This window comes from Acipenser ruthenus, chromosome 22 (assembly GCF_902713425.1).
Source record: "Acipenser ruthenus chromosome 22, fAciRut3.2 maternal haplotype, whole genome shotgun sequence".
Classification (NCBI taxonomy): Eukaryota; Metazoa; Chordata; class Actinopteri; order Acipenseriformes; family Acipenseridae; genus Acipenser; species Acipenser ruthenus.
The window spans coordinates 18,040,017-18,112,105 of NC_081210.1; the positions used below are offsets into that span (position 1 = coordinate 18,040,017).

The 72,089-nt window shown below is 43.7% G+C and overlaps 1 long non-coding RNA gene across 1 annotated transcript; it reads left to right on the plus strand.

Moving 5' to 3' along the window:
- The first annotated feature begins 717 nt into the window (after nucleotides 1-717).
- On the plus strand, nucleotides 718-5,361 carry LOC131699512 (uncharacterized). The gene is made up of 3 exons (XR_009308188.1): nucleotides 718-768; nucleotides 2,267-2,369; nucleotides 4,450-5,361. It is a non-coding gene; the product is annotated as an uncharacterized LOC131699512 (long non-coding RNA).
- Nucleotides 5,362-72,089: the final 66,728 nt, after the last annotated feature.

A 72,089-nucleotide genomic window follows, 5' to 3' on the forward strand; every position in this document is an offset into this window, starting at 1 on the left:
CACTTCCCTGTTCATTACTGACATCTGAACAACACACTGAACAACCTAAGTACATTCTTCTTTATTCCAGACTTCAATACGCAAATTCTATTTACAACTTCAACAGCGGACAGTTATTTATGCATCCGTTAATTTGTATTCCTTCCTGTACTAAAGTACCAGTTCGTCTTCATTAAAAGAACTGCAGCAACACACAATAACAAAAACTAAGAAATTCTTCTTGTGTCTCTGATAACTTGCTCTGTTCACACCGTGCCGATTATGTTTGCGGAAAAGCGAGAAGAATTTGGGGGTTTATTTTTCGTCCCTCCAAATGTTGTTTTGCATCTTAACAAGAGTTTGGTAAGACCTACTTTAGCGTGCAGCTGTTTTGTCTAGGACCCATTTCAAAAATACAATACTAAGAAGCTTGAGTCTGTGCAAAAATGTGCTTGTAGGATTGTATTGAATGACTGGAATTGGGATTCTACTCATGACAACCTTCTTAGTTGCTCTTCTCTTAAACCATTAAGTGGCAGAAGGTCCTGTTTTATTCTTCTTCACTTCTATAAGGTTCTGCATTCACTGTGTCAGTCTGTGCTCGTAAAAGACCTGGGCTGAGAGGTCTCCACAGAGCTGCTCAGACCATCAGTCCTTATCTCTTCAGTTGTGTCGTTATTCTTTCTTTGGCACAGCCTTGGGGTTCTGGAATGCTCTTCCGGATTCCATTGTGCCGTTGTCAAGCCTCTCCGGGTTTAAAACTGCTGTTCAGCGTCATCTGCGTTTGAGGTAAACTTGTTTTAGTTGTAATTAAATTTAAATATAAATATTTGTATCTTTTGAATATATTTGTGCATTATATGTATACTCATGTGTATGTGTGTTTTTATTGATATTACTTGGATGTATAATAGTGTTGTATTGTTTATTATTGAGTCTGGTCTCTCTTTGTATTAGTGCTGCACTATTGAGATGTACCTGTGGACACAAAGTGAATAAACTAAACTAATTTAAGGGAGAAGAGGGAGAAGGATGCAGCTCAATTAAATTGCTTTTGCTAAAGCAGCTGAGAGGAATAACTTGGGCTCAAGGCATGATAAATGATTGTTGTCCATTACAAGTACAATACTCGTAGTGGAAAAGCTCAAAATCAATACTCAGATTGACTGGCTCGGCATCATTTCAGCTGTTAGCCTTTGCTGATCACTGCATGTCAGCGTGAAGGGACCTTAATTACAGGAAATCATGTTGTCCACATTACGTAGAAAGAACTATAGCTGGCAAGCACATAGGGTTGCATGGGGATTCCCATATGAACGTTGCAAATCAGAGGGAAAGGGCTAGGTTTAGGGTAATAGAATGACAAAACACAGAATTACTGTAATATCTCATAATCGCATTTACTGAGAATTATTCCTTGGTGATAATACATTAACAGAACAAGGTTGTGATTACCATTTTATTCCCAGATAGAAATGCAATTGGCAATGAAGAAACGATATTGTCACACCCTATATTTACAACTGTAACAGTGTGTTAATCAAGGATCACTTCATATCTATTTTATTTTTTTTGCAGTAATAAAGAACTCACATGCAAAAATACCATTAATAAACACACTGCAACTTACTGTATGTAGTGTTAACAAGAGCAGCACAGAAACCAGAATCAGACACTGTGTTACTGTATAGTTAATAGGAAATATCACCCATTAGTGTTTGGTGGCTATGCCTAGCCCCTCCTCCAATCCATGTGAGGGGCGTGGTTATGAATGTGCTGAGGCACAGTACTGGGCCTTTTGCTATTGGACCTGGACCTCTACACATCTAACTAGATAACTTTCCAGTTTGTTTATTTCTGTATTGGTAACATTCATCATCTTATACAAAAGGTCTATTTATTGTTTTACAGCCTGTACTGGAACATGTACCTGTTTTGAATGCAACTGCTTTGTTTATAAATTGAAAATTTTAACTGTGCATTAACTATTTGGTTTGGACTTTATTCATGTTTTGGATTGAGCCACACTGGAAAAGTTGACATACAGCTCATACTGCGTCTTACAATAGACTTTGGAGAGAGGGAAAGAGACACTTCTTCAGACAGAGAGTGGTGATGGTATGGAATGGGTTATCTAGTCATGTTGATGATGCTGAATCACTTGGATCCTTTAAGACCTGACTTAACAAAGTTTTGAGATCAATCAGCTACTATGAACCTGATGAGCATAGATTGGCTGAATGGCCTCCTCACAATCATACATTTTCTTATGTTCTTATATTTGCAGTGTGCGATATTGGTATCCATATTTCAGCTTGTGTCCCTACAGCACCTTGATGCAACATAAACAAATGGGACTGTCAACAAGGGCTGCTTTCTGATGACGTGAGGTGTGTATAAGGTCTATTGAAGACAGCCGTAAACAGACACCAATGATTTATATTTTTAATATAAAACTGAACATGGCATTAAACACTGTATTAAAAGCTTTAAGAAAGCAATAAGCAAGCTTATTAAGATAGGCAAGGATTTTACTTTTATCAGTGACTTATTCCATTTCACACTTGTAACCTGTCAATCTGAAAGCTTGGATGCTTTCTGTCTTATTAAAACTGGCTTATTTTCCGATTAGCAGCACCATTCTTTGAACAAAAGAGTTTTCCATCTTGTGACTGTTGATTAATTACAGCCTAACCCAATCTGCTGGTTTACAGTGAATGGGGAGATATGCAGCCTAGAGAAATGCTCACCTCTGAGCTACAGAACGCTTTCGCTCAGCATTTAATAACAGAACAGAAAATAAAAGGTTTGAAACAACAAAACACAGCACACGGCACTTGAGGCCAAAATAAATAGACGAACAAAACGGACTAGACAGACAAACAAACACGGTGAGCAGATAACAATATTTACGTTCTTTTATATTTACTTTACTCCTTCTCTCTCTCCCGTTCTCCACTCACCGAACACCCAACCCTGAGTGAAAGAAACGTGCATCTATATATACTGTTGTGCTGGGATTCAATTACTAATTAATTATTCACTTGAATCCCAGCACGTGAATTAATTCTGTGCAACCCCGTGCTCACATATTACATTTAACCAGCATGTGAAGTGATTTGTGCTCTCCTCGTGCCTAAATACAAATCTACACTTTTTAAATACACGTGAAACACAGACCCGTTTATATCCCGTGTACCAATGACTATACACCAACATTAACACACACACGCAACATACAACACATAATAAGCACACAGGGGCGGGGCACATTGCCACATATACCCCCCCCTGTGCAAAGCACACATGGCCTCAACGGCCACCTCCCCCCTTAAAAATCCAGCAGTCCAGAACAAAGTCTCGGGCTGGGAAGGGAGGCTTCAGTGGGCCCATGGCTGGCCATGCTGTCAGCACCCCTGCCGGTAGTGGCACGGCTGACAGCCTGCTGGTCCACTCCTGCAGCGAAACTGCTGCAGTGGGAGCAGGTCTCCGGACCTCCCCCACGATCTCCGGCAGCGAAACACATTGCCACAATCTTACACAGCGCTTTCTTATGGAATGTTGGTATTTGGGGTATTTGCTGGGCCTCCCAGGCAGGGTGACTAGTTTTACCAGCACACACAGGGAGACACCGCTGCAGAGCCTGGCTCTTTTGCATAGTTATTAAGATGCTCACTTGCGGAGTGTGTGGTCGTCTGTTCTCTCCCAGCCTCCGCCCTGTTACATTCTGCATAGTGCATGTTTTAAAAGATGAATGGAGCGGAACGCTGAGCTAGGGTGTGAAGTCAGAGGGCAATAAGTTTTTGACTATTGACTGCTAGAGTGATAATAGTTTCTGATAATGTAATCCTGTATTAACTGGAAGGGTTTGTGTTTATAAAATATAATGTTTTGGCACTACTACAGTAGAGTATTATGCAAATGCACTGAGCCACCCAGCACCCCACAAATATCATACTGTTTGAAATTCTGGCAGGGTGTCCTGACTCATGTTTCAGAAGCCAGGCTATGGAACAGTAATTTGTAAAAGGGGCTGCTCATAACTGATATGGGGAATGCGTATTGACAGGACAAACGTAAAAACATTGCTATCAACCTAGCCAGCTCTGGAGGAGAAGCTTTGATCTTTTTTTGACGTGCAAGGGCTGTAAGTAGCTGAAGCAGATGGGCTGTATAGTTGGCTGTGATTACTGCCGAGATGCATGTTCTGCTATAGCTGTATACCATGTGATCTGTGATGCAGTTCCTCTATAAACAAAAAAACCTTGCAATGGAAAAATGAAGCTTGGTTGGAGTGTATATCAGCCAATCCCTCAAATGTTAAGCTTTTGCTGTATACTGTAAAAAAAAACCTTTCTTGGCACACATTGCTGCATAACACAGCAAATAATAAAGCCTATCTGATCACTGGTCAGCACTATATGGGAAAGAGATAATCGTTAAATATAATTGGCGTCTTTTTATACCCAGGACCTCGAGAGCGGATGTCTGCAGGCTACCGGCCTCTGGAGGACAAAGACCAGCCCTGCAAATCTCCGCCCCCAAACTCACTCAGCGCCTGGCCTGTAGGGGTCGCTGCAGAGCGGTGAAGAGAAGCTGGATCCCACCTCCCCAACCCCGGGAGTGCCAAAGCCAATGGGGCTCCCCCCCAGTGAAGACCGGCTGCCTCGCACAACCAGGACTCGAACTTCGATTGCAATCTCTGGTTGTATGACTCAACTTTAATATATTTATAAATTACATTGATAAAGATATATTTGAATAAAACATTTAGCTCATGGCATACTGTGGCAAAGTGGTAATGACGTGCAGGTGAGTGCAGTGCAGAAGAATCACACAGACAACGTTGGTACAGGTGCAAGGGTGTTTATTTAATTTAATAAATGTCCAGAGCCTTAAGGCAAAACCTGCAAATAATAATAGTGCTGGAAGTGATACAGCGGCGTGTATCACTTCTATTTGTAAATCCTACGGGTTTGCGTGGTGAAGTCCGGGTTTTTCGCTGGCCGGCGGCTGCAGCTCCGGATCGTGCTCAGTAATCTTTGTGAGAAACGACACACAAGACAAACAGTGTAAATACACAGACAAGCAATCACTCACGGTTTTTAGCACAAACAAGACGGGCTCCTTCTAGGTTATTTGGTTTAACCATCTGCAAAGGAACAGATCACTCAAGCCATGCCCCCTATTTATACCCTCGCCCATGACCCCGAGGTTAACGAGCGCATCCGCTCTTCCAGTCCTCGGATGCCACGCCGCTTACCGTCTGGGTCACTGAGCTCGGGTGCCATGGCTCCGCCCCCTTCCGAACTGACCGACTTCCATCTACCCTACGGAATAAATTGTCGTGCCATTTCATTAAGGGTACTCTGTTCCTTGTATACCGTGCTCTCACAGATCGAGAGGGAGATTTAACACTAAGACTCATTCGATCTCTGTCACATATCCCACCGCTCAGAGTGGAGCTGAAGGAACACTCGGCTAAACCTACCTTTCCCATTACTCCCCCCTCCCAGGAAAAATAATCCGCATTTTGGTGGTCTTTCCCTGCACGGTGTACCATATGGTACATGTAAGGCTGCAATGCCAGATACCACCGAGTTATCCGGGCATTGCTGTCCTTCATTGTGCTTAACCACTTGAGTGGGGCGTGGTCAGTGAAAAGATCAAATGAGTGTCCCAGCAGGTAGTATCTTAAAGAGTGAGTAGCCCATTTAATGGCCAAACACTCTTTTTCGACGACGGAGTAGTTGCGCTCCCGAGGGAGCATTTTTTTTACTTATATACAGAACAGGATGTTCTACTCCGCCTACCATTTGAGACAGGACTGCACCCAACCCGACATCCGAAGCATCGGTGTGGAGGATGAATTTCTTAGTGAAGTCTGGCGTGATGAGAGCAGGGGCCTGGCAAAGTCTCTGCTTAACAGTATTAAACGCCCCCTGACATTCTTCTGACCATTTAATTAAATTTGGTGCGCTCTTTTTGGTGAGGTCAACTAAGGGATTAACCACTGTGGCATACTCGGGGATAAAGCGGCGGTAATAACCGGCTAACCCCAGTAGCGACCGCACTTGAGCCTTGGTTTTGGGGATTGCCGCGTCTACCAAGGCCTGGACCTTGGAGACAACGGGTTTCACCCTGCCATTCCCCATTACAAATCCCAAATATTGTGTTTCTCTTTTGGCAAACGCACATTTTCGCAAGTTAGCTGTCAGCCGGGCTGCCCTTAGAGACTGAAGGACGGCTGTGATCCTAGCCAAATGCTCTCGCCAGGTGGAGCTGTAAATGACCACATCATCAATATACGCTGCCGCATATTCACGATGTGGGTGTAAAACCTGGTCCATCAGTCTCTGGAAGGCAGCAGGCGCACCATGTAACCCAAACGGCATGGTTGTAAAATGAAACAGCCCCTCTGGTGTTGAAAATGCGGTTTTCTCTCTAGAACTATGAGTTAACGGGATCTGCCAATATCCCTTCGTCAGATCCAGAGTGGAGATGAACCTCGCCGTCCCCAGTCTATCTAGGAGTTCGTCGACCCGAGGCATGGGATACGCATCAAACTTGGCAATAGCGTTTACCTTGCGGAAATCAACGCAGAAGCGGTTGGTGCCGTCCTTTTTGGCCACTATCACAATTGGGCTGCACCACTCGCTCCTGGAAGGCTCAATCACCCCAAGTTTGAGCATGTCCCATACCTCTTTGCGAACGCCACTCCGTCGACTTTCCGGGATCCGGTAAGGTCTCTCTCGCACTGTGACACCTGGGGGAGAGATAATGTCATATTCAGCGAGGTTAGTTCTACCGGGCGTGTTAGAAAAAACATCGCTAAATTCCTCAATTAATCTACGTAGTTCACGTTGCTGATCAGGAAGTAACTGTTCCCCCATCGAAACGTTCTTTGTGCTAGAGGGTTCTAGCTCGGGCCCTAAATCATCCTCTATATTGCCTGGGGCTATGAATAACACCTCTCTTGCCTGCCAGGGCTTTAATAAATTTATGTGATAAATTTCTTTTTTGTTACGGCGATCGGGCTGTTTAATTTCGTAATTCACCTTTCCTATAGCCCGAATCACCTCATATGGCCCTTGCCATTTAGCACATAGTTTGGATTCCGCTGAGGGAAGTAGCAGCATTACCTTGTCTCCAGGTCGAAAAGTTCGGATTAATGCATTTTGATTGTAATGCTGCTGTTGTCGATGCTGAGCCGATCTGAGATTGTCTTGGGCCAAACGACCGACCAAATCTAGGCGATCTCTCAGTAGGAGCACATGCTGCACTACATTTTTGGACGAGCCTTTGTGCTCCTCCCACCCCTCTCTCAACAGATCGAGAATGCCGCGAGGCTGTCGGCCGTACAAGAGCTCGAAGGGGGAGAACCCTGTCAAACTCTGCGGCACCTCTCTCACTGCAAAAAGGAGGTAGGGAAGAAGCGATGCCCAATGTTTTTGCTCTTGATTCACAAATCGTCTCAGCATCGCCTTTAGAGTCTGATTAAAACGTTCCACCAAACCGTCCGTCTGTGGATGATAAACCGACGTTCTGATGGGACGTATTTTTAGTAATTTATATACCTGCTTGTGACAGTCTGGCTCGCAGTGGTGATGTGGATGACGTCACGGACCAGGAAGTAACTCAAACCAAACAGTGGATGGGCGGTTGAAGCTGAGTGTTAGTGCACTCAGCGTATTTAATAAACAAAATATTAAACAAATTAACACAACACAAAACAAAAGGGCACAAGGGCCAAACGAATGAACAAACAAACAAGTAAGTGATGTGCTGGGAAATCCAGCACGTCTTAGCAATTGTTTTGTTAATGTTGCTTTTTCTCTCTCCGCTCTCCCGTACTCTCCTCTACACTCTCAACCCCGAGTGCAGAGTGCTGCTGGTTTATATACTCTGGCCGAGGGATTTAACTAGTTGGTAATTATCTTATTATCCCCCGGCCAGAGTCTGCACGCGTTTGGTAAGGATGCATGACTGTCAGCTAGTTAAATAATCAGTAGCTGATCAGCCATGCATCCTCACGGGGTTTTTAAATATAATAACAAAAGACGCGGCGCTTTTACCCGCGCCGCAAACAAAAATACAAATAATAATAAATAGGGGCGGGACACTCCGCCACACATGCCCCCCCTTGTGCGCAGCACACATGGCCTTTTCGGCCACCTCCCCCCTTAGTCCCCAAAGTCCCGGTCAGCAGTCCCGGCGCAGGAACAGGGGCAGCAACGGGCCAAAGGTGGCGGCCACGGTGGGATGTCCTCCTCCCACCCAAACAGCCGTAGTGTTCCAATGGCCCGCGCACCGGCCAGCTCCTCTGGCCAAAAAATTTTTGGGGGTGGTCTCCAGACCTGCCCCCCCTTCTTCATGGCCGACAGCTCCCCTCCGTGGGGCTCTGGCCACCCTTTCTCCTGCAGCAAAATTGCTGCGGGGGAAGCTGGTCTCCTGACCTCCCCCCCCTTCTTCATGGCTGACAGCTGCCCTTCACGGGGCTCCAGCCACAGTATTTCCTGCCGCGAAAGTGCGGCTGGGGGAGCTGGTCTCCTGACCTCCCCCCCTTTCTTCATGGCCGGCAGCTCCCCTCCGTGGGGCTCCGACCACAGTGTAGTGACCCCAGGCGAAGCAGGATCCCTGGCGACCCCAGGCAAAGCAGGATCCCTGGCGACCCCAGGCGAAGCAGGATCCCTGGCGACCCCAGGCGAAGCAGGATCCCTGGCGACCCCAGGCGATGTGGAACAGGCAGCCCCAGGCGATGCGAGGCAGGCATCCCTGGGTGGTGCGAGGCAGGGCAGGAGCAGTCCTTCCCATGACGGTGGATGTGGAACCAGCAGGTATTCACCCTCTGCTGGTGGAGGTGGGAGGGGAAAGCAGTCCTCCCACAGCGGCTGAGACGGAACCAGCAGGTATTCACCCTCTGCTGGTGGAGCTGGGAGTGGCAAGCAGTCCTCCCACGGCGGCTGAGGCGGAACCAGCAGGTATTCATCCTCTGCTGGTGGAGGTGGGAGGGGCAAGCAGTCCTCCCACGACGGTTGAGGCAGAACCAGCAGGCATTCATCCTCTGCTGGTGGAGGTGGGAGGGGCAAGCAGTCCTCCCACGACGGTGGAGGCGGAACCAGCAGGCATTCACCCTCTGCTGGTGGAGGTGGGAGGGGCAAGCAGTCCTCCCACGACGGTGGATGTGGAACCAGCAGGCATTCACCCTCTGCTGGTGGAGGTGGCGGAGGCAGAGGCAGCTCTTGCTGCTCTGCTCCTGGTGATGGTGGAGACAGAAGCAGCTCCTGCTGCCCTGCTCCTGGTGGTGGTGGAGACAGAGGCAGCTCCTGCTGCTCTGCTCCTGGTGGTGGTGGAGGCAGAGGCGATGGGGCGGATGCTGGCCACTCAGAGGGAGGCTGTGGCGGTTCTGGCTCCCTCTGCTGTGGCGGCTGGGCTGGTGTGTGCCGTGCTCCCTTCAGCAGCATAAATAGAGGCTGCTGGGGAACATCAGCATCCTGCCCTTCTCCCCCCCAGAAAAATTCAGGGGGTTGAGCCTGTAACTCCTCCCCTTCTGGCTCTTGGGACTGCAGCTTGGGTCCTAAGGCTGTGGAAGCGCAGACTTCCACCTCTTGGGCTATGGACGCACCGACTCCCCCCTCTTTGGGCTGTGGACGCACCGACTCCTCCCTCTTGGGCTGTGGACGCACCGACTCCTCCCTCTTGGGCTGTGGACGCACCGACTCCCCCCTCTTGGGCGTAGGACGTTCGGGCTCCTCCCACTCGGCCGTAGGACGTTCGGGCTCCTCCCACTCGGGCGTAGGACGTTCGGGCTCCTCCCACTCGGGCGTAGGACGTTCGGGCTCCTCCCACTCGGGCGTAGGACGTTCGGGTTCCTCCCCAGGCTGTGGAGGCGAAACCAGCAGGCATTCTCCCTCTGCTGGTGGAGACGGTAGCGATGGCTCCTCTCCCTCTGATGCTGGAGACGGTAGCGATGGCTCCTCTCCCTCTGATGCTGGAGATGGCAGCGATGGCTCCTCTCCCTCTGATGCTGGAGACGGTAGCGATGGCTCCTCTCCCTCTGATGCTGGAGACGGTAGCGATGGCTCCTCTCCCTCTGATGCTGGAGACGGCAGCGATGGCTCCTCTCCCTCTGGCGCTGGAGACGGCAGCGATGGCTCCTCTCCCTCTGGCGCTGGAGACGGCAGCGATGGCTCCTCTCCCTCTGGCGCTGGAGACGGCAGCGATGGCTCCTCTCCCTCTGGCGCTGGAGACGGCAGCGATGGCTCCTCTCCCTTTTGTGCTGGAGATGGCAGCAGCAGGGTCTCTCCCATATCCGCAGCCAGGTAGTTGAACACCATGGCTGCGATGTCTGGGAGGGAAGCTGGGTGGTGTTGCTGTTCCCAGGCCTCCCAGCGCTCCCCATCTCTTGCCCACAGGAGGTTGATCACTGCAGGGAGGGCTTCCTCATAATCCCTCCCCGGCTCCACCAGCCAGTCCCAGACTCCCTCAGAGGAGAGTGCATTCGTCCTCTTTGGAGGATGCAGGTCCTCCCTCACTGGACGCTCTGGCTCCTCTTTCTCCTGCCATGGAGGGGGTTGGTCTGGTGCCACGTGCCCAACCTCACCAACCGCGAAGCACCACTCCTCACCCTTCAGGCAGGTGAGGCAGATATCCAGTGTGGCAAGGTAAGGCTGATGTTGCTGCGCCTCCTGCTGCTGTTGTTGCTGCTGCTGCTGCTTTCTCCTCCGGCTACTTTTCCCCATTTTTAATTTGAGAAAAAAAAAACGAACAAACAAAAAAAAACGCACTTTTCAATCCTGGTCCGGCTGTTGGAGGCGTTGTTTGTCCCACGCAGGACACCATATGTGACAGTCTGGCTCGCAGTGGTGATGTGGATGACGTCACGGACCAGGAAGTAACTCAAACCAAACAGTGGATGGGCGGTTGAAGCTGAGTGTTAGTGCACTCAGCGTATTTAATAAACAAAATATTAAACAAATTAACACAACACAAAACAAAAGGGCACAAGGGCCAAACGAATGAACAAACAAACAAGTAAGTGATGTGCTGGGAAATCCAGCACGTCTTAGCAATTGTTTTGTTAATGTTGCTTTTTCTCTCTCCGCTCTCCCGTACTCTCCTCTACACTCTCAACCCCGAGTGCAGAGTGCTGCTGGTTTATATACTCTGGCCGAGGGATTTAACTAGTTGGTAATTATCTTATTATCCCCCGGCCAGAGTCTGCACGCGTTTGGTAAGGATGCATGACTGTCAGCTAGTTAAATAATCAGTAGCTGATCAGCCATGCATCCTCACGGGGTTTTTAAATATAATAACAAAAGACGCGGCGCTTTTACCCGCGCCGCAAACAAAAATACAAATAATAATAAATAGGGGCGGGACACTCCGCCACACTGCTGTAGCGTATTTGACAAGAAATTAGTTCCATGATCAGTCAATATCTCGTTGGGGATCCCTACTCTTGCCATAATCTGCACTAGTTCTTTGGCTATCGCAGCAGCACTAGTGGACCTCAATGGAACTGCCTCTGGGTATCTCGTTGCGTAATCTACCACCACTAATATATGCGTATACCCGGAGTCAGAAGGTAGCAAAGGGCCGACTATGTCCACTGCGATGCGTTCAAAGGGGGTGGAAATAATCGGCAGTGGGACCAAAGGGGCGGGGCGCACTCGACCCGGCGCTACTCTCTGGCAGTCTGGGCATGTGGCTACATATTTCGACACTTCCTTATAAAGACCTGGCCAAAAGAATCGAGCCAATATCCGTTCCCTTGTCTTGTCAACTCCGAGGTGCCCCGCAAAAGGGATATCATGCGCCAGCCTCATGACCTCCAGCCGACAAGACGGGGGAACCAATAATTGTGTTACAGGATGTCCTGTGCCCGCGGCCAGGTTTACCCTATATAGTAATTGCCCCTTGATAATGAAGTGTGGAAATACTAGTGCCCCAGCGCCTTCAACATCCTTACCTTCAATGGACCGGACCTGTCCCCGAATGTGCACCAGTGATGGGTCATTGTCCTGCTCCCACACTAGGTTCACATTCGAGTGCCACATGTCCGGTATATTGAGCGGGGCGGGAGTAACATCTGCCCTTGATGGCCCAGTAACCTCGCCCTCTCGGTCACACTGCGTTCCGATCCCCTTCGACTGACGTTTTTCACCGTTATAACAGGCTCCCACCAGCCCCCAGCCTTGTCTCATTAACGCTCCCTCCCATTTCCGCAGCCTTCTCTCTTTGTTTGTTTTTTTCAGCCGGAACAGAGGAGAGAACATTTCCGCTTGAAAGGGAAAAACATTACCAATCATTTCCCCTTCTACTTTTTCTGCCACATTTGCGTGTATGGCCGGGACTGCCCTTAATTTCAATAAATCTTTATAGTTGGGCCAGTCCCGACCCAGAATAATGGGATGTGGTAACCTTTCCGCTACCCCAACTACCAGGGAACGTTTCATCGGACCGACCGATAAATATGCTTTTACTGTGGGGTATGTTGCCGTGTCTCCATGGATACAGGAGATCGCCACCTGACCTTGTGGCTGCCACACCATACCGCCCAAGAGAGATGCTCTAATTAAGGTCTGACCACACCCTGTGTCCACTAATGCATGGGTCTTCACATTTCCAAAAATCACCTTAACAATACAAGGCCCCTCCCGACCATTTTTCCCTCGCTTACCCGCTTCAGATGCCAGATTACAGACGGCCACGTCACACTCCATCGCAGATGGGCATGACCTAGCCTGATGTCCCGGCTGGCGGCACCTAAAACAGGTAGGGGGAAAGGAGGGCACAGTATTAAATGGTCTGTCCCGCTGCTGGTATGGCAACGGGGCAGGGGCAGCACCTCTACCCCAGCTGGGGGCCAACCTTGGTCTCCATGAAGAGGAGGCAAGGTCGCCCATTGGGGTTGGTGCTCTCGGAGGTCGTTGACCCGGTCCTGGTGGTGGGGCTGATGGAGCAGAGAGAGGAGGTGGGGCTCGGCTGCTCCGTTGAGGTAGCGGGGTGAGTAGCCCGGTCTGGGCGGATACCAGGGAGTCCTCGAAGTCCTCAGCGAGCTTGACTGCCTGTTCCAGGGTGTCGGGGTTGTGGCGCCGTATCCATCCTTGGGTCTCGGCGCCGACCACATGACAAAACTGCTCAATAACGATGGCCTCCCCCATCTGGGCAGTTGTTTTTAGCGCCGGGGTGAGCCAGTGTATCATGTGGTCACAGAGCTTCTGCGCGACCACCCTGGGGCGTACGTTCGGGGACCTCCTGTACTCCCTGAACCTCACTCGGTGCGTTTCCTCCGTAATGTTAAGACGGCGGAGAATAGCCAGTTTTACCAGGTCATATTGAGCGGCGTCATCATCCCCCATCGCCTGGTAGGCTGCCTGCGCTTCCCCAATCAGGCAGGGTCCCAGCTGGCTTGCCCAGAACTGTCGGGGCCATGACGCGGTGGTAGCCAGCCGCTCAAATGCCACCAGGTATGCTTCTGGATCATCATCCGCCGTCATTTTATGCGTCCTTGCTTTGGGCGCTATGAAGCCGCGTTCTGCTGATGCTGTGGGAGGTATTGCCAGCCCGACCCTCTCGATCAGCGCGGTGTACCTCTCCTCTCTCCGTCTTTCCTCCACCTCCCGTCTGCTGTCCAGCTGCTCCAGCAGCGCCGACAGTGTTGCGTAGTCCATCCTCACTTCTGACAACCACGTGTGGCAAAGTGGTAATGACGTGCAGGTGAGTGCAGTGCAGAAGAATCACACAGACAACGTTGGTACAGGTGCAAGGGTGTTTATTTAATTTAATAAATGTCCAGAGCCTTAAGGCAAAACCTGCAAATAATAATAGTGCTGGAAGTGATACAGCGGCGTGTATCACTTCTATTTGTAAATCCTACGGGTTTGACCCGCAACCCCAAAGTCCCGTTCAGACACCCACACTAAACACAAACACAAAGACAGTGCGTGATTAAAGTGCTAAAGGTGCAAACAAAAGACAGTTCCTGTAGTGAAAAGGTGCGTGGTGAAGTCCGGGTTTTTCGCTGGCCGGCGGCTGCAGCTCCGGATCGTGCTCAGTAATCTTTGTGAGAAACGACACACAAGACAAACAGTGTAAATACACAGACAAGCAATCACTCACGGTTTTTAGCACAAACAAGACGGGCTCCTTCTAGGTTATTTGGTTTAACCATCTGCAAAGGAACAGATCACTCAAGCCATGCCCCCTATTTATACCCTCGCCCATGACCCCGAGGTTAACGAGCGCATCCGCTCCTCCAGTCCTCGGATGCCACGCCGCTTACCGTCTGGGTCACTGAGCTCGGGTGCCATGGCTCCGCCCCCTTCCGAACTGACCGACTTCCATCTACCCTACGGAATAAATTGTCGTGCCATTTCATTAAGGGTACTCTGTTCCTCGTATACCGTGCTCTCACAGATCGAGAGGGAGATCTAACACTAAGACTCATTCGATCTCTGTCACACATACATGTCTATCACTGTCAGAAAAGAAGCTGTGCTCAGTGAGGTAGCTTGAATGAATAGAACTAGTTACCACACTAAATTAAGAAAAATAAGTCAAACAGGAGGGGGTGGGGGGGGGCGTGTCTGAAAGCCGGGGGGGTTAGGTCAGGATTGAGGTGCGCTTCTGAAGGACTGTGAGCGTCTCACTGCTCCAGTGGCATTGTCATTCCTCTGTCATCCCCACACACCCGATGCTGGCTTCAAGTACATCTGCAACTATAACAGCTACCAGAATACTGTGTTCAAGGTGTTTAAATGCATATGGAGTATCTAAAGGATACCACAGCACAATAACAGTTGGAATGCTAAAGAGTAATTGCTATACAGAAGTGAAATGAATTCCAATCATGCATTATTGTGGAATTATAGGAAAGCCTGATATGCTTGTTCAGAACTTCTCAGTTGACTGCACAGTGCACCAGGGGTTCCTAATACATTGTGCTAATGGAGTACCATATTTACTCCCGCAGTGCCGCATTATCTCAATTTAGCAATACAACACACAGTATGGAAATGACTCTTGATCAGGTCACTTACTCATTTAAGTTTCTAACGTGGCATGATGAACCTGCAATTACTGTTGTGGTTCAACTATGATGTGTTTCTTTTGATGGTCACAGGCACCCATAGGTACAGCAAAACACACTTTAACACTGAGCACACATGTGATTGACAGAACATACTGTAGTGTGGATTGTGAAATAATGTTTGAGTGACCACTTCTGCAAGTGACAAACATACTCTTATCCTTTAAATGTGTACCAGGACTAGATTATGTCACAAATTACATTTAGCAGAGCATTAGTCATAACTAAGGCTACGATTTTGGCATGGTAATTTTTAGTACTTTTTTATTTTTTTTTTTATTTAGTCGTTGCCAATTATTTTTATTATTTTCTCCCAATTTAGAATGGCCAATTATATTTTAAGCTCAGCTCACCGCTACAACCCCTGCGCTGACTCGGGAGGGTGAAGACGAACACACACTGTCCTCCGAAGCGTGTGCCGTCAGCCGACCGCTTTTTTTCACACTGCAGACTCACCATGCAGCCACCCAAGAGCTACAGCGTCGGAGGAGAACGCAGCTCTCGGGTATCTTACAGGCAATCCCGCAGGTGCCTGGCCAGACTACAGGGGTCGCTGGTGTGCGGTGAGCCGAGGACACCCTGGCCGACCTAACCCTCCCTCCCCCCAGGCGACGCTCGGCCAATTGTGCACCGCCCCCTTGGGGCTCCCGTCCACGGTCGGCTGTGGAATAGCCTGGACTCGAACCGGCGACGTCCAGACTATAGAGCGCATCCTGCACTCCACGCGGAGAGCCTTTGCTGGATGCGCCACTTGGTGCGGCAAGTGGCGCATGAGTGTGGACGAGGTGCGGCAAAAAAACAAGAATTCACGGAAAGGTCACCAAATAATGTAGTTTTAGCTACATCAACATACACGATAGCGTTTAAATAGTACAATACTATAATGACTATTGCTTTTGACTGATGGCAAGTTTAACCCTCATAAGGTAACTTGGGATCCAATCGAACCCCATGGTGCTTTAGTATCAGTTATTATGTGGATCTAGTTACTTGATTTTTGTTTCCTTTTAGGTAGTTGTCAGGCACCCATCCTGTTACACTATGCAAAGGATAATTCTAGTCCTGGTAGCCTAGTTGAAATTCCCAAATTGTTTTAGGTTTGGGATCCGTATGGACCACAGGCATAGTGTATTGATGGCCCGACCTTCTCTCGTGAATATCTCAGGCACTGTAATAGCTAGATTCCTGGTTTGAAAGTACAGAATTAGAGCTTTCCAACGATGTATCATATATCCTTAGAGCTTTCCAATGATGTATCATATATCCTGAACAGATGCTCCTAAGTAAAACTACAGCAAAGGCTTGAGTCATGTGACATGAGTCAGCTCCTAAGTTTGTTGCCTATTACTCGGTCGCTTCAACAGATAGCGTTCCGGTTTGAACATCATTTAAAAGTGCAGGCTTTGCGCTTTCCATTGATGTCAGGCATGCCCGTATGCGTACTTTCTACCACCCTCCCCATTCAGTGCTCCAGTGCTGTGATGACAGTCAATATGTCAAATGAAAGAGGAGGCTTGGGGCTTTCCAATGATATCTCACGTGCCTGTGACATACTCCTAGAATAGACCATAGCATCCAGAATACAGTGGTGCCTTCACTTGCTAGGAAACAGCTGTGCGCATTGGGCGCCTTATCCATTTTGCATAGCAGAAACAACACATTATACCAAACGATGGCTAGAAGTTAAGGAAAGGCAAAATAAAGTGTTCATGTCCATTCATTCATTTACTCCAGTTGTTAGTTCTATGTTGTCTTATTGCTGGGGTCCAGTTGGATACCAGGAATGTCAGTTTTCCGATGTGTCCTTATGAGGGTTAAATGTTACTTCAGAGTACAAAACGTACAGTACATACTTCAGACTTCCGGGTTTAATTGCTGGTTATTTAGTGAAAGCTCATGGCTCTTAGCCTTCTATAAACAACAAATAATAATAGAGAAACAAAACACACAAAAACTCACAGTTTCTTTATAACACAATACTTCTTCACTGGTCCTTTCATAACCATAACAAAGGAACGGATTGCTTTGCCACATACCCTGATATACCCCCAGTCATGCCCCCTTCAGTAGCGAGTGCAATCACGAATCCTCCAATCCATGACTTACACATCGCCTACCGCATTAAGGAATGTCCAATTATTAGTCAGCCTGGCTCACCGCTGCAACCCTCGAACTAACGGAGAGATGAAGACAAGCACTCGCGTCCTCCGAAACGAGTGCCGTCAGCCGTCTGCTTTTTTTTGCTCTGCAAGCCCGCAGTGCAGCCATATTCAGAACTTACACCGTCGGAGGACCACGCAGTTCTCAATTGCATACAGGCAGGCCTGCAGGTGCCCAGCCAACCACAGGGGTCGTTGGTGAGCCAAGGACTCCCCAGCCGACCTAACCTCTACCCTGCCGGGGCAGTGCTTGGCCAATTGTGCTCTGCCTCCTGGGAACTCCTGAATCAATTAATTGTTAATTGTTCAAATTGTTCAAAATGATGCAGAAGTGTTTATAATAGGCTGAAGAAAGTCTGGTTATGGGTGGTAGGCTGTAGGGACAGGTTGAATAAAGAGCTGTGCCAGCATTGATAAAGCTGTGACTTCCCAGTCTTAAAGCCTGACAGCTGTCAGTGTTTCATTGTTTTTTTTTTCTCTGAAATCTAAAACTTGCTCGTGTGACTCCTGCTTTTGCCTGCCTGCTTGCCCATCAGCTGGCCTGTTCCAGGTACAATCCCCTGCTTTAACATCCCCAGGATCTTCACCGTGTCATTCACACTGCAGAGCTTTGCGTAGGAAAGCTTTCCCAAACATGTTACATTACTTGTACTTCACTTGCTTTTGACATGTCAAATTGCCATCTCTGCACATTTCTTGTCATTATCATTATATTGTGATCCAGCAAGCTGATACATTGCTACAAACACAATTTTATCTGTAAAAAAATGTTTTCAATGCTCTGCTCAATTTGTGAATGACGCTGATTAGATTGCTCCTTGGCATTATTCATTGGGAATAGCGCTGATACTGAATGTCTTGTTGCTGACAATTTAATATAAAGATGGCATACTGTAGCAGTGCAATGGAGAAAACTAGCTCTTGGTGTTGTCAAAGATAGTTCCAGTTTCATCTGCAGTCTACCCCTAATAACAGTTCACCACAGGATTTTTGCAGTTTTCCCATGCTTTTCTCAAGGTTATACAATGCATTTAGCATGGTTTGCCATGTTTTTTTTTTAATATGCTAGCCCAAAGAAAGTGAAAGCATGGTAAAACATAGTTAAGTATTGTAAGTTAAACAGATGAAATGTTGAAAAAGGTGTATGGCATTGGTGCAGCCAAATGTTCAATCTGTTGAGTTGCATTGGCTCTGGCACACCTGCAGGTTAGGCCCCAATGCAAAAAATAATGAGAATGAGAAAGGCACCATTATTTTTACATCTCCCTGCCATAAATCCTGACTTTGGCGTGTCCGTGCATGCGCTGGGAGTGAACCCGAGTGAACCGTGGATTAAAGGAGCGCGTGCGCGAGACACACAATCAGCCAAGAGTGGGAAGAAGTAGACAGCCCTGCAGTGTTTTTCTAATAAAAAAAGGTGTCGGTATGGTAAAAAAATAAGTGTATAAATAACATGTATACGATATATAAATGCTAAATCCTAGTTTTTGAGGATGATGGAATGGAGGGAAGGGAGTAGAGGCTGGGAGAGGATGGTAACATTCAAATGAAATGCGCTTCGGTAGTTCAAACAATACTGCCACCAATAAGTGTTTTATACAACTTAAAAATGTCTGAAATAATTGTTGTTTTGATTTGGACCGATTTCCTTGCGAAGGAGTTTAGTCAAGAAATGTCAGCGCCTGGGTCTGACTCATCCAGCATTCTAGCTTGAGTTAAGGGCAGTAGTGTGGAGTAGTGGTTAGGGCTTTGGACTCTTGACCGGAGGGTTGTGGGTTCAATCCCCAGTGGGGGACGCTGCTGTTGTACCCTTGAGCAAGGTACTTTACCTAGATTGCTCCAGTAAAAACCCAACTGTATAAATGGGTAATTGTATGTAAAATAATGTGATATCTGTATAATGTGATATCTTGTAACAATTGTAAGTCGCCCTGGATAAGGGCGTCTGCTAAGAAATAAATAATAATAATAATAACTCATCCAAGCAGCCTGTAGCCCCTTCATTAACACTGGTGATGGCAGGAAACAACAGAGAGGCTGTAAACTGATAGGCTGAGCTCAAGGTTCTGTTTAAAGACAGTGTGGACAGAGTTTGAAATGAACCCGCATTGAAGCATGGTCTGTTGACAGTGAAAATAAAGATCTGTCAGGTAAAATATTCCCTGAATTATTATTTTTAGCTTAGACAAAATAGATCATGGTGCCGCATTGACAAGTTATGATACAATCAATTCTCGTTAATACGAATTTCAAGGGAACAGCAACACATTTTGCATTATACCACTAATCTGCATTATTATGAGTAGCCTATAAGCCAAATTTATACTGTCAGTTTTTATTTTAGTCAGTGGTGCAGTGCTAAATTGTGCACAATTACAAACCATCTGCACATTAATAGAGTAGGTGGGTTTTCTATTCCTATACAAATGCTCAGAATGAGCTGGAGAGGTTACCGGCACATGTGTGCAGTCTAGTGCTCCCAACACGTTGGGGAAACCGGAAATGTCATAGAAATTTGTTTTTAAGACTTGTAAGTACATGCTACTTTGTGTTCGCCTCAAAAATGCATTGAGCACAACTGGTAACGCACGAGAAAAAGTAGCCAAATTTTTTTTCTGTGATGAAATATTGATTTAGAATGTATCAAATTTCATAAATACAGCCTGTATTCTGATTTTTTCGAAGAAAAATGTATTTGGTACTTACTGGGTTAAGGAAACTTTATCAACTCCGTTTAAGATTAAAGACATTATGAAGTCCCCCCTAATTCACGTTCCTTCAACCTATCTCCATAGCTCATTCCTTTAAGCCGCTTGTTTAGATAGTTGGGTTAAATGGGTGGTTAAAAGTGTCAAGGACCGTATTCCAGTACCACCACCCTTGGGCTGATCGTCTCTGTGACAGATCATTGACTCTTGGAAGGCCTCATCATCTTGGGTGAAAACTAGAGGAAAAATCACACCATGTTATTCATGTGTGCAAATTCTAGCTTGAGTTAAGTTAACCATCAGTGAAAAACATTTGGTTTTCAAGGTTTCATTTTTTTTATCAAAAATGTATGTATGTCTCCGAAGAGCAAGCAAAGCAAAAACAAATAACTTTGGTATGTCTGTAGATAAAATTGCAAGAAGGTGCAACTAAATGTTAAGTCTGTGTTGCAATAAAGTTTTTATACTTTTAATCCAACGTTGTTTAGATTCACTGTGTGTCATTTTCTGTTTCAGTCATCACATCCTGATTCTTTTTAAACTGAATATGTTTAAAGAACCACTGAGGCCTCAATTGAACTCTGAATCATGTCTAACCGCAGGTACATCTGGTAAACCAGTGTAACCATTAACCTGTCCACCAGCAACACTTAGCCCCTAAGAAATCTGCAAAGAACTGTTTAATACCCTCGACGGAAAGCTTGTGATGTTTTATTATTAATTATCTACCTTATTGAGTAAAGTTTCTTTACTAAAACAAATTCTTTATTTTAGTATTTAATTTGCATTTAATCAAAGCGTATCTTAAGGAAACAGTTTTCAAAATGCACCAAAACATTAAAAACTGATTTTAGAAGACAAAATAAAAACATGTATATACATCTTTTATAATGCAAAATTTAAATGCATTATTTTATAGGCGTTTTTTGCGATGGACTCCCCAAAAATGTAATTTTCGCATTGTTCCTAATTATAACATAATAAGACACCATTTTCTATGTTATTATTATTATTTATTTAGCAGACGCCCTTATCCAGGGTGACTTACAATTGTTACAAGATATCACATTATTGTTTACATACAATTACATTATTTTTTTACACATTATTTTTACATACAATTACCCATTTATACAGTTGGGTTTTTACTGGAGCAATTTAGGTAAAGTACCTTGCTCAAGGGTACAGCAGCAGTGTCCCCACCTGGGATTGAACCCACAACCCTCTGGTCAAGAGTCCAGAGCCCTAACCACTACTCCACACATTAGGGTGTAGTGCCTATAACCTGCAACCCTGGGTGATGACACTATTGAGCAATGCAGAAACCGAAGCTCAAGTTCACTACAACCATGCCCATGTAGCAACGCAACATTTATTATTATTATTATTATTATTATTATTATTATTATTATTATTTATTTCTTAGCAGACGCCCTTATCCAGGGCGACTTACAATCGTAAGCAAATACATTTCAAGTGTTACAATACAAGTAATACAATAAGAGCAAGAAATACAATAACTTTTGTTCAAGTGTGACAAACCACAATTCAATAATACAGCAGATAATAGTGATAGTTGCATCAGGATATGATTAAATAGTGATAGTTATATCAGGATATGATTAAATACAAAATACTACAGGTTAAACACTTGGCAGATTACAGTATTCTGAAGTAGAGGATTAAATGCAGTAAAATAGGAGGCAGATAAGAGCAAAATAAAGCACATTTAAATGAAGGGTGATAGTGTCCCAGGATACAAACAGAGGAGCTCTACAGGTGCTGTTTGAAGAGGTGAGTCTTAAGGAGGTGCCGGAATGTGGTCAGGGACTGGGCAGTCCTGACATCTGTAGGAAGGTCATTCCACCACTGCGGAGCAAGGGTGGAGAAGGAGCGGGCTCTGGAGGCAGGGGAGCGTAGCGGAGGTAGAGCCAGTCTTCTAGTGCAGGCGGAGCGGAGAGGTCGAGTGGGGGTGTAGGGAGAGATGAGGGTCTGGAGGTAGCTGGGTGCAGTCTGGTCAAGGCATCTGTAGGCTAGTACAAGAGTCTTGAACTGGATGCGAGCGGTGATCGGGAGCCAGTGGAGCGAGCGGAGTAGTGGAGTAACGTAGGCGAAGCGAGGCAGAGAGAACACCAGGCGGGCAGCAGAGTTCTGGATGAGCTGGAGCGGACGGGTGGCGGACGCAGGGAGGCCAGCCAGGAGGGAGTTGCAGTAGTCTAGGCGGGAGAGCACCAGGGCCTGGACCAGGAGCTGGGTAGCATACTTGGTGAGGAAGGGTTGGATTCTTCGGATGTTGCTCAGGAAGAATTGGCAAGTGCGTGCCAGAGTGGAGATGTGCTGGGAATAAGAGAGGCAGGGGTCCAGGGTGACTCCAAGGTTCTTAGCGGAGGAAGAGGGAGAGAGTGTGGTAGATTCCAGAGGAACAGAGATAGAGAGATCAGAGGAGGGGGAGGAGGACGGAAAGAAAAGGAGGTCAGATTTAGAGAGGTTGAGTTTGAGGTGATGCGAGTGCATCCAGGAGGAAATAGCAGACAGACAGGTAGAGATACGGGAGGAGATGGTGGAGTCAGAGGTGGGGAAGGTGCTGAGCATCATCAGCATAGAAATGGTATGAGAAAACATAGGATGCAATGAGGGGGCCCAGGGAGCGGGTGTAGAGAGAGAACAGGAGAGGACCCAAGACTGACCCTTGGGAGACTCCAGTTAAGAGAGGGTGAGGTGTGGAGATTGCTCCACGCCAGGTTACCTAGTAAGTGCGGTTGGAGAGGTAGGAGGAGAACCAGGCCAGAGCAGTGCCAGAGATCCCCAGGTCAGCAAGAGATGATAGTAGAATAGAGTGATCAACAGTGTCAAAGGCAGCAGAGAGGTCAAAGAGAATTAGGATAGAGGAGAGAGAGGCAGCTCGGGCACACTTAACCCTTTGCGGTCCATTGTCGGACATTGCAATTATTCCTCACAGGTCCTTTGTCGGACTGGGTCCGACATCATTATAGCAACGCAATAAACGGGTGTTTAGTCGTTTTTTCTCCGGAAAAAGCTGAGAAAACCATTCAATTGCCGAGTGGGAGCGACAGGAGCCGAGACAAGTCGAAAAAAAAAAGGCGTATCTCATGATTAGTCATACATGGTATCAGGTATCAGATAACGGGGCGTTCATAGTAAACAAGCTGGCTGAGTGCGTCATCGCACAGAGACTATCATGGACATTTGCAGAGCTTTTTTCAGATGTTATAGTAATAAAATAATGACTTGGATCGCATTATTGAGGAGTTTGGTGATATAACGAGTGATCCGGAGATGATCGATCGGTATGTACGACTATTATTATTATTATTATTATTTATTTCTTACATAGGTGAACGCTATGGCAAACGAAAGGGTGGGGCGGGGCTGGAGATGCCTAATGAGTGCTTTGTTGATATGCAGGGCCATTTAAACCCGTTTGACTGTGAAAAAAAATACTTTTAAACAGCGCGTATAAAATTAACTGCACGTGTGAAAATTAATTAGACCTGGCGTGCCTGACGCGCAGTTAATAAATAGACTGCAAAGGGTTAAGTGAGTTGGTGACAGACAGGAGGGCGGTTTCAGTGGAGTGAGCAGAGCGGAAGCCAGATTGGAGAGGGTCAAGCAGAGAGTGGTTGGACAGGAAAGCAGAGAGCTGGCGGTGAATAGTCCGCTCGAGGGTTTTGGAGAGGAAGGGTAGGAGGGAGACAGGATGGTAGCTCTGGAGGGAGGTGGGGTCGAGGGTAGGTTTTTTGAGGAGGGGAGTGATCGAGGCTTTTTTGAAGGCAGAGGGAAAGATACCAGAAAGTAGAGAGGTGTTGAGGAGGGAGGAGATGAAGGGGAGTAGAGCAGGAGCAGCAGCTTGAAAGAGGTGAGTGGGGAGGGGGTCCAAGGCACATGTGGTGGGTTTGTGACCCTGGAGCAGGGAGGAGAGGTCAGAGTCTGAGAGGGGCAAGAAGGTGGAGAAGGAGGGCGAGTTAGTAGGGGATGTAGTGGGTGTAGGGGTTGGAGCAGGAGGGGGTGTGGGGGAGGTGTTAAAGAGTTTGCGGATATCTGAGATTTTAGAAGAGAAGAAGGAGGCAAAGTCATCAGGGGAGATAGAGGAGGGAGGAGAAGGGGGGAGGGTTTAGGAGGGAGGAGAAGGTAGAGAATAGTTTACGTGGGTTGTTAGTGGAGGCTTGGATTACAGATTGGAAATAAGCACATTTAGCAGAGGAGAGAGTAGAGGAGAAGGAGGAGAGGAGAGTGCGGTAAAGGTCTAGGGCAGCAGGGAGTTTGGTTCTCTTCCATTTCTTTTCAGCAGATCGCAGTGTGATTCTTGCCGAGCGGAGCCAGGGATGGGGAGGGGAGGGGCGAGCAGGTCGGGAGGTGAGGGGACAGAGGGAGTTGAGGGAGGAGGTGAGTGAGGAGAAGAGGGTGGAGGTAGCAGAGTCTACGGAGCGTTGTGAAAAGGAGTCGATAGGAGGGAGGTGAGAGAGAGCAGTGGAGGCAAGGACAGAGGGGGAGAGAGATCGGAGGTTACGGCGAGAGGTGACAGTGGGGGTAGGAGGAGCAGGGAGAGACAGAGAAAAAGAGATGAAATAGTGATCAGAGAGGTCCAGGGGGGGTGACAGAGAGGGTTGAGGGGCAGCAGGCCCTGGAGAAGGTGAGGTCCAGTTGACGGCCAGCTTTGTGGGTAGGAGGGGACGGAGAGAGACAGAAGTCGAAGGAGTGAAGGAGAGGGAGGAATCCAGCAGAGTGGCTGGGGCTGGAGAGATGGATGTTGAAGTCACCCAACAGGACAGTCGGAGTAGACAGAGAGGGGAGGGAGGAGAGTAGATAGTCGAGTTCATCCAGAAAGTGAGTGAGAGGCCCAGGGTGGCGGTACAGAACAATGAGCAGGAGTTGACAGGGAGAGGTTAGTTGGACTGCATGAAATTCAAAGGTATTGACAGAGAGTGAGGTGAGATCGGAGGGGACAGAAAAGACTAAGGAGGGAGAGAGGAGAAGACCCGTCCCACCTCCCCGTCCAGTGAGACGCAGGGTATGGGACAGGACGTAGAGAGAGGACAGGGCAGCAGGTGTAACAGTGTTATCAGGGGACAGCCAGGTTTCAGTGAGAGCAAGGAAATCGAGCGAGAGGTGGGAGGCAAAGGCAGTTATGAAATCAGTTTTGTTAGCAGGAGAGTGACAGTTCCAGAGTGCATCAGAGAGTGTGCGGGAGGGGGGGAGAGGCAGAGAAATTAGGTTAGAGGGGTTTGAGGAGCAGCAGTGGAGGGAGGGCAGAGGATGAGGACGGGAGGACAGAACAGGGATGTGAGAAACAGTCATAGCAGGACAAGCAAGACAAAAGGCACAGTAACATGTCATCGAGAGAACTTTTGGCACCCTGAAGAGTTGGATTCGCTGCCTGGACCATGTTGGGGGCGCCCTCATCTGTGCACCTGAAATGGTCTGTAAAATGATTGTGGTGTGTAGCAGGCTACACAATCTGGCTATGCATTGGGGCATGCCAGCTGATTTGGATGATGAGGCACACCAAGTACCAGCACCTGCTGAGCCACAGGAACCAATTGAAGAACCGCAAGCAAGCCAGGAAGGGTGCAGGCTCCAGAGCCGTCTGATAGAGAATGTGTTTACTTGGAAGTATGACGAAAAGTAAAGACATGTTGAACAACATGGCTGTTATCCATTATACTGTACATGATCTGTACCTATGTTTTGTATTTCTGAATGTTGACTGTGGATACATTGAACACAGAGCTCTAAGTGGCTAATGATGACACCTGTGACTTAATTTGCCGTCACTAATTTCTGATGACCACTAACATGAACCTTTCAATATTATCGATTGCTCTATAATGACGATCTACAAACGGAAGAGACACACGCAGTCATTACTGGCGTTCCTCATACTTGTGGGTGATTTTGTATTTACAGTTGCGAAAGGTAAGTTTTACGAAAAGAAATAGCCTCTGGCTTCACATAACATAACAACAAAAACATAAGGACAACTCATGTGTAAACATATCATAAACATCACGGCCATATGGTATTCACAGTGTCCGCCTTAAAAAAAAGTACAGCAATGGCCTGGCTAAAGCTTATTTGTCTCCCCGAAGTTTGGCTGGGGGAGAGAGTTCGGCTGCTGGTCTCCCACAACCACCTCTTTTACGTGCTCTGCCCCTAGCAGGTGTGGAGCTTGTGCTTGGCACAGCAGATCCTCCCGTTACTTCGGAGCTCGTTGATGCAGCAGAGGAGCTGCCCATGATCTGCAAGGCTAGCAGTTGGTATGTCTGCTCCTGCCTCTCCAATACCTGTACCATCCTGTCCTGGGTACTAGCTGTAAGAGCCATCTGGGCTCTAATGCTTGATGCCAGGTCATTCAGACACCTATAATTGCGAGATACCGCTCCGACCAGTTTGCGCTGAATGTTGTTACTTTCTGCCATCAAGCAACATTGCTGTTGTTGAGCAGCCAAAAGGTCTTGCTCTACTGCAGTTATGGTACTTTCCTTGCAAGACTGCGTTTCGGGAATGTGTCTTGCTGCAAACTGTGAAGGCATCTGTTCCAGGTTGATGGAGATGGTCTTAGCCTCCTCTGGGCATTCAATGTTTTCCACATCCTCTTCCTCAACTCTGTTAGGGTGGGCCTCCTCTCTGGTCTCTTGTGGGTCCTCCACATGGGATTCTGTTACGAAAGATACAAACACATATGTCACAGGTAGGTAGATGAGCATTTGCGAACCTAGCTAGAGATTGCTTAATTCAGGTTTTCTGCCTTTTGTTGTAAACGCTAGTCATGCTATAATTTATTCTTCACAGGCAAACATGTCTGACTAGTTGGAGGAGTTGAAGGTAAGTAGCATTTACGCATTCCAATTGCTAAGCCTCTGTGATGTTTCTTTAATTGTCATTGCCACAGTTAACAGTATATGCTAGTTTGTACATGACATCCAAGAGATCACAAACAGGTGAAATGGATCTATAGCTTGTTGGCTATAGATGCAACAATGTAGTCAAATGTTTACATACCCCAATGGAAATTTATAATTTCCAGAAATTTCTCAAAAACAAACAATTATAGAAAAAATCTTTTGCACAAGTTTTGCTTTTGTGGATGAGGAAAAAAGTTACAAGACATAGATTTACAATTATTTATTTCAGCAATTTTTTTGCAAAACTCAAAAAATGCTAATTCAAACGTATACATACCCTGACAAGGAAAATTAAATTAAAAGTTGGTTGAGACACCTTTAGCAATAATAACCTCTTTTAAACGATAGGATATTTGTAAATGAGCTTTTGGAATGATTCTTTAGTGATTTTTGACCATTATTCAATGCAGAATTGTTCCAGTTCATTCAAATTCTGAGGACTTCTCTTGTGCACAACCTTCTTCAACTCATACCAAAGATTCTCAATCGGATTTAGATCGGAACTATTCCATTCCAGAACCTTGATTTTATTCTTCTTTAACCGTTCTGAAGTAGATTTTGATGTGCGCTTTGGATCGTTGTTGTGTTGGAATATCCAGTTGCGCTTTAAACAAAGTTTTGTAGCGGAGGGTTTCAAAAGATTGGCCAATATTTTTTGTTATGCTATGGAACCCATTTTACCATATACTGGAACTAAATTCCCTGTGCCATTAGTGGAAAAACAGCCCTTCACCATGCAATATTCAACCTATGGTTGGAATTGAAACCCCAGTCCCACTTGCAGCCAATTCAGTTTCAATATCTTTGGCAGTCAATCTCGGTTTGTTATTAACCTTCAGCTGCATCCACACTTCACGGAGTGACGCGAGCAAAGCGAGCAAAGTTGCCGAATGTCAATCCACACCAGACACAACTTGGAAACGATCCAAAATACTGGAAATAAATACATGACCCCAAACCTGCATTCCTATTAGACATACTAGAGATGGGCCGTCCCATAACAAAAAAGGTCTCGTTTTGATAAAAGGTTACCACCCTGACCTCCGCATCTCTGTTGTAAAATAAACGTTGGACTTGTGAAATCTATAGATCACAGTTATTGAACATCTCAGAGGCCAGCAAAAGTGCACATTTTTCGTTTAAATGCTGGATATACAGACTGCATGTATGGTCCGGTTTATTTTTGCTCATTAATAAACCTATTTTTATGCACCTTGCATAATCGGAAAGAAAATGTCTCGGTGCTGCTAAATACACCACCTGCAAGACACCCAGGCACTGTCTTTCTTCTGGATGTCTTTGTAGTCGTTCAATTTGCAATCACATAATAATGGATACTGCTGCACCTCATAAATTAACTTTTCTGTTTTGAGGCATGACATGTTTTAAGGCGTGTGTTTGACGTGTGTCAAGGGTGTTAACCTTGCTTCTGATTAGTCGTTTCATTCTAGTAAAAAAAAAAAAATAGAAACAGGTTCTATTTTAGCGATGCAAAATTTTCTCAAAGCGACATCGCTCGCATCGCTCGCTGCTGGTGTGGGTACTCCCATCTGACTGCAGTAACTTCTAAATTATTCGCTCACATCATTCGCATCCAGTGTGGATACGGCTTTCCTCACAACGCTTCTATTTGTTCTTGGTGAAAGAACCTTCTTTCTTCCAGACCGAGGGAGCGTTGTGTCAGTACCATGAGTCTTGTACTTCTTGATAATAGAAACAATAGTTAAAATTGAGATACACAATGCTTGGAAATCTTGTATCCTTCTCCAGTTTTATGACAATACATTTTTTTTGCCTAAGGTCTTCAGATAGCTCTTTACTTTTTACCATATTGGCTTATTGGTAATGACAGCAATCATTCTATGCATAACCCTTTTATACTCTGTATTAGAATGTTCACCTACAATCCAGCATTTTCTAGACTTTTTTCTAGAATTAGGTTCCGCATTATCATATTGAAATTTCTAGCGCCTTGTAGATAATACTAACATAGCATCATAGCATAACTACAACTGTGTGTGTGTATATATATATATATATAGTAATAGAATTCGCACTCACTCGGGTTCGTGCCCCTTTAAAAATACGACCCAGCACACAGAAATGGATTTTCTTGCGCGGTTGCGCTAATTTTTTAATAAAGACAAAAATAAAACAAATACACAAAATAAACACCTAGCTCTGTACGAGCACTACCTAACACACAGGAACACCCTTCCTAACACGGGACAGCTAAGCTGTTTTTCCCGACTTTTCAAAAAAAAAACTCAAACTTAAACACACACACTGGTTTGACACCGCACTTACTTTTTCTCTGGCTACTCGGAGACAGAGCACCTCTTCTGCCTCCTTCTACTCAGCCGCCTCGAGCAGACTGCTTGCTCTCCTTTTAAATCCCGCACCTGGACCTAATTTTTAATAACGTCCAGGTGCGGATGATAATTAACAATAAAACAATTAAACTAAACAATAAGCAAATCAATTAGCAAATTAAGTGAAACAATAAAGCAATACAAATCAAACAAAAAGGTGCATTTTCACAAGTTTTTCTTTGCAGGGAGGTTTTAACCCCCTCCCTGCCGTCTCTCACAACCCGCTATATTACAATATATATATATATATATATATATATATATATATATATATATATATATATATTGTAACGGCCCGACACTCACACGGGTTCGTTGCCCCTTTAAAAATACGACCCAACACAAGAAATGGAGTTTTTAAGCGCGGTTGCGCTAATTTTTAATAAACACACAAAAATAAACAAAACATAAACAAACACCTAACTCCGATTTGGAGCACTTACTACACGTTTTATGCAGGTCCCTGACTAGCTCGCAGGACGGCTAAGCCGTTTACCTGTCATAAAAACTCAAACCACACAGGTTTAACACAAACACAGCACTTACTCTTAGGGCTGCTCGGAAACAGAGCACGTCTTCTGTCTCCTTCTACTCAGCAGCCCCGTGCAGCCAAGCTGCACGTCTCAAATACCCCGCGCCTGGCATTAATTTACAATACCGCTCAGGTGCGGGTGATAATTAACAAATAAACAATAAAACAATTAAACAAAATGTGCATTCGCACATGTTTTCTTCAGGGAGGACACTAACCCCCTCCCTGATGTGTTACACATCCTTCCCCTCAAGTGTGCAACACTGATCGGCCATTCCAAGGCCACCCCCTCCCCTAAAACACAACCACCCACCCTCGAGTCCACAAATGTCAATTTTCGCCCTCTTGCACGGGCGAGCTTGAGGGTGGGTCGGTTCCTCCGGCGCGTCCAGGAAGGGACCTTGAACCGGCGACATGGGACCCCACCGGGCTGACAGGGGCGACCGAAGCGACGGCCGGGGAACAGGCGGCTGCAGCAGCGGGCAGAGATCTTCACCTGGGGACCGGCGCAGCGATGTCCGATCACCCAGGGGGAGCTTAGCGGCGAACAGGGGGAGCACTAGCGACGTCTGGCAGCAGCTCAGCGACGTCTGGGTGCTTGGGGAGAGCGGAGTAGGGAACCAGGGGCAGAACTGTGGCCGATGGTGCAGACTCCTGGGCTCCAGGCCAAGCGCAGGGAGGTCTAGGAAGACCGGCAGGGTGCCCAGGAGCAAGGGGCAAGGGACCGCACTGACCAGCGCCGGATCCTCTTCCGGTGTTGTGGGCTGGAGCTGTGGTGGAGGTGCGGTGCTCACCTCCTCTGGCTCCGGGACGGTCTCTTCCTCCTGTTCTCCCTGCCGCAGCTCCTCTGGTGCAGGCGATTCCGCGGTTTCTCTCGCCGGCACCGCCTCTTCTGCCTGCTCCCACTTTTGGAGCAGCAGCTCCAATTCTGTCGGCTCCCGTTCTTTTACTTCTAACGGGGGCCACCCAAACTCTCTCTCCCATCTCTCAGTCTGCTCTATTTGAGCAGCAGTATTGCGGTTGAGCATTGCAATTAATTCTTCAATGCTTTCCATTTCTAGGGTCGTAGGGGCGCCCACACACTCTGACACCATATGTAACGGCCCGGCACTCACACGGGTTCGTTGCCCCTTTAAAAATACGACCCAACACAAGAAATGGAGTTTTTAAGCGCGGTTGCGCTAATTTTTAATAAACACACAAAAATAAACAAAACATAAACAAACACCTAACTCCGATTTGGAGCACTTACTACACGTTTTATGCAGGTCCCTGACTAGCTCGCAGGACGGCTAAGCCGTATACCTGTCATAAAAACTCAAACCACACAGGTTTAACACAAACACAGCACTTACTCTTAGGGCTGCTCGGAAACAGAGCACGTCTTCTGTCTCCTTCTACTCAGCAGCCCCGTGCAGCCAAGCTGCACGTCTCAAATACCCCGCGCCTGGCATTAATTTACAATACCGCTCAGGTGCGGGTGATAATTAACAAATAAACAATAAAACAATTAAACAAAATGTGCATTCGCACATGTTTTCTTCAGGGAGGACACTAACCCCCTCCCTGATGTGTTACAATATATATATATATATATATATATATATATATATATATATATATATATATATATATATATATATATATATTGTAAGACAGCATGTTGTGTGAGACAGCAGGGAGGGGGTTAAAACTTCCCTGAAGAAAAAAAGAAAAAAAATGCACCTTGTTGTTTGATTGTGTTGCTTTATTGTTTTGTTAATTGTCTTATTGTTTAGTTTAATTGTTTCATTATTCAATTATCCCCTGCACCAGGTGCAGGGTATTTAAGAGGAGCGGTTAGACTGCTAAGGGCTGCTGAGTAGAAGGAAGCAGAAGAGAGGTGCTCTGCTTCCGAGCAGTCAGAAAATGTAAGTGCTGTGTTAGCGTTTGTGTTCGGTGTCAGGTAAACGGCTTAGCCGTCCTGCAAGTTAGGCAGGGAATAACCTGTGTAGTAAGTACTCCAAAACGGAGTTAGGTTTTGTTTTGTGTTTGTGTTTATTTTGTGTTTATTAAAAATAGCGCAACCGCGCTTAAAATCAAGTTCCTGTGTGCTGGGTCGTATTTTTAAAGGGGCAACAAATCCGAGTGGGTGCAATCGTTTACATTTGGTGTCAGAAAGTGTGGGCGCCCCTAAGACCCAGAAGATGGATTTGTTGTACCTGATCGAGCAGATCACGAAGAATGCCGTTGCTCAGGGAGAGCAACTTGAGAGATGGGGAAAAGAGATGGGGTTGGCACCACTGAACAGACAGGAGTGGGAGCCAACCGAATTGGAGCGGTTGCTCCAGGAGTGGGAGCAGGCTAGTGCAGCTCTGCAGTCTCCCGAGCCAGAAAGGGAGGAGCTGCTACCGCCGCTTCCAGAGCACAGCGGGGAGAAGCCGCCGCTTCCGGAGCCCAGCGGGGAGGAGCCGCAGCTTCCGGAGCCCAGCGGGGAGGAGCCGCAGCTTCCGGAGCCCAGCGGGGAGGAGCCGCCGCTTCCGGAGCCCAGAGGGGAGGAGCCGCCGCTTCCGGAGCCCAAAGGGGAAGAGCCGCCGCTTCCGGAGCCCAAAGGAGAGGAGCCGTCGCTTCCGGAGCCCAAAGAGGAGAAGCTGCCGCTTCCGGAGCCCAGAGGGGAGGCGAAGAGCATACCTCCACCACAGCCCCGACCACCACCACCCCTGCGGTCCAGTCCGGCGTCGCTGCGTCCGGTCCCTCGCCCCTTGCTCCTGGACACCCTGCCGGTCTTCCCGGACCTCCCTGTGCTGGACCTAGAGCCCAGGAGTGTGCAACACTGGCCACAGCTCTGCCCCTGGTTCCCTGCTCCGCTCTCCCCGAGCACCCAGACGTCGCTGGGCTGCTGCCAGACGTCGCTGTTGCTCCCCCTGTTCGCTGCTTCACTTCCCTGGGTGATCGGACATCGCTGCGCCGGTTCCCAGGGGAATATCTCTGTCCACTGCTGCATCCTCCAGTGCCCCGGCCTATGCTCTGGTCGCCCCTGTCGAACCGTTGGGTCCCCTCGTCGCCGGTGCGCGGTCCTTACCTGGCTGGGCTGAGACGTGGACCGATCCACCCTCAAGTCCACCCGTGGAAAAGGGCGAAAAAGGACATTTATGGACTCGAGGGTGGGTGGTTGTGTTTTAGGGGAGGAGGTGGCCGTCGAGTGGCCTGTGTCTTGAAAAGACAAGGGGGGGGGGATATGTAAGACAGCGTGTTGTGTGAGACAGCAGGGAGGGGGTTAAAACTTCCCTGAAGAAGAAAAAAAGAAAAAAAATGCACCTTGTTGTTTGATTGTGTTGCTTTATTGTTTTGTTAATTGTCTTATTGTTTAGTTTAATTGTTTCATTATTCAATTATCCCCTGCACCAGGTGCAGGGTATTTAAGAGGAGCGGTTAGACTGCTAAGGGCTGCTGAGTGGAAGGAAGCAGAAGAGAGGTGCTCTGCTTCCGAGCAGTCAGAAAAAGTAAGTGCTGTGTTAGCATTTCTGTTCGGTGTCAGGTAAACGGCTTAGCCGTCCTGCAAGTTAGGCAGGGAATAACCTGTGTAGTAAGTACTCCAAAACGGAGTTAGGTTTTGTTTTGTGTTTGTGTTTATTAAAAATAGCGCAACCGCGCTTAAAATCAAGTTCCTGTGTGCTGGGTCGTATTTTTAAAGGGGCAACGAACCCGAGTTGGTGCAATCGTTTACAATATACATTATATATATATATATATATATATAAAGTTACAATGCCACGCTTCTTTTACTATTCCCTACTGTAATTACATCTCATTTACATTACACTTGGAGGTTAACATATTCCTGTTAAATTTGAAAGAAAACATACTAACCTGACCTGCCCCTTGAGATGCATGCTGGAGAGTTCCACCCGGCACACCCGTCACCTGTTGTTGATGGATTGTCCTCACCAGTGGTCAGCTGTGATGTGGATGGCAGCCCTCCTCCTGTTCCTGCTGCATGCCTGTGCTGTCTTGCAAGTTTCTCTTTTGTTCGCCGCTGCAGGTCCTGCCACCTTTTTATCACCTGGTTGACTGTCCTCCTGGTAACACCGACAGCATTGATTTTCTCCACTATAGAGGACCATATGGCCTCTTTGGTAGCATAACTGACGTTGGCTGAGGCTTTTCCAAACAATTCCATTTCATGCTGAGTGACCTCAGTCGTAAGGACTCTCAGCTCCTCCTCAGAAAACTTTTCTTTTCTTTTCCTTGCACCAAGAGGACTTTGCTGCTCTTTCTCTGACATATTTTTTTGCTTGGTTTGATTTTCGTGCTCCATGAATCTCATACAGCGCCTACTGCTCTCTGTACTCCTAACTCACCTCACCTCTGGGCTGTAAATGCGGCCGCTAAATACTCCGATGCACAGGCAGCACTCATTGCAACCCTCATTATCATGATTGCAGCTCATTATTTGTGTGTGTTGAGTAATTTGCATTGCTCTTAAGCTTACATAGGCTGCAGTGCAAAATAATTGCCTGGTCGCTAGGCAATTTGGATTTTGCAGCCACAATTGTTTGCACTACGCCTATCCTTACATCAGCCCCTAATAATGTGTTAAAAGCACTAACAACTAGGATGAGATTCAAAGCACATTCCATGTTTTTAAATACATAAATACGTGATGCATATATGTACACTGGCATTCACTCTCCTCTTTCTAACCTGTTTTTATATTTCACAGTTTTGAAATGCCCTTTGTCTGACCCTGTTTAGCACAAGCTTGATGCTGTCTGTAAAAAAAACAAAAAAAAACAAAAACATACTAACTGGTGGCAAGGTGGTGCAGCAGGCTAATTCACGAGTAGCTCCTGCCTGTCACCAGTTCTGGGTTTGTATCTCAGGTTCACAAGTGGAATGGGCTGGGTTGTCTCAATCAGAAAACCCCCAACTAAACTGGGCACAATTGTCAAATGGCAGTGGGTGTTCATGCCAGGACTGATGTGTCCATGCTTAATAACAGAGACAGGACTGAGGTGTCCATGCTTAATAACAGATGATATCTTTTAGGTGAGTACAAGAGTTTTGAATTGGATGCGAGCAGCATTAGGGAGTCAGTGCAGAGAAAGGAGCAGCGGTGTAGCATGGGAGAAATGAGGAAGGGAAAAGACAAGGCAAGTAGCAGAGTTTTGGATGAGCTGGACCGGACGGATAGCAGAGGCAGGGAGGCCAGCCAGGAGGGAGTTGCAGTAGTCAAGGCGGGACAGTACCAGGGCCTGAACTAGGAGCTGCGTGGCGTAGTTGGTGAGAAAGGGACGAATTCTGCGTATGTTGCTGAGGAAAAAGCAACAGGAGCATGCCAGAGTAGAGATGTGCTGAGAGTAGGAGGGAGGGATCGAGGGTGACACAGAGGTTCTTGGTGGATGAGGAGGGAGAGAGGGTGGTGGATTCAAGAGGAATGGAGATAGAGAGATCAGAGGTGGGGGAGGAAGAGGGGCCAAGAAAAGGAGGTCTGATTTAGAGAGGTTGAGTTTGAGATGATGAGAGTGCATCCAGGAGGAGATTGCCGAGAGGCAGGTTGAGATATGGGAGGAAACGTCAGGGTCAGAGGGGGGAAAGGAGAGGAAGATCTGGGCATCATTAGCATAGAGATGATATGAGAAGCCATAGGAGGAGATGAGGGGACCCAGGGAGCAGGTGTAGACAGAAAACAGGAGGGATCCCAGGACTGAGTCTTGGGGGCAAGTGTCGAAAGAGAGCATGAGGCAGAGGGTGAGCCAAGCCAGAACACCCAGCACTCATATAATAACAAACCCCTACAAACATCTAGAAACCTGTACTGCACATAAAAAGTGTTGTTTCTTTAAATTAAATGGGTTGTATTGCATTTAATCATTAATGTATTTTCTTATCTATGTATATAGTTTTTCTCGTATATGTACATTTTATTTAATGTAAAGCGCTCTGAGATGTCTTTATTGTGTGCTATATAAATAAAGATTGATTGATTTAGAATTGTGCTGTATTTTCTTTTTTGCAAGAGATAACATCTGTGGATATGATAAGATGACCTTGAATTTTGACAAATCCTTAACAGTGATTAGTTGATTTCTCATTCATTTCCAAAAGCAGCAGATCGAGATCAAATCGATTTTAATTGAGACTCTGTCAGCCCCACTTAGGATTGTGGAACTCGGTATCTCCAGCGTTGATGGTGAAAGTTACCTAATGAACTTCCAATGCGAAGGACATGACAGATTTAAATCTCAGTTTGTAAAAAATAATATGCCAGGATTATACTGTGAAGAAAGTATTGGCGGGTGGTAAATTAATTTAGAAATAACAATTTAAAAAATGTGATATATACGGGTGATCTTTGACTTGTGTGTAATATCCGGTTGCATTGTAGATTGGAGATGGAATTGACTGCAGCCCCAGTATGATGCTGGTGCAAATGGAAATGTGGCATTGGCGTTTCATTGTATACTATTACCGGTTAGGGCTCTGGACTCTTGACCGGCGGGTCGTGGGTTCAATCCCTGGTGGGGGACACTGCTGCTGTACCCTTGAGCAAGGTACTTTACCTACATTGCTCCAGTAAAAACCCAACTATATAAATGGGTAACTGTATGTAAAAAAGAATGTAATTGTATGTAAAAATAATGTGATATCTTGTAACAATTGTAAGTCGCCCTGGATAAGGGCGTCTGCTAAGAAATAAATAATAATAATAAGAAGTAGAAAGTTAATCACATTCAGAAAATAAAAGTTGTATTGCCTTCATCAGAATGTCCTCAGAGCTGAGATCCAAGAAATGATAATGAACCTATTAGTTTATCCCACAAGATAAAGATTTTTCATTTTCAACACTAAATGATATAAAATCACTTGGGCTCATGTTGTGAGAGATTAAGAACAGATCATTTGTTGCAGACAAATTAAGTTTAATGCCTGCTGCTTGGAGTCCTTCAAGGCTCCTTGTAAACCAGTCCTATAATAGACTGAGGGGTGGGCACCACGCATGGCAGCAGATACAACTGCTACACTCTTCACAACCTATTCCTAGCACTTTACATGAACTAATATCAATGGAACATGCAGGACACTTAGAAAAATATCTACAGGAGACAACGGTGTAGAACAGCATCACAACACCCTGGGGTGAAATGGAACAATCCCTCTACATTATATACCTGGTACATGATGTTGAGTTGGCTCCTTGTGTGGTATTTACAACAGGCTTGATCTGTGTGGCCTTGCATTGCAATGATGGATGGGGAAGATCACTGGAGACCTCCTGATGTGACAGTCAGTATTTTTTAGATAACACAAATACAATATAAGATGGATATCACAACATGGATAACGACTTTCAAGTCCTAACAGACACCATAGCACACAACTGTCAATCGTTTCTATCAGTTGTGAGTGCTCAGGTTTTCTCTCACTTCCAGAGGAAAATCTCATATATCACTGACACCCATTTATCCACTATTTATCCTGCCACAGCATGAAGTTGCCTTTCCCCAATCACTTACAGGAAAAAGTACCTCACCTAATGCCACCTTGTTTCCTATGGCCAGTATATAACTTGTCTCTCTTACTTACCCAGACTCCTTCACAGCTCTCACTGTGTTTGCTCTTAGGAAACATTTAGCGAGATTCACAATGATTTTTACTACAAATTGCTGTTAGCATAGTGCATGTCATGTTGTAAATAAACTAAGATCATTATTTTCATTGGTTGTCTAGAATTCTAATTGGTGTTATTTGCCTTTTAGAAAACAATGGAGACAATAACAGTGTGTTGTAAAGAGTTCAATATTCAAATCCTCCATCACCGTGGATTCCTCCCCCACAAATCTGTACACTTTCACGGCCAGCCAATCTACTGGCAATTGAAGAGGAGGTTGCCATTATCGTACTTCTATACCATTCTAGACCTGTTACATGTATCCATTGGTGTCCTACTCTTATATCCCAATTAGCTTTGTGGAACTCCTGTTAATATGCATCTGAAGCAGATATTTGCTCTTGGACCTTTTGACTTTGAGAAACTATTTTTCAATGTCGTCATAACAATCACAAATGCATTTGCTAAAACTTTATAATTGAAATTGCCTTTTATTGAACACTCCAGTCAATTGCACTGAACACAGGTTATCCATAACTGTGTCCCTTTGAACCTCTTCTCCTGCCTGCTGTCTGTTTTCCTCATTTGTTTTTGTTTGGTATTAATTAGATAATACAACTCTGTTGACATTTGGGAGACTGCTGTGTCTCAGAACTGAATTACTGAACTATGATGCATCGTGCATGTGCAGTTGAGCTATTGGCCTAAATACACATTGTAATTACACTGGGGTGTTTGCATGGCTGTGTTCACTAAATAATGACATGGCGGGGTTTGAGATGATGTATCCAACTTTTAACGTTATGTTCAGAAATAGAATAATATGTTACAATGCATGCAAATAAATACAAACACTAGACTGCATTACATCCAAATTATATATACAGCTTTTGTATGTTAACTACCTTTAATTACACATTAGTTACCATTTTATAATGTTCGCAATTCAGTCATTAGAATGACAGCTGAGCTATAACTCCTGTATTTCTGTAATTGATGTGATGAGTTGATACTGTTTATTAGATTAACTGATATAAACACTTGACGTTGGCAAATATAATTACTGTTGTCATTACAATCCTTAAAGTTGGGTGCTCCCTGGCATTCGACAGAACAGACTGACCTGCATTGTATTTTTCATAACCTTGGCGCAAAAAAGGCCTTTTTTCTGCTCCCACAGTATTGCGATCATTTGAATAATCTAGAGCCAAAACCTTAGGGGACAATAGTTTTCCATTATATCTGAAATATCCTGAAAGTATGTTTTATTAGCCCTTAAAAGACAGCTTTAGCTCCACTGCTTTACGGATAGCAGCCTCACACTTGGTTCAGGTCTGGAAGCTCTTATTTTTCCACCGCTTCTAAGCCTGTTTTTTGGAGATATTGTTGAATGTTGTTGAACACGTTTCTTCCAGGAGCACACCTTCTTAACGTCTCTCACTGTGCTTTCCATGTCATGGTCCATACACTGCATCCTCCTGGCTAACAGTATGGAGTATGGGACGACTGACCTGTGATTTACAGATAAGGTGTCCTGTGTGCTGCTGCTGTGGTATCAGTTTAATTTGATTTGAGAAGGGACTGACATCAGGGGAAAAATAAATGAAAGGGATGGGTCTGTAAAGCTAATGAAATTTGCACCAGTAACACTACAGACCAAATTGAATTTGCTGGCTCTATTGCAGCTCACTGAGCAAGTGGGAGTCACTCTGCACAATAAAGGCTGTGTGTTGTTGATTTACTAGAACAGGCTTGACGGGACTCTTAATAAAGTATAGTGGTGACAGTTGTAAGACTTTTATCCTCCCCCAAACTCAGTTTATTTGCAACAAATGGATGCTTTACCATACCTCTTTACCATGCTTTCACTGTGCTGTATTACACACTGCTATGCTTTTACAATGATAAACTTTTATAAGGGTTACACTGACATAATAACAATTTAAATTACAAAATATGAAGATTCAACATGATTGAATGTAATGTGCTAAATAGGCTCCAAGGAACTATATTTCAGTGTTAAACTGTTGTGGTAGAAGACCAAAAAAATATGAAAAGAATAATGAACATAACAGTATTCTTTTTATTTTTGTTTTATGTCATTCCACCTGAAACGTAAACATATGGTAACAGATAAAAAGATGAGATGAAAAATCATAGTAACCTTTACAGTCTATTCACCAACTGCTTTGTGTCACTCTTTTGCCCCATCATTACTTGACCTGCATATTTCATAACTGTCTTTGCAACTTATAAAATACAACAAATACACCCTTGCATATATCTAGTTTTTCTAGAAACTCCAGCCAAGAATTTGAAAAAGGTGGCATAAAAACACGACCTTAGCATATCTAGGGTATTACCACTGTTAACTGTTGAAATGCCTTTATTGTTTCTGTACAGATCTATAAATAAATCTCACATTCTCACAGATATCCATGTGAGGTTAGTGGCTTGTACAAAAATGGGTTCATTCATTATTTTAGTTTGAGGCGTTGGTGCTTGTTTGACAAAATCCACAAAATGCTTAATTTAAACTTGACTTGTTGCAAAGTTTCCATGAGTTACAAAATGCTCAAAAGAATAATGCTTTGTACACTCATACACTCCAGGGCAAATGATTGCAGTTGCTGCTTACCGGTCCATTCATGAGATCTAAAGAAGAGGACGTCCTTTAATAGACTGTTTCGTATCATTTAATACAAATGGTCCTGTTTCTTTTCAATCGGATTGTTTTCAGAGTTAAATATGTTATTGAGGTTTAAAGGTAGAATGTGGCAAGTTTGTTTTACTGTTTCTACTGTTTTGATTATTGAGCTGGATTCTGCACCAATGCTATGATAAAAGAGTGATCTTTGGATTTCTATAAACCGATTTTTAAAATGAACTGGGATGAACAGACTACTAACCATTTATGAAACTGACCTGCATTGCAAAATTACACTGAATGCTTGGGGTTTGCCAAACCACATTGTTGGCATAAATAGCACAAAGAACAGGCCAGTCTTCCCGAAAAAGTCAGCTTTAGTTGTTGATGCCATGACTGAGCCCCAAAAATATTATATTTACTCTACATTTTTGGGCACCCAAGTCTCAACTTGACCTTCTGCATGTATATGAACACACAGGCCAAACAGACAGCTGTGTTCAATCGCCGTTGTGCCAGCCAAAATGTCTTGCCAACATTCACAACCATGCCGTGGGCTGCCGGCTCTGTTCTATACCCTAAAGATTCCTCCCAGAATCCTTTGCCATTGCAGTTTGTCCTTGGCATTTCATTTTCACATTGTTTGTTACACAGTATTATACTGAAACAAGCTAATCAAACAAGAAAACTGTTTTTCCCTCTGTTTCACTCCTGACTGTATGCATGGAATCCTGAATGCATACATGGAATCCTGATGGATGCATAGAATCCTGACTGTATGCATGGAATTCTGACGGATGCATGGAATCCTGACTGCATACATGGAATCCTGATGGATGCATGGAATCCTGACTGTATGCATGGAATTCTGACGGATGAATGGAATCCTGACTGCATACATGGAATCCTGACTGTATGCTTGGAATCCTGACTGCATACATGGAATCCTGATGGATGCATGGAATTCTGACTAATGCATGGAATCCTGACTGCATACATGGAATCCTGACGAATGCATGGAATCCTGACTGTATGCATGGAATTCTAACTGTATGCATGGAATCCAGACTGTATGCATGGATTCCTGACTGTATGCATGGAAAAGCACAGAGCACTGCTGCTGGGTTCTTATCTACAAGAAGTAATGAGGTATTTGAATTCACAGACCCCTGTCTGTTACCCCTCGCAAATTATCTTCAATGGAAATGTGGCAGCAGCTCTAATGAGTTTTATTAAACCTTTTATTTTTATTTTACCATGGAAATAATTAAGACAGTGGGATCTCTTCAATTAATCTAAATAGGGGCAGACCACTGATGGTCAGTGAAGCATCGTGCACTGAAGCCTGTGCAACACTGGTGTGATTAGGTCAGTTTTCAGTAAGCGCCCTCCAGTAAAGTTAATTCATTTATTATTCAATGACTGCTTGTATGGGTATAGTGAGAGTGTTGATTATGGACTATTTGGCCACTGGTCCTGCCTGCTAAGGGAAGAAGAGGAAGCCACCGCCCTCTGAAAGAGGAACTGATCTGACAATGCCAGGTCAGCAGGGTGGACCGTGACGAAGCCACGCCCTCCCCCCCTCATCACCCAGGTAGGTTTATCTGAGATTTATATAACATACGAGGAAGTGATCTGATGAGAGAGCAAACATTCAATAATCCTAATGAGAGAGCAAACATTCAATAATCCTAACGAGAGAGCAAACATTCAATAATCCTAACGAGAGAGCAATCATTCAATAATCCTAACGAGAGAGCAAACATTCAATAATCTGAGCAATCATTCAATAATCCTAACGAGAGAGCAAACCTTCAATAATCCTAACGAGAGAGCAAAATAATATCATTAGTTTATTTTGTGGGGTTTATTGTCTTAAAGTAATTGTAGGTCTCAATTGTGCAGTTTTGAAAGAAGCACTAGAGCACGCATGTATTTTCAATTTAGAACATGTTATCTGGTAGTACACCAGGTTAAAGAAAGTTCTCTGCCTTTTTCTCAGGATATCTTTTGCACTCACACTTCCAGGGTCCATTCACCTCAGCAGTGTCTTCTGGGTGAAAGCACCTTACTGGCTGAAAGCATGTCAGTCAATAGAGGAATTAACTGGTTATTTAATCAAAGGAAAGAAACTATTTAATGTGTGTGGACAATTTCACCCTCCAGGTTACCAAAACGTATATTGAGACTGGTATATAATGAATGGAAGTCCAGAATAGGTTAGATTTATGGAATGATCCCATAAGATACAATCACTTTAAAGAATAAGGTCAAATGAAAAATAACAGCCAGTTGAATAGCTTAAAACAATATTACTAGTTTATTTTAGGGTTTGCTGGTTACCTCTCAGTATAGGTTTTACTGTTACTGAATCATTAACTGTCTGTTAAATGATTCTGTGTGTGTGCGGGTGTGTGGGTGCTGGCACAGCATCTGCCTGTCCTTAACAGCTGTGGGAGAAATTAAATGGACATTTTTGCTCACCAGAGATGAAACAGTGTTTTATGCTGCATGCATTTTAACTTAATAAATAGATGTTGTTTCTACTCAGATGCTAGTAGCAGATGGCTGAGCTCATAATGGGAGGGGGAGGGGTGTTAAACACTGTATTGTTTCTCTGCATATAACGTGGCTTCATTCGAGCAACCACCTGCTGTCTTTGGCTCCGTGGGTGTGATGCCGGTCTTTCCCTACAGATCTTGAGGGTTAAGGCACACTGTCAGGTCTCCAGGTGGTGAGATGGAGGAAAGGAGCTGTAAACGGTCATTATGGAAATCATAGATATTATATTTATTTGTCTTCACAAGCTTTTCTGAAGATTAGAAGATTAGATCAGCTTTGTTAAAACATAATGAGCTTACCTGTGAACTGTAGTGATTGAAGCAAATTGAAAACTCATGAAAGAATATGGATGTAAACCAATGAATAATGGTAACAAGGCCCCTGTGGAGTACAGTGAAATGTGTTCTAATGCAGGCGCCCACTCCACCTACCCATCTTCAGTGCTTTGTGACTAATCCCTGTTCTCCAGCATTGCTGCATTTGTCTTTTTTAAAGCTGTTCATTGTTCTTTTCCGATGTTGCGAATAAAGCCATCTAAAACAATCAAACTTTATTCAAAGTATAGAAACTGCATGACAGCAGTGGAAAGGTAAACAGTGACCCTCATTTTCTTACATAGCAGGATTTTGGTTTTGTTTGTGATTATTTCTAAATGATTATTTTGCTTGTCTATACGATTGATTGATTGTTCATTACTTTTTGTTTGTTTTTGTTGGGTGGATGAAAGTCAGACCAAGACAGAACAGCCCAGACACAGTGCTAAAACAATGTGAAACATCTTGAAAACTAGACCACACAATTAAAAGACATCTTGAAAAATATACCACACAATTAAAAAAGACATCTTGAAAACTAGACCACACGATTAAAAAAGACATCTTAAAAACTCTACCACACAATTAAAAAATACATCTTCAAAACTAGACCACACAATTAAAAAAGACATCTTCAAAACTAGACCACACAATTAAAAAATACATCTTCAAAACTAGACCACACAATTAAGACATCTTGAAAACTGTGCCACATAATTTAAAAAAGACATTTTGAAAACTATACCACGCAATTAAAAGACATCTTGAAAACTAGATCACACAATTAAGACATCTTGAAAACTGTACCACATAATTTAAAAAGACATCTTCAAAACTATACCATGCAATTAAAAAAGACATCGTCAAAACTAGACCAAACAATTAAGACATCTTGAAAACTAGACTACATAATTAAAAAGATATCTTGAAAACTAGACCACACGATTAAAAAAGACATCTTGAAAACTGTACCATACAATTAGGACATCTTGAAAACTGTACCACACAATTAAGACATCTTGAAAACTAGACCACACAATTAAAAAATATATCTTGAAAACTGTACCACACAATTAAGACATCTTGAAAACTGTACCACATAATTTAAAAAGACATCTTCAAAACTATACCATGCAATTAAAAAAGACATCGTCAAAACTAGACCAAACAATTAAGACATCTTGAAAACTATACCACACAATTAAGACATCTTGATAACTAGACTACAAAATTAAAAAGATATCTTGAAAACTAGACCACACGATTAAAAAAGACATCTTGAAAACTGTACCATACAATTAGGACATCTTGAAAACTGTACCACACAATTAAGACATCTTGAAAACTGTACCACACAATTAAGACATCTTGAAAACTAGACCACACAATTAAAACATCTTGAAAACTAGACCACACAATTAAGACATCTTGAAAACTGTACCACACAATTAAGACAGCTTGAAAACTGTACCACACAATTAAAAAAATGTGATGCTTTTGAGATCAGGATGTCTGTACCAGCAAGGTGCTTGCATCTCAGTGGACTAGTTATTTTACTTATTTTTACTAACAACTTATTTTAAATAATAAATAAAAAGGATATTATATTAATTAAAATATTGTTTTGCTTCCAAGTTATTTAGGTGAAACCTATAACAAATAGCAATAGGAATAAATAGAATACTAATTTATAAGGCTGCTCAACTTTATAATCTACTGTTTTAAAATTAATTTTATTGACATTGAAAAACAAAACGAGAGCTCTCTTATTAGCACTAGCTACCCCTGTTCCCCTTTTTCTCCTGTTGAAGATCCTGGTTCTCTGTATGTATTTTAGAGACAATACTTCAGATTGAAAGCTGATTGAAAGCTGATTCTTATCACTGGTATTACCTCACATGTTGTATTGCAGTCTTCGTGTGACCTACAGCTTAGGTACCAGGAGGCACAAATTCAGATTTTTAAAATAGTCCTGAATTTACAGCAGCTCGTTAAGGCCATCGGAAAAAAAAAATCTTTGTTATGTCGAGATCACAATATCATTTCTCAGGATCGCGAAATATTACCATTCCGTTATCTTGTGATCACGAGATCATTTATCTCAGGATTTCGACCAAGCCTTGTAATATATGTCTAAGGTAACGTGCACTGATGTGGAATCCATAACCTACTAACAGACTAACAATTTCCAGCTAGTTACAATGCTTTCACATATTACACTGTGAACGTTTAGGGTTTCTGTTTGGGGGTAGTTAATCTTAAAGAATACAAATATTGTTTCAGCTTGGTACCTTTAAAATACAGTTAATCTATAACAATAAACTGGGTTGAGTCTTTAGATATTAAGAAAGGAACAAATGGTGAATTTTCACTAAAATTAATCTTCGATTACTTAGTTATTTTATTCTCAAAATTCCTCATGCAAAGTATACTTTTCATTAATTGCAGTTTGGATTGGATTACATATTAAAATACCGCATAAATGTACTACGAATATTGAATTAATACCAAACAGCCTTTATCAGTCAGGCTCCAAATCAAGACCTGTACCCAGAGCACAATGTAGGGGTGTGTAGATTGCCCTGTGCATGAACACTGTTTTAGAGCATACACACTGTGTGGATCGGGGGAGTGCACTTACCTTATTAGTTTGTCTTGTCGATATTAAAAATGATAATATAATGTACACAATCTCTATAAAAGAGGGGGAATAATGAGGTCTTATTATATTTTCACAGTGCACAGAGCATATTTATTCAAATTGTCTGAGATCCTGGTTTATCATTTGTATATACTGGTCTATGCGCTGGTTCCCATGATTGGTCGAACTTGGTCCACTTGAACAGCTGTACACTGCAATTCAGACTCATTTTGTTTAGTTCCTGCGGATTTTCTAGTCCCAAAGTAACTGACCCACCAATGTTTTGAGAGAATGTAATTCTTATACTGTAAACAGTACATTCAGTGCCATGCTTTACCATGTTTACATTACAACATTATAACGATTACTGATCACCTGATAATTGTGTGCCTCAATTAAACATTCATTGGTCGATTAAATCACCCTGGTGCCCTATATGGGGCTTAACACCTCATGTACTGTAGCAGCCTCCCAGTAACACTGCATGCTTTTCTAGCATGTTGCTGGAGCTCATTTGATTGTTTTGTGCTGAGAAATGTCAGAATCTAATGACTTTTTGCTAATGACTTATAATAGTTTTCACAATGCATATTTCATATTGCTATTTTAGTAAAATGCATGTTTTATATTGCTATGTTAGTAATATGCATTTTTTCAGTTGTATTTGAAGGCTTTTGAGAGGCAGGGTGTTCAAATATGGTCAAATATCCACACCAGTAAGGATGGTGTTGAAGACCCTGAGCAAGTCACTTAACTTCCTTGTGCTTCGTCTTTTGGGTGAGACGTAGCTGTAAGTGACTCTGCAGCTGATGCATAGTTCACATACCCTAGTCTCTGTAAGTCGCCTTGGATAAAGGTGTCTGCTAAATAAACAAATAATAATAATAAATAAATAGCCGAGGCATGCAGATTTTAGACCATCATTTAACATGTCTGAGTTTCTTATTACATTAAAAAATTACACCTACCCAACCACTAGCAAAATGAATGGGATGTTAAGTGAATCAGCAGAGTGGTTCTGAAAGCTCCAAGCCGTGTTGGTATGGTACCATATCTGCACAGGTAGGAAAATTTGTTAGACAAGCGATTGCTCCCTCTATTCTTGCCCTTTTATAATGTATGTTTCTAAGTGTTCGGTGGCTGCCTCTAATCAAGTTGAGTGTATTTCTCGCTGTGTCAGGCCCCCCGAGCAAAGTTAGTCGGGTCTCATGCATAGAATGCAAGAGAAAGTACACTCTCAACTTAATTAGACAAGCCACCGGCACTTATACACATGTTATAAGTCATTTGAATCTAAATAAAAGACAGATGAAACCCTGATATTAACATACTGTGTTTATAGAACCTGTTGTGGTTTGAATGTTTCAAATGCTTTGTCGCTGACATTCTGAGTGCAGATCTACACTCTCAGTGAAATTACAAGTGTAGCTGCTGCTATCAGGTTCCAATGGGGACGTGACTTACAATGATTTCCTGTGTGATATTTGATTAGGAAATTGGTTACAGATCACACCACTATTTAGCATGCTTTATCAAACTCCTCTGTGATTTGTCATGCTTGCTTTACCCTGCTTTCACTCTGTTTACTACACATTGCAGTGGTTTTACTTGCACCATGGTATACCGCAGTTACAGCATCAGTTATAAGGGAGGGAAAGTTTGTGCTACTGCTACATTTCCACAAGCTTTGGCCTGCTGAATATATATTCTTATGCAGTAAGAATGACCTACTTTCACAGGTGATCTGGAGCATTTCGCAAGACAAAACTAACACTGTATTTTGAAATATGCTTGTGTCTATGGAACAGTTTATAGTTGAAATGTTTATAATAACAAGTATGTCAGTGACATACTGTATATCCCCTCCATGGGGATCAGGAGTAAAATAATTGGGCACTTTAAAGAAAGCAGCTTCGAACAATTAATACCAAGTTTCATGACACTCGGATAAAGGGCTTTCCAGACATATGGAGAATTCTGTGAAGTGTGACGTCAGGACATACGGACGGATGGACGACAACCCATCATGTCCTCTTCACAGTGGGGATTGATAAAGAAGATATTGTTTTGCCTTTATAAATGACATTTAAGAAAATAAAGTAAAGACGTGTTGCAGCTGCTCTGCACAGCACCCACACTGCATTCAGCCAGCTCCTCTGCAGTTCATTGTTCTGCAGAAATCTTGGCTCCGCGCAGGCTGCAGGGGGGCTGCCTTCAAATAACTAGGGGGCTGCTTCTCTCTGAGATGATTGTTTCTATTTCAAACTGATTTTTAATTTGCATGTAGTTTAACAGAAAGCAATTGGGTATTCTAAATTGGGGACAAAATGTGGGTAAAATTCATAAAATAAAAAGACCCTTTTCTACTGAAGAATGTTATACTACAATACTAGTACTAAGATTTAACATTCCTGGCAGATACAAAGAAACACTTTCAAGAAGTATTTAAACTATTTGTAAAAAAAAAAAAATAAAAAAAAAAATAAAAAATGCTTTCAGAGTTCCGATATTTTACAGATTGATCACACAGTATTATCCAGGGATATAGAGCAGGCAGGTGTCTAACTGTGATTAATCATCTTTAACACAAGTGACAGTGATGCTGTCTGTCCTTATGCCACACTTACATTTGTATGTATATTTTGAGAAACACTGTTTGATTCTGATGTTTTGTTTAGTTAGTGGCAGGGGTGGGTGTTAGTGGCAGAGATGGGTGTTAGTGGCAGGGGTGGGTGTTAGTGGCAGGGGTGGGTGTTAGTGGCAGAGATGGGTGTTAGTGGCAGGGATGGGTGTTAGTGGCAGGGGTGGGTGTTAGTGGCAGGGATGGGTGTTAGTGGCAGGGGTGGGTGTTAGTGGCAGGGGTGGGTGTTAGTGGCAGGGATGGGTGTTAGTGGCAGGGATGGGTGTTAGTGGCAGGGATGGGTGTTAGTGGCAGGGGTGGGTGTTAGTGGCAGGGATGGGTGTTAGTGGCAGGAGTGGGTGTTAGTGGCAGGGATGGGTGTTAGTGGCAGACAGGTTTTGTTTGTTGTTATTATTATGACAATAATAGTGAGATAGTTTTGGTAAAACCGCTCAAGCTTTTTTACTCACATTTATGTTGCAAAACAAGGATTGTGCATAACTGATTTTCAATTTCCATGTTGTTTTAAAATAAATCAACCAATGCATATAATTTAAACATTTGATCTAAATTAGGATTACAGACTTCAAGTGAAATAACTGTGAAATTGAACCCCATCTGTATTGCAGAAAGAATATATTTTGCTGTTTAGACACACATTTTTCATGTTCAAAAAGGGTTACCATAGTAGCACTGTATTCCAGTACAGAAGGAGTAAAAATGAAACCATGTACACTGCATAATTACCTCTGAATACACATATCTCTACTGAACAGTGCTGTACATACAATACTACACTATATATATATATTCAAGAAATATTTCAAATATTTGTAAATCATGTTTAATGATACCTACTGATCACACATGATTATCCACCTCCAAAATAAATGGATTATAATTTGCCCACAGTGGAAATCAAACCCTGTAAGTGTTGAGGAGGTCACCAACAAAGCATGAAGGGTTAACCAACATGGAAGAAAATCTAGAATTTAAAAATTCAAGACCACGTCACTAACATACTTTGCATACAATCTTTTCTCAACAAAGCAGAAGAAAGGCAGACAAAAAAATCAAGCATATCCTATCGATTTAATTAAATGACCAACAAAATGATATACCGACCTTACAGGTGAAAAGAGAGTGAACAAGTTTGCCTGCGCTGGGGAAAATATGGGCATACGGGCGCGCAGTGTCTATAACCATGCAATAGCCATAGACAGAATTACATTTAAACACCCCAAAGTACAATAGGTGGATAAAAACTGTCCCCTTTATAAAAACATAATTCTGTCTATGGCTATTGCATGGTTATAAACCATCTATAATGCTCTATAACATTGTTATTAAACATCTATTATATATTTATAAAACATTTATAAAACATTAATAAACAGCACCTTAATATAAAGTGTTATCCAAAATTCCTATGATAATTTCATGACTGAATTTTGTATACAAATCTGGGGCTACATGACTACTCAAGTTTGTTTTACAGTATACAGTGTTGCAGAAAGACATTGCAGACAGACACATTTTGTAGAATGACATATTTAAAAAAAAAATGTTTTCCCCTACAATCACGAGAACACTGATACTAATATGCGTTAGACCTTTAAAAAGTCTAACTGAGCAATGCATGCCACTATACTTATTATGAAATTCTTTCAAGTGAGGTTGAAAGGTAACACAATGTACCCATCTGTGGTTTTGATAACCGGTTCTGTTCTGAAGTTGTGCCAGAAACATGAAGAAGGTCAGAACTGGCAGGAGCACACATGCTGCTCAAAGGAATTTTGGTTTGCTTGATCAACGGCTCTCAACTCAAAGATGCAATGCCAATGGAGTATGGTGTCTCACCTTGGACTTGACAGCTTATTTCATTTGAAATCATTCTGTATGTTTTGGCTTTTCATGAAGATCATTGTTGTTCAGTACACTGAGAGGTCCAGATCTGAATGGCAGGTGGTGTTCACAGCTAGGGGAATCTCTCATGGGCCTGGCTATGCCAGACTAGCCTGACTGGCATGCATTTCTCAGGTTTCTTATGGAGTTCATGTTGCTCTTTTATCTGCAGATCTCTTCATTCTTTTTGCTCCCTTGTGACCTTCCCCTTATTAAAGTTCCCCATAGTAAAGTCATAGCAAACTTTAATAAAGCACAGTCAAAGCATGGTAAAACATTGGAAAGCCCAGCCAGTATGGTAAAGTATATTTAAAAAAACAACATGGTAAACTACGGTAAATGCATAGTATAATCAATGGAAAACTGCAATGACTGTGCAAATTTACCTTGGTAAACTTTCATAAGGGTCTTCCTCTGAGAACATGTGTTGACTGTTAGTTCTGATGCCACCTTGGCCTGTGTATTCCATCTTCTTATTCTCTGAGTGGTTTGTACCACTGAGTGGGTGCGAGTGGGGTGGCAGGGACTCCCATTGTGTCGGAGGGCGAGGGGGGCTCCATCAGTTGAACCCCAAGGCCAAATCATACCTATAACCCCCTGTGGAAGGGTGGTGGGTAATTCACTGACACAGGAGACAGAAATGAGGCTGAAAACACCGCACAGGTGCCCAGTTTTATTAGAAACTTATTTTGGGTTCAGCCCGCAGAGGGCGCTGTTGTCGGTGGCCTGCCGTACCAACTATGGTAGCGACAGAGCCACAACTATACCGGAGCGGTACAGGGTACAGAAGTTCGAACAAAAAGAACACTAATCAAAAGGCAAAAGAAACAGAGAAAACAAAACACAGTAAACAAAACTACAAAATAAAAAGTGCTGCACTCGGCAGCTTCTCCCCAACCGTCGCTATCCGTACGGCCCGGGTCTCCGTCCTACTCTAGCGGCTCCCTCAGCCTGCTATCCACTTTGTCGGGGGCTGCCCAAGAGTTTTCTTTTCCCCCGCTACTGGTAAATCTTTCTTTCTTTTGGTTTCTTATTTGTTTGTCTCGCCGGGATTTTTCGTCCGGGCTGATTTTTCTCCAGCGCTTCCGCACGCCGGCTTACGTCTCCGTGGGCAGACCTGAGGGAACAGCAGAATGAAACTTATAGGGTCAGCAATTCCCCCAAGACCCGCCTCCCAGCCACTCAGAGAGAAGGAAAGTCCGCACACCCACTCTTTCCCCTCTCCGTGTCACTGCCATGACTGACAGGCAGATATTGACGAACTGCTGCCCTCTCCCTGCAGCACTATGAACACGCCAGAAGAGTCAGCACAGATCTCCCCTGTTACACCCCCCCTCTCACCACCTAGTGAATTTACATGCTCCTTTCCTGAACCACTCATGACAGCTGTTCACGAATCACATCACTAATGAATGGTTCATCAATATAGTCATTCACTTTTCAGCAACAGTTTAATTCATAAACGCATCAATAGAACTTTAAAACACTTTAGATTAAACTTGAATATTGTTCTGCTCTCTAAAGTAAACGTAGCTAACACAATAATTTCATAAATCTTAGCCATGTTTCACATAGGTCTAAAACGTGCAGTGTTCTAGCAAACATGTATATTCATTTTAAAACACACATCTGGTACTACACTCAGTTCTCAGCTTGCTTGCTTTGCTTTCACCCCAGCAGTGTCTTCTGGGTCAAAGTGTGCTACTGACAGAAATCATGTCAGTCAATAAGGGAAGCAGCTGATTGTTTTCCTGTGATAATTTCATGACTGAATTTTGTATACAAATCTGGGGCTACATGACTACTCAAGTTTGTTTTACAGTATACAGTGTTGCAGAAAGACATTGCAGACAGCCATTGAAGGCTTGGGGACAATTTCACCCTCCAGATAAAATGACCCAGGAAGCACAAGACAGTCTAAAACATTGCTTGCAAACAGAGCTTTCTTTAACCTGGTGTAGTACCAGATGTTGTAAACTGAAAATACATGTTTGATTAAAACATGTTTCTTTCTAAATTGCACATTTGAGACTAATATAATCAGTTACAGCTGAAAACATCTTGATTCAGTATGTACAAAGTATTGTTGAACAACAATAATACAATTGTTAAACTCTACAGTTATAGCAGAACAGAAGTCCATTGGGTCTGATGTACTTACTCAGACTGTCTACAGTATTACTTAATGCAATTAGAAGCCACAATACTGCAGCCATACATTACAAACCTCTCTACAATTCACATGTCTAATATTCTTTAGAGGCTCCAAGATCAATACAAAATTGACCCAGTCCAGAAATCAATTATATTGAAGCATTCTATTTGCAAATGAGATTTCAGCTTGTATTTTTTCTCTTCTTTCAACTTTAGCAAGTCATTATTCGATCAGGCATGTGCCATGAGGAACAAAAAACAACAGAAATAAACAGGAAAAACAAAACACAGTGCATTTCACATGTAGGCCTAGTAACCATGACAACATCAGCCTTACCTTGGAGCATATTGTGCAGAGAGAAAAGATTCCAGTGGTTCATAAAAATATAACCATTATCATTATTATGTTTTTAGTCTTATTTCTTCTTCCTGATATACAGTTTCTCAAGAACATTGGTGAAGATTGTATCTTGTAAATAATCTCTGCGGTTTGCAGAGTGCAAGATTCCCCAGGCTCTTTACCTGCTCCAATTAATCTGTATGCCAAGAGAGGTTAGACTTCAAGTAAAGTGAAATGCATTATAGAGCTGCCAGATTGTACAAGCATGAAATGTACAGTACTTAGCTACTGCTGCATCGTACAGAAGCACATATATTTTCTGTGCAGTTGTATTTGTTTGTTTGTTTTTTAAAACAGGTTTGTGTGTTATATGATAATTTACAGTACAGTGTATATTATTATTATTATTATTATTATTATTATTATTATTATTATTATTATTATTAGGCAGAGGAATCAATGCAGCAGCAGCTTTTGCGTTGGGAATACAATTTGTGATTACAATATCCGGTTGATTATATATATATATATATATATATATATATATATATATATATATATATATATATATATATATATATATATATATATATATATGTATTGTATAATCAACTGGATATTATAGAAAAACAAGCACCCTGGGTCTGATACACAGTACAGTACTCATTCAAACCTGCTCGTTACACTGTGAGCCAAATAGAAACACTTCTGCTACTGCTGCAGTGTGAGCTTTCAACACACATATTCCAGGAAAGAGGAGCATTTTTTTCCAAATTAAGTTTTTATTTAATTTATTTTATATAAATTTGCATATACCTGTATATGTTTTCCTGTGTCTACCTTCAACCTCAACAGAGGATTGCATAGGAGTAAATCTGATGCATGTTTTGTTGTTATTTTCAGATTTTTCTAGTCCTGAATGTCATTTTTTTTTTTTGAAAAGACCCACTTTAATAATGAATTCCAGTGGGACACCACAGGAACATTAGGTAATGCACTGGCGTTCAGAGTAATTTGCAGCCTTTATTTTAAAGTGTAAACATGGACTGAGTTTGACTAGGGCTTAACTCACCCTGTCTCTGACCCGCAGGCAATAATAATGAGAATGCGCTAGACACACGATAAGTGGATCAAAGGAGCATGTGCGCGAGACACACGATAAGCCAGAAGCGGGAAAAAGTAGAAACAGGTGCTGCAGTATTTTTCTAATGAAAAGGGTATCGGTATAGTAAACATAATTGTATAAATAACATGTATATATGAAATGCTAAATCATAGTTTTCGAGGAAGATAGAAGGTAGCAGAGGCTGAGAGAGGAAGGTAACATTCAAGTGAAAACAATGGGATTATATTCGTAAATTATGGGAGACGTCTCATTAGCGGGTGGGCACCAGCCCCAGCAGCCAGCAGATGAGGGGCCTGAGAAAAGACCTATTTGTTGATTTTGATATATTGCATACTGGCAGGCATTGGCTGTGATCACAATGTTGAATATTTTATTCATTACTGTACTTATTTACTTATTTTGGACAGCTTTGTTTTTTATTTGAGCAGTTTAGTAATAATTCAGATTTGTGTTGATACAACATCCCATCTCTGGCATTATTTAAAAAACAGAAAGGCAGCGTTTATTATTATTATTTATTTTTTCACAGTCGCCCTTATCCAGGGCGACTTACAATTGTTACAAGATATCACATTATTTTTACATACAATTAACTATTTATACAGTTGGGTTTTTACTGGAGCAATCTAGGTAAAGTACCTTTCTCAAGGGTACAGTAGCAGTGTCTTCCACTTGGGATTGAACCCAAAACCCTCTGGTCAAAAGTCTAAAGCCCTAACCAGTCCTGCACACTGCTGCCCGTTTACCTATCATGTTCTTAAAAAAAATAGTATTTAGCCTTTACTAACGTGAAATTAATTCTAGGTTTTGCAAAGTCATTTAGAAATTCTTTATTTTTGGCCATAGACTCCCATTATAGGCAACTGTTTGCATGTAAGGTTGTATTTTATTCACAGAAAAATAGAAAAATGTTAGCATGCTCAGCTGCAAAGTGAGTTGAAACACACATACTGTGGTACAATTATGAAAATAGACTTAACAACAGGTGTCCAATTGGTTTATACCTTCAGCTGCATATACAGTACCTATCCTCAAAATTGTTGTGTTCAATTACTTGAGTTTCCGTTCTGGCAACCTGTCTCCACTTCATCAAATTATGTGAGTGTAGTTCTTAAGAAGGCCCTTTCGGGCTCGTAATAAGACAGATTTTCTCTTTTGCAGGCTTCCAATCTCTGTAGCTTTAACCCTCACCCTCCCAGGGTCCCCATACCTCGGGGCCCCAACCATATATATTGTTTACTCTTCAGCCCCCCAAATGTAAAAGTCAAGCTACGCCCATGAGTGTAAACAATATTTTTAATATTGTATTGAAACCCCTCAATATTGCACTTCATTTCTCTATTTCCTTCTGTATGACTTCTGCTTTGGGTCCCTTTTGAAAAAGGACAGCAGCTCAGCTCCATATCAACATGTCAATGCTGTAAATAAAACATTCAAATAAATATAATAAATAACTTTCAGATTTTAAATGATTCATGTCCATCGTATATGCTTTTTTAGGTCATGTTTTTATGACTAATATTTATGGCTACCTCTGATCATGTTCAAAGGGGCTCTTCGAGACGCGGTACTAGGTTAGTATGTAGGTCAGGAAAAAGCTGGGGTATCTCTTTTTCAATCAGTTTATTAGTGATGTACCACTGGTACAGAATGGAGTACTAGGAGATTTCAAAATGTAAAATGTCATCTATTCCAGTATTGAGAGAATTGGGAGTAAAAATCTAAACTATGCAATCTATTTTCACATTCATTCATTCATGCATTCATTCATTCATCAGTCCCAGCTTGACCCAATTACTTGTGAGTGCACTCAGGCTTATGAGACACTGATCAGAATGACCTTGAATTGCTTAGCAGAGCTTGTGTCCCCAGTCTATCATCAGAGCACAGAGAGTGGCTATGTTAGAGATATCTCAACACCGTTTATTAAACCAACTGCTGTTTTACCACAGTCACTATGAACTCTGAAATAGAAATATTGGAAGAACAATCTCCTTTGCAAGATATCTGTTGTAGAAATAACAAAACATTTGCAAAAATATAATGCAGTGGAAATTTATACAAATAGCATTGAATAACTTTTTTGTATTCAATGTTTCTGAGTAAATAGTGTTCCCTTTCAAGTCGAAAATAACCATCAAGGTATAGGTATGGGATATTGCCGTCAGGCAGTAGCGATTGGCTGAGCTTTTATAGCAAAGCTGCCGATAGGCCTCTGTGCGAGCTGCCACGTAAGCCCGCCCCCTTGGGAGCTTACTATACGCAGCGCGCAGAGACTCACTTCCTCTTTTGTCTTCAGCATTGGTAGCGGTAGGTATTAGAGCCTGTAGCTGATTGTACTCAATAAGCTTAAAGCTTGAGAAGCTGGTTTTTGCCCCTTCTCGGAGTTTATTTCAGTTACACTCTTCGGAGTCGTTATTATTATTTAAGGATTTTATATATTGTGTATATTTTTATATATTTTATATATTTCCTTCACGCTTTGCTTGCATCGCGTTGTCTCGTGGTCTCCCGTCTTTCCTTTATTAATTAATTTTGATTATTGTGTTGTGTTTTGGGTTGTATTAAAATATATATTTTTCTGTGTGTATTTTTATATATTTGTGACGCACGTTGCGTTGGCCTTGGCCGCGCGCGTGTCTGCAGCCCCGGTCTTGCCTTGGCTAGACCGCGTGTGTGTGGAGCCTGCTCTGCTGTCTCCCACGTACTGCCTGCGGTGAAAAAAACAAACAAAAAAAAAAAAAAAAAACGCGTGGTAGTTGTACTGTGCCCACATATACTGTGTCCCAGTCACTTAATCACCACCAGCAGTACTACTGCAGCAAAAAAAAAAAAAAAAAAAAAAAAATCCCATTCACTACACAGAGGAAGACGACCACTAACCCTCAATCCCCAGCACCAGCAGGTAAGTAGTGCACAGCATCAGACACTGTACCAGCACATAGCGTCTCCGCTCTGCGGGTCAGCTGACGCTTAGGCGTCTGTGCTAGCGTTCTACGCTCGGTACTCACGCTCCGGCGTGCTGCGCTTAGGCGCTTGGTGTCGGCACTTTGCCACTTGGTGCAGCGCTTCGGCGCTTTGTGCAGCACATCAGCGCTTGGTGCTAGCGCGTCTGCGCTTGGGGACTTCGGCGCATCGACGCTCGGTGCACGCACCTCGACGCTCGACGCTTCGACGCTCGACGCTCGGTGCACGCACCTCGACGCTCGACGCTTCGGCGCTCGACGCTCGACGCTCGGTGCATGCACCTCGACGCTCGACGCTTCGGCGCTCGACGCTCGGTGCACGCACCTCGACGCTCGACGCTTCGGCGCTCGGCGCGTCGGCGCCTCGACGCTCGGTGCACGCACCTCGACGCTCGACGCTCGGTGCACGCACCTCGACGCTCGACGCTCGGTGCACGCACCTCGACGCTCGACGCTTCGGCGCTCGACGCTCGGCACATCGACGCCTTGACGCTCGGTGCACGCACCTCGACGCTCGGCGCTTCGACGCGTCGACGCTCGGTGCACGCACCTCGACGCTCGACGCTCGACGCTCGGTGCACGCACCTCGACGCTCGACGCTCGGTGCACGCACCTCGACGCTCGGCGCTTCGACGCCTTGACGCTCGGTGCACGCACCTCAACGCTCGACGCTTCGGCGCTCGACGCTTCGGCGCTCGACGCTTGCCGCATCGACGCCTTTACCATCAGTGCACTTCCACGCTTCGGCAACCATGTCCGGGTTCCACCGTTGCGTCACCTGCCAGGCAAAATTGCCAGCGAGCGATCCTCATGAGGACTGTGTGGCGTGTCTGGGGCCAGAGCACGCCGCATCCGCGTTGGCGGATAGGGCTTTTTGCCATCTTTGTGCTGGTTTCCAGACACGCACCCTCTGCCAAAGGGCGAAGAAAGCAGTGGGTGGGCGCTCTCCTTCCACTGGATCGTCCCACACCATTTCTGCCCCGCCGTCATCTACGGCGACGCCGCCAGGGCGGCTGCAGCTCTCCAGGAGCCCGTCCTCCCAGCTAACGGCTGGTCAGAGGTCCCCCACCAGACGCGCTCGGGAGCGCAGCCCCTCCCCTCGTAGGGTACACCCCCGTTGGGAGTCTAGGTCGCACTCCAGATCGCCTCGACGGAGAGCACGCTCTCGTTCCCCTCGTCGGGACAGGCGATACAGAGACAGGTCGGGGGTGGCAGAGCTAACCTCCAAAATGTCTCAATTCATGGAGGTTATGATGGGGCAGCAGTCCATCCTCATGTCCTTAGCAAATGTGGTGCCTCCAGTCCCAGGACAACCGACTGGGCCCATTGCTAGTCAGCCAGTGGCCCCTCCACAACCTGCACCGGTCGTCGCTCCTCCAGTGCAGTCTCAAGGGGAGTGGGATATCGATGCGCTGTCTAGAGACGCATCTGACATCCTAGAGGGGGACAGTACAGAGGCTGAGGTAGCCTCCCAGCACTCTGAGGACGAGCTCCACGTGCTGGACACCAATGACCCTACGTGGTCTGTGGTGGACAGAGCAACCCGCCACTTGGGCGTCGAGTGGCCGATGGCGGAACCACCTCGGCGCTCCTTGTTTGAGTCGCCTTCAGCCCAGTCCAGTCAGGCCAGGATGCTTCCGGCATTCCCAGACTTTATTAAGGAGGTACAGTCCACTTGGGGGGCTCCGGCCTCTGCCCCGGCGACTTCTCGCAAGGCCTCGGCCTTTAACATGCAAGGGGCAAGTGAGGCTGGGTTGGCGTCCTTCCCACCTGTGGACGCTGCGTTCGCCGCGTTGGTGAAGACGCCAACATTATCGGGGCTGACGAAAGATCCTGCATGCCCCAATAAGCAGTGCAGGACCACTGAGGTACACCTCAAGAAGGGGTACGCTGCGGCCACAGAGGCGGTCAAGCTCTCTAATGTGGCCAGCTTGCTGACGGTCTACCAAGCGGCATTAATCAAAGACCTGCCTGAGTGCCCTTCGGCGGCCCTCAGAAGCGAGTTGGGGACCGTCAGTCAACTGCTGGTGAAGCTGGCCCAGCTCAACGCGCGGGCTCAGGGCAGGAGCATCGCGTCTCTGGTGGTGGCCAGAAGGCAGCTCTGGCTCTCGCAGGCGAGAGTGCAGGAACCTGATAAGGCCCCGTTGCTGGATGCCCCAATTACACCGGGACACACATTTGGTCCAGCGGTGGAGGAGATGCTGCAACGCTCCGCCAAGGCGCGGGAGACGTCACAGCAAATGGCGAAAATGTGGCCAAAACCGTCGTTCCAGCCGAAGCGGCCTCAGGAACATCAGTGGCGCAGGGCACCACCGCAGCACCAGCCACGGCCAGGGGGTACTAAGACCTCTCCCTCAAGCACAGCAGCGCGCGGTCAACCTCCCTTTTCAAGACCGCAGCGCGGAGGGTGGCGCCCTAGAGGTGGTGCCAAGCCACGCCCTCGGGGCTCTGGCCAGGCGCCTCGCGAACGAGCCCAGCCCAAACAGCCCTGAGAACACCAGGCAGCTGTTAACCCTCCCCTACACTGTCTCCCAGCTCCAGTTCTGGCAACAATGCACCAACGACATCTGGGTGCACAAAACTATATCCACCGGGTACACCCTTCAGTTCCAGTTAAAACCTCCCCCCTTTCGGGGAGTGGTCGTAACTGCAGTGAAGGACTCGGTTCAGTCCTCAGCTCTGAATGTGGAAATAAAGCATTGCTCAGCAAGCGTGCCATTCAACAAGTAGACCCTGCTCTGATCGACCAGGGGTTCTATTCCAAATACTTCCTGGTGCCCAAGAAGGACGGCGGGCTCCGTCCTATTTTAGATCTGCGAGTACTGAACAAATACCTGCGGGTGTTATCGTTCAGGATGCTTACGCACAGGCACATCATCCAGTCAGTCCGACACGGCGACTGGTTCACCACCGTGGACCTGACAGATGCGTACTTTCACGTTCCCATCTGCCCGGGTCACAGGAAGTATCTGCGTTTCGCATTCCAGAGCAGGGTATACGAGTTTTGTGTCCTTCCATTCGGCCTGTCACTAGCTCCTCGAACCTTTTCGAAATGTATGGATGCCATTCTAGCTCCCTTGCGGGCTCAAGGTGTCCGACTGCTGAATTATCTGGACGACTGGCTCGTCTGCGCGCAGTCGAAGGAGCAGGTGGCACAGCACACAGTGATGGTTACAGACCATCTTCGGCGGCTAGGTCTGAAGATCAATTCAGAAAAGAGCCGCCTAGTGCCGAGCCAACAGACCGAATTCTTGGGTCTACATCTGGACTCAGTGTCCATGGAAGCGACCCTGTCGACACAAAGAGTTGCCTCAATAGAGCGGTGTCTTGCCCTATTCAGGTTGAGACAAACAGTCAGCATGGAGCTGTGTCAGCGCATGCTGGGGTTGATGGCTGCCGCCTCACAAGCCCTTCCTTTGGGCTTACTACACCAGAGACCTCTGCAGGCCTGGTTCAATGCCTTCGCGTTGCATCCGCGGAGAGACAAACACCGCAGGCTAAGGGTATCCCAAGCCTGCTGGGAAGCGCTACGCTGGTGGAGAGTTCCGTCAAACCTCCGCCAAGGCGTACGCTTGGGTCCCATTTTCAGAAGGCAGGTCATCACGACCGACGCTTCCAACCACGGTTGGGGAGCAGTCTGGAACGGGACAGGGACCCGTGGAGTGTGGTCAGGACCCTGGAGGTCAGCCCACATCAACGCTCTGGAGCTCAGAGCGGTGGACCTCGCCCTCCGGCACTTCTTGCCAGTGCTTCTAGACAAGCACGTGTTAGTGCGGTCAGACAACACCACAGTAGTGGTGTATATCAATCGCCAGGGCGGATTGCGGTCCCCCAGTCTTCACCAGATGGTAACGCGGCTGTTGCTCTGGGCTCAACCGCGTTTAGCCTCTCTGCGTGCAGTTCATCTGCCGGGCAGAGTCAATTACGCAGCGGATCTCCTGTCCAGAGGAGGTCCTCTTGCGGGCGAATGGCGTCTCCACCCTCAAGTGGTGGAGCGCATCTGGGAATGGTTCATAGCATGGTGTTGACTGTTCCACCTTTAAGACAGGTGTCATTACGAGCATAGACGCTGAGGCGCAGCTCCGCATATGCCTAGATATACTGCCTACGCAGTTGCGTTATGACGTAAGTCTGTCCTACTGCCGAGAATCCTCCCTCGCGACGGTTTGGGTACACTGTTCCCATACCTTGATGGTTATTTTCGACTTGAAAGGGAACGATAGGTTGCGGATGCAACCCCGGTTCCCTGAAAGAGAAAATAACCATCAAGCCGCGTGGTCGCTTCAGAAGCCTTCACGGCCTGAAGAGCAAAAGAGGAAGTGAGTCTCTGCGCGCTGCGTATAGTAAGCTCCCAAGGGGGCGGGCTTACGTGGCAGCTCGCGCAGAGGCCTATCGGCAGCTTTGCTATAAAAGCTCAGCCAATCGCTACTGCCTGACGGCAATATCCCATACCTATACCTTGATGGTTATTTTCTCTTTCAGGGAACCGGGGTTGCATCCGCAACCTATCGTTTTTACTCATTGGCATCTATTTTGCATTTATTCCAATCCAACGACAGAATGACCAGGAGAATCACACTGTTGCAAAGTACATGTCGTTTCTACGTGGAGCTTGATAAAAGTAATTTTCTGAATTCAGCTGATTAATATAAGTTTTCTTGTCCATTGTACCTATATAAATACTCCATGAACGTTCATTATTTCACTCATGAGGATGTTAAATAGCCCAGATGACCATCCTTATCCATGGAATTACTACAGTACTCCATGAATATCATAAGGGATCCTTTCTTCCTCTATTAAAGTTTATCACAGTATTTTTGCATGGTTTGCCATGCTTATCAATATGCTTTATCATCTCTTGCTATTCTTTACAGTGCTTACCTATGCTTTACCATGCTTTCACTGTGCTTTATTACACTTTGCTATGCTTTTACCATGTAAACCTTTCTAAGGGTTTAGGCATCTTCTGAAAGTTCTAAAATACTGTGATGTCATAGTGTTGATAAAACTCTTAGATGCAACACTATGACAATCACGAAGTCCCAGATTTTGTATCTACCCTACCCAATTCCATCTAAGTAAAACAAATCAATTTTAAAATGATCATCACTAGATGAGATTCAATAGTGATCATTTAGTAAACCACAAACAAATACAACTGAGCATATGCTTGTGTCATGTTCTTTTATAAAAATAGCTTTATCTTCACAGTCATCACTCATGATATGATTTTACCAACACTTACTCAGACTGATATACTCAGCTTTGTAATGGTAAATGACATTCATTGTACATCTTGCTGTTTTATTTACAAATGTGATTATGCAAATACATGTCCTTGTTTTAGAAATTTCTTGCTATGTGAAATTCTTACTGATTTTAAATCTGACAAGTGCTTCTGAACTACTTTATTTATTCAACAAATACTGTATATGTTACTCAAATGTTTTCTTTAATAGCCCCTGGCAAAAACTTGATAACCGTATCTATACACGATGCATTGTTAACATGATTTAATTTAGGGGGCTCCCGAGTGGCGCATCCAGTAAAGGCGCTCCTCGCAGGATGTGCCCTATAGCCTGGAGAGCGCTGGTTCGAATCCAGGCTATGTCATTGCCAACCGTGACCGGGGGTTCCCAGGGGGGAGGCGCACAATTGGCCGAGCGCCGCCCGGGTAGGGAGGGCTTAGGTCGGCAGGGCAATCCACGGTTCACCGGAAACTAGCGACCCCTGTGGCTGATAGGACGCCTGCAGGTCTGCAGTGGAGCCATTCAGCTCTGTGTTGTCCTCCGGCACTATAGGTCTGGTGGCTTCGCTGTGGATCTGCAGTGCAAAAAATGACAGCTTTGCAGGAACACTTTTCGGAGGACACGTGTTTCAGCCTCCGTTTCCTGAGTCACCGGGTGTTTGCAGCAGTGAACCAGGATTAATAATAACACAATTTTCAATTCCAAATTGGCGAGAAAACTGGGGTAAAAATCATTGGCAACAACTACATTTTTAAAAGAAAAAAATTTAAAAAAAAAAGTAGTAAGTTGCTGTAACTTATACGGATTACTGTAACTGCAACAGATCTTGTATTTAAAGCTGTGGCAGGAGATTTATGTTACTTGTTTATTTCAGATCTAAAGCTCTCCAGAAGAAACGTTATTGCAACTCGCTTACAAAAATGTAACAGCATTCATCTAGCAGGCTGGAGCTGTGATGAATTTGTTAGTGATTATCAGTTCCACAAAGGGCTTTGCTGTCTTCTCCCACATTAACCCTTTGCGGTCCATTGTCGGACCTGGTCCGACATTGCAATTATTCCTATCCGGTTCATCATCAAAAAAACGCAAAAAACGGGTTTCTAGTCGTTTTTTCTCCGGAAAAAGCAGAGAAAACCATTCAATTGCCGAGTGGGAGCGACAGGAGCCGAGAAAAAAAAGGCGTATCTCATGATTAGTCATACTTGTCATTGGCATCCCATATGGGCGGTCATAAGGAAACAAGCTGAATGTTACTGTATCAGCGCACAGAGACTATCACGGACATTTGCAGAGCTTTTTTGAGATGTTATAGTAATAAAATAATGACTTGGATTGCATTATTGAGGAGTTTGGTGATAAAACGAGTGATCAGGAGATGATTGATCGGTATGTACGACTATTATTATTATTATTATTATTATTATTTATTTCTGAACATATGTGAAAGTGATAGCGAACGAAAGGGTGGGGCGGGGCTGGAGATGCCTAGTGAGTGCTTTGTTGGTATGCAGGGCCTTTTAAACCCGTTTGACTGTGAAAAAAAAATACTTTTAAACAGCACGTCTAAAATTAACTGCGCGTGTGAAAATAAATTGGACCTGACGCGCCTGACGTGCACTTAATAAATGGACTGCAAAGGGTTAAGAAATCTTTCTTTCCTTTGGGTCGTGGCCTTTGCAGTGCTGTGTGGGCATATCTTAATGGTTCTAATGCATTAGTATGCACTATTTGTATCTGTAGAACCACACAAGGCTAACCGTTATTTTGGTGCAATTGCAGGTAACACATTTAAACATTTTAGTAACTATTAAAAATGTGATTGATCCTTAATATTAACCTTATTTTATCACACAGTAATTATTGGCAGACACCAACATGCTAAAAGCATGGTGTAAGGTTTCTGCCAGAGTAACAGTGTAGGAAACAGTCCTTCAGTGAATACACACAAGTCCAGACTTTTTCCATCACATACTTCGTTACTCCATCCTCACAATCGAGTACACAAACCACAGATACTGTATGCATATTATTGTAAGAGTTCCCATATCCCTGTACAACTATTAACCACCATGCTGTACTTGTTCAGCTCTCTTCTCATACACACACACTGCATCTCCTCTGTTAGGAGGTGGAGTTTGACGTCAGTCTCTCAAGAGCTCCAAACCTTAAAGGTGCACAGCTAATATTAATATATAAGGGATCATTACAACGGCATACTGTATTATTTTTCTGCTTCTACAACAATCTCTAAAAAAAAATCTCATTATAGTACTGAAAACATCATACAGCTGTTATTTTTTTACCTTCAAGCTTTCTATTGAGCTCTGGATTCTGAGAACATGTTATTGGGTCCATCACTTGTAGTGCATCCCTGCTATCAGAAGTAATCATGTTGTATAAAGTTTTAGATTATGTCTTTTATTTGAATGGCATGTACAGTTCTTATGCGTAGTAATAAAGGATCCCCCTGCCAGGCTGCTGATGTCCTTTTAGAGTGTCCAATTATTATACCCCAGTTTTAATCTCAAATTTCCCCCGCAACAGCTCATGAGAACTGAAGGTCAATGGGTGATTGATGGTCCAGCCAGCAAACCAACTTCTCTTTCTCCCAGGAATTCAAAAGCAGGTGTCAGTGCACTACCGGCCCCTGGAGGACAAAGGCCATCCATGCAGCTATCCGCACAAGCTCACCAGATGCCTGGCCGGTAGGGGCTGCTGTAGTGTGCTGAGGTGAAAGAACCCCAGACGTGACATGCCAATGAGAAGCTCACAGGGGATCCCAGTGAAAACTGGCAATTCGGCACAGCCAGGACACAAACCTCCGCTTCCCTGACTGCATGACTCATCCTACACATGACATAGTCTTGCCTTTACCAAATGAGCAATCTAAAAGAATATTTTTGTTTACTCTACAGTTTGATAAATCATGGAGAAATACTAAAATAAACTAGTAACATTTTTTGACAAACATTTTGACTCATTGAAAGACTTCTTATTATAAAATGTTTGTCTAAAAATGTTACTAGTAAAACAAAAACAGAAGCAATGAGCCAAATCATTCAGCACATGGAAGAGGGACCAGAGATAACCTTATCAAACAAATAATTGTAGCAAATCTTGCCTTGAAAATATGTTATATGTGATATAGGTGTTGCCTTGCCTTGTCTTTATAGCATGTAGCACTACTGCATATACATCAGTTCCCTCACCAGTACCCAATGCTGTACTAAAATCCATCTAATGCCTTTTTGTTTTTATTTTTTTCAGTCTTAAGAAGCATTGCATCATATAGCAACACTAATTGTCTCATTTCACTCTCGTTAGAGCTCCTGTACTTCATGAACACTCATTTCTTATCTGGTCATGCCTGCTCTGACTGTATCAATTGCACTCTTCTATACTATGAGCATCATCAGTTCTTTGGTTACCTGGGTGATAAATCTACTGACGACAGCAATGCAGCAAAGTAGCTGTCTTGTGGTCTTTGATTACCTCCAACCAGCTAATTCTGCCTGAGGTGCTGAGGAGAGGACAGTTTTATTGTGTTGGGGGTAAACAGTAACCTGATTCACATTATGTGTTTTTTTATAGATATTTAAGTTTTTAAAAGATTATGCAGTAGTACAAGGTATGCCCCAAAAGGGTGGTTATAAAACCATTCTGGAGTTTGAATAAGCCATGTAAAATCTGCTGCTGCAGAAGTCTGTGTCTTTGGCTCATATACGTATTGACATAGTGACAAGCTGGTTTCTATTGTGCCCTTTCAGCTAAAACCTCTCTGGGGAATGCAGCAAGACTGGCTTTCTGATATGGTGGGATGAAAAACTGTAAGAAAACACATATATTGCCACACTAATGTTAGTCATTTTCAGCTGTGGAAATGCAGCTCTGTGTATTGATTCTCCACCAGACCACTCCATGTCAGCTGGCTGGACCATCAATCACCATCCGAATACAAGCCCTACAGGAAAGGGCGGGGGGGGGGGGGGGGGGCAGTATGATTTAAAGCTTGCTTGGCTACAGCATCTATTTCCATTTGTATGTGCAATGATGAATCTGTTTTGATTGGTAAATGTCATGGTGTTTCGAGGATACCAATTCTGTTTGTTAAATTGTGAAAGAAACACATTAATTCAGTTTTTTTATTGTAGACATTTTCATAAATGAATAAATGCAACATTTTTAAAAATAAATGTACAGTGAAGCCCATTTACATTAAAGATTCAACAAAAACTTACCATTGAAGACATAAAGAAACCATGGAACTTATAGAATAAATAGCTGCAAATGTAATGTTGTTATTTTTTATACTTCCCTTACTCTCTTATGGTGTTTTCAATCGTCTGTTCTTTGTTTTGTTGCTCCAATATTGAATGAATTACCATTTTTCTCTAAATCTGCCTTTACCTGGCTTTCAGCTCGTCTGGAGAATCCTAAGTGTTTGGACGAACACCATTCCATTAAAACCATGTGACAATGTAACCTTTTCGACTCTCTCAGCCCCACCTGTGCTCTCTGTCTAGGTGGGGTCAAAGATATTCTTTTTATACCAAGATACTGAACTCTGCTTTTACTTCCATCATGCTGCACACACACATAGGGTTATGAGATACCAAGAGAGCTTCGGGGCTATTTTTCTATTGAGTCTCAAAGAAGAGGGGTCGGATTGGGTTGATTTTCTCAGCATTTAAAAGCTTCTGAAGTCTGTTTTCACAGTTGCCTGCTGCTGCTGTCACCTCCCGAGGATGTCAGTGAGCTACCGGCCTCTGGAAGGCAAAGGCCAGCCCTGCAGGTGTCCCCCTGTGCTCACTGGGTGCCTGGCTGGACAAACCAGTATAAGATCAGTGAAGGCGCTTGTCCAGCCCGACCTGGGTTTTGTTGTATTGTTTGTGGTCGTGATTATTTTGTTTAAACTTTTATTTTGCTCTGTGAGCAGTGTTCTTGTGTTTAAATATTTATTTTATTTTTGTTGTTTAAAATAAACTGCGCACTGCGCCTTTTGAACTGCAGTACTGCCTCTGTCTCTTCCTGCATCTGGCCTGACGTCACCACAATGCCATTCCTGTCACAATGCCTTTTTCAACTTGTCTGTCACTATATTCTTATCTTTTGGAATTAGAATACTGTTTGAATGTACTTGAAGTTTATGCTTCAAGTTCAAGTTTATGGATGCTGTTTTTCACTTTGATAGAAGCTGTGATCTGGACTATAGAGCCAGTGTAGTGTTGGAAAGTGGTACATCGTCAGAACGTGACCTGTGTAATGTCAGAGTGTGGTACGCTGTCAGATTTTGGTACAGGTACAATCAATTACTATCTGATGGGTGTATTCCTATTGTCTAAAGAGCTACATTTACCATTAATTATACATCATTTTTTGCAAACTTAAACTGGAAATAAACAATCAATTTCTCTAAAAAGAAAAAAAAAAAACAATTCCACAAGAAGTCCAACGCAAAGCTGCACAAGTGAAAAAAAAGACCCAATTTATTGCATATGATAAATATTCACATACTATTTTCTATGGTGGAAAAATATGATAAATTCAATTTAAAAAGCATAACGTACCAGATTTGAATGGGTGCTTCCCTGCTTTCTTAGCGGAAGTTGTTTAGGCATGCGCGAGAACCACGTTTTAATGCATACCTGAAAATAACACGACACCGGTATGAAATTAAAGTTACTTTCACCTCTGACTATAGCACCTACTTTGACTTCAATTCGGGTCAAATCTGCCAATCTGACTTAGACATTGCCAGAACTGTATATATACTGTGTTCTTAAATAGTACATTTAGTATTATTTTTATTATTTGTTTTGCAAAACAAACGTTATGTTTCACTTTCATTGCATTTGCACTTTTATTAAGTCAGTAATACAATGATGCATTTACGAGATTGTGCTTCAGTTCATTTGATTTCAGATAATGTATTTTATCTCTTATCTCTTTTATACACAAACATATAATATTTATCTCTTTCCCCTTTGTGTAGGTTCATAATGGAATAAAAACATGACGTTCACACAGACAGATTTCTAGATTGACGCTGCACAGCATATTGTTAATGTGTTTTTCCCGCATCCATAATTAATTATTTTCATTTTGGTAAATGAGGTGATATTAAGTTATTCTGTCGTTCTATTTTTTGCTATCAATCAGTCCTTCTGTCATATGTCTGATATATCTGCCTGTATGACGGTAGGCAATTTTCAATTTCAGACTTTAGTGCCTAGTTTTACACTGAATTTGCCAGGTGAATTCATTGGCGTTGCTTGCAAACAGTGATGGTGTGTGCTGGGAACGAGTAGAGATTAGAAGCACAGCAGAGAATATTTAATCACGCAGCGACTTTCTGATATGAATTAAGAAGCTCTAAAAGTAGCCTATCATTATAACTTATATGATTATTCTTTTTTCATTCATTTTTGTTTTCAGTAAACTCAGGTGACCATTGTTGTTTTCTTTGCAAACAAATAAATTATATTCCAGAGATTCAGGGTGCTCAGCAAAATCAGATTACGTATTATTCAAGAATGCCTCTAAATAGAAACATTTCTCCTAAACTCCTTTTGTATCCCATAACCCTTTCCCAGCAGCATGGTGGAAGTCCCATTATGAGCGGAGTTGAGTATCGGGGTATAATCGATTATCTTTGGTGACACTAGCAGAGTTGAAAAGTCTCATTGTCACATCAGTTCCGACTCTAAGGATGCTCCTAAGCCAGGTAAAGGTTGAATGAGAGAACAATGAGAACTCCGTAAGGGAACAAGAGAATCCAGAACCTCTCAGAATGAGAACTCCGTAAGGGAACAAGAGATTCCAGAACCTCTCAGAATGAGAACTCCGTAAGGGAACAAGAGATTCCAGAACCTCTCAGAATGAGAACTCCTTAAGGGAACAAGAGATTCCAGAACCTCTCAGAATGCTAACTCTGTAAGGGAACAAGAGAACCAGAACCTCTCAGAATAAGAACTCTGTAAGGGAACAAGAGATTCCAGAACCTCTCAGAATGCTAACTCTGTAAGGGAACAAGAGAACCAGAACCTCTCAGAATAAGAACTCTGTAAGGGAACAAGAGAACCAGAACCTCTCAGAGTTCAAACAGCATAAAATAGAAGAGAAATGTGAGACAAAAGTACAACATTTGAAGCTCTTTAAACCAAATATATCCCAAAGGGGATGTTACAGTAAGTGTAGCTAACAAAGTAATTCTATTAATCTTAGCCATTTTGCACTTCCATTAGCTGTCAATCTCAAATGTGTTATAGCACACCTGCATTATAATTTCTCGTACTATAGGTTAAAGGAAGCTCTGTTTCTATGCGTTATTGTTGGGTTATCTGTTTGCACTTCCTGGGTCATTTCACCTCAGCAGTGTCTTCTGGGTCAAAGCGTGCTACTGGCTGAAAGATGTCAGTCAATAGGGGATGCAGCTGATTGGTTATTGACAGGAAAGTGAAGGGGACACTTTCACTGTCCTGGTGACTTGACCCAGGAAGTACAAGACAGTATATAAGTACAAAACAGAAAATCTTTAATCTAGTGTAGTGCCAGATATCATGTTTTGAAATGAAAGTACATGTTTGCGATAACTTGTCTTTCTTTCAAAACTGCACATTTGAAACCTGTAAAAGGAAGAGAGAGATGTGCATTTTATGGAAGTATTTTGTTAGCTACAATTACTTTAACAAATACTGAGGAGGTATACATTAATGTGAAAAGTCTGTTTTTCAGTTTATTGAAATGACCATTACATGATTTTTGAACTGGCATTGCTTCCCTACTGTTGTATTATTTATATTTTCCTATACCTGTACACAGTATGGGACCCAGTAATATTTTGTAGATTTTCAAGCATGCAAAACAACATACACACAACCCACATACAATTTTACTTAATTTAAAGTTTTTTTTTTCATATTTCAGAAGGGTGTTGTCTTGAAAGTATGAGTTTCATTTCTCAGTTATAAGCGTAACACAAACATGTGAGGGAGGGTGGATCCCATTAGTGCTGATTTGTGTGGTTGCACGAGCTCTAACAGATGATATTTGTTGATGCAAGCAGATTTCAAAAGGGTGTCTCCTGCAGCTAATGCTGTATGTTTCATCTGCTACTGGGATTGAAAACTATTTGAAATCAGGCTGATTTGTTTCCAACAGCAGCACAAGATTAAATCGATTTTTCAAATGGGACTCCCTCAATTTTTCTGTTCCAAACAGTTGTGTTGTACCAGCACTGTACCACCTCAAACTTCACCTCATACACTAGCTTTATAGGTCATGACATGGGATTATTTAGACTTTTTTCATCAGTATTTTGGGGTCAAAATCCAGGCCTAATTGACACCCATCGTGATTTTAAAATAACATACCAGGGAACAGACAACGTCCAAACCCATCAACACAGACAGCCGGTAGGTCGTTCAATCGAATGGGGTTGCATTTAATGTTCTTTTAGCACTGAGAGCACAAAAGTAATTATCTTTACTTGTTACAACTACAGGTCTGAATAATCAAACACAAGTCCTGTTGTTAGTTAATTATGTTGGCGGCAAGGATAAGGCTCACAGTATCTGATTTCAGTAAGCATCTTTCTTTTTTAAAGAAGCTTTTGCAGCTAAATAAAAATATCAGAATGCTGATGTTTAGTCCCCATTATTGTTCAACAGTTGTTTTTCTACATAATTTGAAATTCACAGCTTTTGCTGCAACCCACTTGCCAACATTTATAATAGGGTTATAATACATGAATAGTACACTGCGCTTTATTATGGAATGATGTTATTTATTTATTTTATTTTATTATGTAATGCTGTATCTTGGTTTTTGTTTTGTTTCCCTTGCTTTTTTTATTCTATTCTTTTGGTGGCCAAATGAGGCAGGGTGCACTTGCGTTTCTCCAACACAACCTAAAAACTTAGTGGAACCCAATTTATGAACAGAAATATTTAAATATAAACCAATTAGGCCATTTAGAAGGAGAATGTCTCTCCCTACAAGAAAACTACATGAAACCCAAATTACCAGAAAAGTTCTACCAAAATAACGTGAGAAAATTATGAGACTTGATGGATGTACAGCTATGGCCAAAAGCTTTGCATTACCTAGAATTTTAGGATTGAGACAGAATTTAAATATATATATATATATTAGATTTGTATTTAATCTCATGTAATCAAAGAAACTACAAAAAGATATCGCAAAAGTCTACCGGAAGCCATAATAGTAGTACAGTATTTCATGTTAGATTTTGAAATATCGCATTTTTAAAATTTTTGTCAGTTTTACATTAAGTATATGGAAAACTACAAAGCGGTATGTAATTCAATATGTTAACATAACATTATTCAGCAGGTCTTGTTCGACTGTATCCCTTTTGCAGGGGGTTTCATAAGGCAGCTGATGGCAACAGAAAGAAATAGCTTGATGGCAATCTCCTAAATTAAAGTACAGTTAAAAATAGTATTTCTGACACTTTCTGACACATCATTATATTAATCTGCCCAAAAAAATTGGGGCTCTTAATAGGTTTGTCTGCTTTACTGGGAGTTATCAAGAGATGTCGAGAATCTGTGATGGGCTGTAAAATAAGATTGGGAATGAGCTGCAAGAATTTCAGTTCCACAGGCTATTTCCCTGATAGTCCTGGTGACCTAATTGAGGTTCTGTGTAAGGATGCCAGAGCATTCTAGCTCCTTATTGGTGTAATTATAGCATTTGCTTGGCATCACCTATCCATATAGACTATGCTTATGTTTATGGTTCTATTACAAAGTCTCTTTGTCATTCTAATTCTATGTTAATCATGAATAATAGATGCTTTCAATTTCTATGTTTAGATATACCGCATGCAAAGAATGCTGGTTGTTAACATTTTAAACTATAGTACTAGAAAAACAAACGGTTTTGCTTCTAGATCGAAAGACTTATTTGAGCTACAGGCAGAATTTTAGACCTGCAGCTATACAAGGAGAGTTGTTTTCACACACAGCATGGATGTATACAGTTATTTGCCTGCCTTAAAATAAACAATTGTTCAAGAGAGATTACACTTGTATTGTTACAGTAAGAAAACCTTGTCTGAAAGGTTTCATGTTATCTGAAGGGTTCTCGGAAGGGTTAAACTGAAAAGAAAGCCTTTTTTCTTCACAGTATTAGCTCTATGATTGCTTTTCATATCTTCTTTACTGTGCTTAGCCGAGTT